The sequence below is a fragment of the Helianthus annuus genome, chromosome 11 (assembly GCF_002127325.2).
Source record: "Helianthus annuus cultivar XRQ/B chromosome 11, HanXRQr2.0-SUNRISE, whole genome shotgun sequence".
Classification (NCBI taxonomy): Eukaryota; Viridiplantae; Streptophyta; class Magnoliopsida; order Asterales; family Asteraceae; genus Helianthus; species Helianthus annuus.
This window is the reverse complement of record NC_035443.2, coordinates 174,529,462-174,601,550: the sequence shown is the minus strand read 5'-3', so window position 1 is coordinate 174,601,550 and position 72,089 is coordinate 174,529,462. Positions and strand designations below refer to the sequence as shown.

Here is a 72,089-nt window from a genome sequence, read left to right as displayed (position 1 = left end):
GCTTTCTGAGCTTTTAAAATCTCTTGCACCATATCTTTAATCTCAGCAACTGAATCTTCAAGTTTGTCAACTCTTTTCGTCAATTCCTGATATTTTGAATCATCACCTACATTTGTAGGATCATCTGAATCCCCACCATTGGTGGTTGTACCAATGTGTGACTTAGGAACTGAGTCCCAAAAATCATCCATTGATGCCCCTTGTTCTTGGTACTGGGGACTTCTTTCTTCAGCACTCGATAGACCTTTGATGATGCCAGTAGTTAGAATCAACTCACTGGTGGTTACCGATGTTGCCATGGAAGAAATTGCCTTCAAGGGAGTCTTATTAATGTAACAACTGTCCAACTAAAGATCTGTTGATCCATCAGTTGTAGTTGCTGCTCCACTTGAACTACCACCGAGAGTTACTTGTAACTCAGGGGGTGTAACCTCCTCAGCTGTTGCTGGGATAGCAGAGGTATAAGCAACAGACCCAGTCACTTGTGGAGGTATACTCTCAGTAATGGGTGATAGAGAGGAACTGGTTTGTGTCTGTGCAATATCAACTGCATGCAACAGGGGTATTATTGATTGTGGCATTATGATTGGTGAGGGTATAGGTGTTGAAAGAGACATGTCCTTGGGATCAGGACTGTGGAAGATAGATCCGAGTGGATCCAGAGCTTCATATTTTGGTGTCCCTGTGGTTACAACCTGATCTTTTTGTGAGGATGCAGGAGGAGTTTGAGGCTGGGGTTGAGATCTTTCTTCCAACTGCTGTGAGGAAGTAGCAGCAGTGGTTACTTGTGACTTTTGTGTTGTCACTGACAATGACTCTGGGATCTCATCTTCCAGAGTTGCCTTTGGTGTGGGTTTGGTGGGTTTTCTGGATATTTTCCTTTTGGTCTTTTTAATGGTGGCAGGTGTGGGCTTCAAAACAGTGGGTGTGCTGCTTTGATCACCTGGAGCAGTGGGCTCAGCAGAGGTTGCCTGAGGATCAGTGGCAGTTTCTAAAACCTGCTCAGGCACCTTTGCTTTTAACTTTATTGGTGCCATCATTCTTGAAAATGTTTCAATTGTTAAACAGTTTATTTTGAAAGAGACACCTTGTTTGGGCAAATCTGCCTCTTTCTCTACAATTTTTTGTTCAAAATAGTAGCTTAGAAATCTTGGAAAGAGCAGAAATGCCTTATTATCAACGTTCTTTACCAAATCATCAAAAATTTCCGGGGAGTAATTAAAGTTTTCATTGTTCAAAATTGCATATCCCAGGCATTGAATTTTAGTTGGTATTTCATTAAAAGACGTTGTTTTATTAGAAACACACATTAGTAGTGTGTGAAATAAAAATCTGGGTGCAGAAGGGAAATAACCCTTTTGTAGAGTATCCCTATTCGGTTGTTCTGCATAGCCCCTGTTCATGAAATCCCTTTTCAACTCGTCTTTAGTAAATGAGGTTTTTCCTTTCAAATCATCGAGTTTAAAGATTTCAGAAATGGATTTTGGAGAGATTTGAACCTTCTTACCCTGTATCGAGGAGTTGATGGCGGTGATGATGTCTCCTTGTTTTTCAAGGGTGGCATTTTTCCAGAACTCTCTCTGGGTATCAAGGTAAATGGGAGCGTCTGCTGTTATCAAAGTTTTGTACTTTGACGCAGATAAGATGTCAATGATGGAGTCGAAAGTGTGGTTATCGGTTGGTTTTGTGAGTATACCCACATAGTTGTGTGGAGCTTTGTAGCGAATCTCCGTGGTTTCAGCGGCCATTTGAGTGGCATCTGCTGTTGTGGAGGAAGATGATGGTTTTGATTTTGTTTTCGATTTTGGTTTCATCATTTTTGATGAAGAAGATCGAAGAAGGTTTTTTGGAGTTATGAGAGGGAAACTGCTATGAGAAGAGAACTTTGGAATTCAATTCGACAGTAAAACCCTGTTTTGGTGTTAGGGCAGGGTTTTATTTAGGAAAAAGGTGAATGCTGATGTGGGAGCGGTTATATGATCTGACGGCTAAAAACTGACCACGTGTCAACCCCTGATGTTATGGTAACTAATGGAGGACAGTTGTTTTGACAACTACTGATGGAACAATCATTAGTAGTTACAACGGTAATGAAATGAAACAGTAGATGTATCAGTGAATGTAATAATGATTTTAAACATCAGTGTTTTTGAAGAGCAGAGGTTGACTATTAGCAGTGGACAGACTTTAGAGAGCAGATGTTGAGACACAACAGCATTATAGGTACAACAGTGGTAGCAAATGGAACGAAGACTTTTATTGCAACAACTGATAATGCAACAGTGTTTTAACCTTTGACAAATAATGTTAGCATCTGCTTGTTCAGATGTGGAATTTGATTTTGTCTTATCCAACATCTGTTGAGCACCAGAGATGCTATTCTTAACAAAATACATTTTAGATCTACATTATCAAGATTAAATTGTCAGCAGTTGTCTACAGAAATTTTGTTCAAGGTTTTGCCAAATGTCCATTATTCCAGACAGTGGTTTAGCATCCCAGATGATGAAAACATTTCTACTAGAGCTGCTCATTTTGTGTCTAATTACTTGAACTAGAACATGAGTATCTTAGTAGTTCGAAATTAATTTGTAATCAATTTATGATCTGTGATAATCAAACTTGAGCTTAACATGACCTTGATATATGTGCCATTTCCTTTTGACCAGATTTAGGATAGTAAATTTACACAAAAACAAGTAAATTACATCCTGACCAGAGATGAACTTTTACTATCAAAAATGAGTAAAAGTACAGAATATATTTATATAAAAAAATATATATATATCTGGTTTTATTAAGAAGAAAAACACCTTAGAAAAATTAAAGGAAGTTTTGAAAATCAACAAAAGGATCTAACAGCTTTACAAATATGTTCATGATCATATCATTCTCAAGTTATTTTGACCATTGTTTGGGGTCATTTTCTTGTCAATTGATTATAAATTCTTCTTTTAAGGACAATCACTGGAGATGCCGTAGTTACCTGAACAATTCCTGGATTGATGAAAGTACTCAGTTGCATGATGACCACTGTTTACCCAATTTTGACCTCAGAAGTGTTTTGTGCTTATACTCTTTTCCTTTAGGGTTCAAAGGTTTTTGAGATAACCACACTTTGAGATTTGTTTATTTTTCCCTTTTTGCCCTTCCCATTCACAAGTATAGAAATACTCACTGAGAGGAAACTTAATCCAGAATCATTTTGAAGTAATGTTTTGAGAAATCTGGCCACATTTGTCCATGTTTTATTACCAGATTTCACATCACATATGATTAGGACAGTTTTGACACCTTATTTTCTTAATGTGTTTTGACAAAGTTGTTTTGGTCCTTTTGAGGATTCTCAACCTGCCTTTGAACACATAAGAATTTTGACTAAAGTTTTAATTCCCTCTTTCTTTGTTAGCAGAACACTAGTGTTTAGATGAACATAGGTTTAGCTTAACAGAGGTGCATACTTTAGTGTAAAATGTAAAAACATCAAAAATTTCGTAACAACAGTTGAAATCAATTTTGAAAATATCAAACGATCCCATAATTTAACAGATATTTTTCAGATCTGAAAACTATGAGTGACTTGTGCATGATATCACTTGTTGCGTGAAATTTGTGTGTCATATGACATCTTGGTTGTTTTACAGAGTTTCTGAATAATCATTTTGATCATGATTCACTTGTTACTCTGTTTTCAACTGAATACAACCAACCTCAGTATCAATGAATTGTGAGCTGAACTGTTATGTCAAATTGATTGTTAGATCGAATTTGACTGTCCAAGCTCTGATACCAATTGTTAGGATCCGAGGCTGACATGATTGTGCTCGTTTGTATGAATTAGACATTCAGAATATATGAAATGATGTAAAGTGCAGCGGAATTGTATACAAACTTTGTAAACACAAACATAGAAGAGAATAGTATGTTTAAACACTTGTTTCACCTTGAGTCGAATGATTACAATGAAAAGCAAAAGGTTACAAATGCAAGTTTACAGACTAAACTCCCCCTCAGCCTGATACTTCAGAGTTGGTTGCACAAGATGAAAGGATTGAGTTGAGGAGAAGAACTCACTCAAAACAAATCAAATGTAATAGTACAGAGTACTGTTATATTTATAGGCAAACCAAACTACTGATGTACCTCAGCTGACGTCACCATGATAGTGACATCTAACAGCCTAACAACCTACAAGCACTGATCTATACAAAAACTACTGATGTCTAACAACTGACTGAAAATACAATACAAAACAAGTCTAACACAGTTCACGTTCCATTGTTGTAGCCTAAGCACTGATTACTTGAATCATCAGTGCTTTCTTCAAAAGGTGATCAGTCTTTGAATGAGCAGTGCTTGAATCTTCAGCAGCACTTAAGAGACAGCAGTAGATAGAGCTCAGCGTTTGCCTTTCAGCAGTCTTTGGTTGTTTCATCAGTGTTTGGTTCATCAGTTGTTCTTCTGAGCAGTGTTTAGATGTATCAGCAGATAGGTAACCACTATCAAGGGGAGAGATTAGTGTAAACATCTGCTTATTGTGAATCCACTGTTGTGACCAGGTTTTGGCTTTACATTATCTGTTCCTCTGGTAGGGTTCAATCCCAACAGAATCCATGATCCTGAATGAGATCAAGTATCCTCACTAGGGATAATTGCAGAATCCTCTCCTATTTCCATAGCCACATGATCCTCAATGGCGGAAGCTAGGATATGGATAATGGGGATACTTATATCCTCCGGGATCTTCAAAGATGATCCTAAATTAGCCAATGCATCAGCTTCTGTATTTTCTTCCCTTGGTACCTGTGTCAAACTAAAGGAAACAAAAGAGAGTGCCAATTCTTTGACTATCTCCAAATATTTGGTTAGCTTTTCACCTTTAACAACATAGGATCCATTAAAGTGATTAGTGATTAATAATGAATCTACATGTACCTCAAGATACCTGATCCTCATATGCTTAGCGATTTGAAAACTGGCTATCAAGGCTTCATATTCAGCCTCATTGTTAGTAGTTTGGAACTCACAAGCTATAGAGTGGGGTATTATGTCCCCCTGTGGCGATTTTAGTAGTATTCCGAGCCCTGTTCCTTTGACATTTGAGGATCCATCAGTATAGAGTAACCAAGGATCCTTGGTCTCCTCTAGCTGCTGGACTTCTAATTCAGCTTCCTTTTGCAAATCACTACTGAAATCTGCCACAAAGTCAGCAAATGCTTGGGATTTAATGGCTGCCCTAGGCTCATATCTTATATCATAAGCACTAAGCTTCACTGCCCACTTAGCCATCCTTCCTGACATTTCAGGTTTCCTGAGGACATTCTTAATTGGAAAATTAGTTTTAACAATAATGGCATGAGTTTCAAAATAATGTCTTAATTTAGTAGATGCCATAATTAATGCAAGGATAAGTTTTTCTATGTGTGAATACCTGGATTCAGCATCAAGTAAACTCTTACTTACATAATAAACAGGATGTTGTGTACCTTCGTGATCCTTAACAAGGACGGCACTTACTGCTTTTGAGGATACCGCTAGATACAAGGATAACACATCTCCTTTTTCTGGTTTCATCAAGGCCGGGGCCGAGGATATGTAATCCTTAAGGGCTCTTAGGGCACTTTCATGCTTCTCAGTCCACTCAAATTTCTTGTTCTTCCTTAGGATATCATAGAATTCCTTGCACTTTTCTGAGGATTTGGATATGAATCTGTTCAAAGCTGCAATCCTGCCTGTTAGCCTCTGGACATCCTTAGCATTGGCAGGAGATTTGATGTTCACTATAGCTTTGATTTGTTCTGGACTGGCTTCAATGCCTCTCTTTGTCACCATATATCCTAAGAATTTACCTGCTTTAACACCAAAGTGACATTTTGAAGGATTAAGTTTCATGTTATATTTGTCAAGGATATCGAATGCTTCCTCCAAGTCCGTTAGATGATCCTCTGCCTTTCTGGATTTCACCACCATATCGTCTATGTAAACCTCCATAGATTGTCCAATCTGATCCTTGAACATCATATTCACTAGCCTTTGATAAGTTGCACCTGCATTTCTTAGTCCAAATGGCATAGCAATATAACAGTATATACCAGTTGGAGTCATAAAGGCTGTATCCTCTTGATCAGATGGTTCCATCTGAATTTGTTGAAATCCAGATGAAGCATCCATAAAAGTTAACAGTTCATGACCCGCCGTTGCATCCACCATGGAGTCAATGTGGGGTAATGGGAAAGGATCCTTGGGACATGCCTTATTTAAATCTGTAAAATCGACACATACCCTCCACTTTCCGTTTTTCTTTTGAACAACAACCACATTGGCCAACCATCTTCGATACTTGACCTCTCTAATCATACCTGCTCGGAGTAATTTCTCTACCTCTTCCTGGATAATGGCATTTCTTTCTGGTGCAAACTTCCTCCTCTTTTGATGGATTGGTTTGAAGGACCTGTCAATGCCAAGTTTGTGAGTGATTACATCTTTAGATATACCTGTCATGTCTCCGTGTTTCCATGAAAAGGTAGTTTTTCTCCTTTTGAGGAAGGATATGAGGTCTTCTCTCATTTCGCCAAGGATCCCTGATCCTATATAAATTTTGGATTCAGGATCACCAGGATCCATAAGGATTTCTACTACATCCTGCTCCCTTGCCTCCAAGACATCCCTTGGAGGATACTTTGATTGCTATTGCTCCCTTGACTTTGAGGCTGGTTTCATTGATGAGGTGTAGCAGTTCTTAGCCTCCTGCTGATCGTTATCAATCTTCACAATGCCTCAAGGACTAGGGAGCTTCACACATTGATGATAGGTGGATGGGACTGCCTTCATATCATGTATCCAAGGCCTACCAAGGATAACATTACAACAAGGTAAACAGTCAATAACACAAAATTTCTGATAAGAATGCAGCCCTTCAATATAAATTGGGAGTTTAATGTCCCCCTGAGTATTCTTAGTCTCGCCACTGAATCCCACGAGCACAGAGGATCTTGGTATGATATCGGATTCAGGGATATTCATCTTTTCTTAAGAACATCAAGCTGGATAATGTTCCCAGAGCTTCCTCCGTCTATAAGGATCCTGCGGACAAAATGGTTAGAAATAAAAAGAGTGATAACCAAACCATCGTGATGAGGATCCTGAATGTCAACACGATCATCCTCATCAAAAGTTATGACTTTTCCTTCGGAGACACTGGATGTTCGGATGGGTCTATCTCCATTATCCATCTTGGTTTCCTTTGCATGCTTTTTAGCTGCTGAGAAGGATGTTCCACAAATGTCTGATCCTCCAGAAATAAAGTTTATAACTTGTGCATCTGCTGGAGGGGCTGGAGCTTTTTCTGGGATCCTTTCAGGATCCTGAGTCCTTGACTTCTTTCTCCCCAATAATTCTTTCAAGTGCCCCTTGCTCAACAAGTATCCAATTTCTTTTCTCAGTGCAATGCATTCTTCTGTGAGATGCCCAAAGTCTTCATGGTATGCACACCATTTTGACTTATCTTTAGTTGCAGCTGGTTTGTCATTTTTTCTGGGCCATCTAGCTTTATCACCTAAATTCTGCATCGCAAGGATTAGTTCATTGTTATCAACAGAAAAACAATATTCAGAAATTGGAGGATAATCCTCATCATCCTCTTCTTGTTAAACAGCATGCACATTCTAGTTATCAGATTTGTTGTAGGATTTGAACTTGTTGTTCTTGAATGAGGATCCTTGCTTCTCTTGCTTTGAGGATCCTGCCAGCCTCTCCTGGATCCTCTTGTCATCCTCTAGTCGGATGAACCTAAGTGCTCGGGTACTTACCTCATCTAGGTTCCTGCATGGAGTCATAACAAGATCGTCATAGAATAATGAATCCGTAAGCAATCCCATTTTAAAGGCTTCAACAGCCGTAGCTATATCCAGGTTAGGAATATCTAAGGATTCTTTGCTAAATTTAGTGATATAATCCCTTAATGATTCATTATGACCCTGGGTTATCCTATACAGATCACTAGTTAAGCGCTCGAATTTTCTACTACAAGAAAACTGGTTATTAAATAGGTTAACTAGATTAGCAAACGAGGTAATAGAGTAAGGGGAAGACTTAGCAGCCATTTAAGAGCCGATCCAGTAAGAGTGGATCCAAATCCCTTGCACAGACATGCTTCCTTTAACCTTTCCGGGATGGGATTGATCTCCATCCTTTCCCTGTATTGTGCTATGTGTTCTTCATGATCTGTTGAACCATCATACAACTTCATGGTCGGCACGTTGAACCTCTTGGGTATCTCAGCATCACAGATTGGTGGTGCAAAACGAGATATCTTATGGCTCCCATCTGCAATCTCCGGGATAGGCTTGACCACTCCTGGGACACTTGATATCATATCCTTTAACTTTTGCAATTCTCTGGCCATGGCATGATTGATACCTGTATCCTGCATAAGGCCATGGTTAGTGGTATAAGAATTACTGAAAGTGTTACCTCTCATTGGGTTCAAATTAGGAAGAGTGGATGTGAATCCATATTGTTGAGACTCCGGAATGATCGAAGGACCAGTAGAAGCAATGGTCTGCATTGGAATAAAATCTCCCTGATGGATATCTGAACTCCCTAACTGCAAACTCCTTAAGGATCCCGGAATCTGGAAGGATCCATGAAACTGAGAGGATCCTTGAAGCTGGGAGGATCCTTGAACCTGCGAGGATCCTGGGACATAAGAGGATCCTTGAACCTGCGAGGATCCTGGGACATAAGAGGATCCTTGAACTAGGGAGGATCCTTGAACCTGGGAGGATCCTTGAACTTGCGAGGATCCTTGAAATGGCCAGAACCCTTGAATCTGCTGCGCTCCTGGGTATCCTCCTGAGCTTGCAAAGGATCCTATATGCTGAGGATGGGATCCTGCTGGTTGGAAGTATGAACCTGAAGCCTGAGTCATTGGTGATGATCCATAATGCACTCCTTTTGGTCCTCCCACATATTGAACATCTGGAACCACTGAAGGCTGAGAAGTTATAACCGGAGTATCGAAATTCAAAGACCTGGGCATCAATGGGGAATGATCCTCAGCCGATCTCTTCTGTTTCTTGATATCTCCAATTTCTCTAAGAATCCTTTCATTGGTCTTATCTTGCTGCTGTATATGCTCCTTCATCTGCAAAATCAGAGTAAACAAGTCACTAGTAGTAGGAGTATAAGAAGCAGAAGAAATTGGAGGTTTTGAGAAAATAGGAGTTGGTTTCTTCTCGGCATTTTTCTGAGGTCCAGAAGGTGGTGGAGGCAAAGGTGGAATGCCCTGAGATGAATTGACTGCAGATATCGCAGTAGAAGTTGTTAGGGCTGGATTTTTATGACCTATGATCCTTACTTGGTATCCTAACAAGTGATCCTTGTTTCTTTGGCAGATAGTGATCCTCAGAAGAGCTCCAGGATCAGGATCATGGATCATCCTAAGGATCCTCATACTAACGATTGTTCTCTTTGGATTTAATGTTGTTTTGCAGGAATTACGAGTTGGGCCAGGTCTTAGCAACGTAAACAAGGAATCTGTCACGCTAATTTCGCACATACATAATCAAAGATGGTCGTTATGGAGAATATGGAAACTCAGCACAATTCAAGGGCAATTAATTAGGCTAAATTTACTTCTATTCCTAAAGGAGTAACGAGCTAGTAGTTAGGCGATTTGCCTAAAATACAACCACACGCACTTGTATAAATTGCACTCTTCAGCATTTGGAAGAGACAACACATTTCTCACACGCTTTAGCATACGATACTATAGTGATCCTTGTACCTAGCTCGTTATCATCCGAAGTTGTAAACATTATTTGTTATATTGAAGTTTGGTGATCGGTAGTTTCCATCACCCGAGGTTTTTTATGCCGGAGATCATTCATTGATCAAGGGCTTTTTCCTCGTATAAATCCTTGTGTCGCTTGTGCAATTTTCATTATAGTGATCCTTATCTTTGTTCATCGAACCAAGCATCATTCCCTGTTTACAAAGAGTTTGGTTGCATTATCCTTGTGTGATTTTTGACCAAAACAGTTTGGCGCCCACCGTGGGGCAATTGGTGCTTCATTCATAAGAAAATTTTTCTGTTGGTGATCATTCCGGAAGTGTTGCATGGCTTCATCGTTGAAGAATACTTCCACAGCGATGTCTGTAGTCAATTCATCTAATGGCATTCCACCTTTGCCTCCACCACCAGCTGGATCTCAGAAAAATGCTGAGAAGAGACCAACTCCTATCTTCTCTAAACCTTCATCTTCTGCTCTAACTTCTTCTGCTCCCAGTACTAGTGATATATTTACTTTGATTTTGCAGATGAGGGATCGTATGCAGCAGCAGGATGAAACTAATGACAGGATCCTCAAGGAAATCGGAGATCTCAAAAGGCAAAAGAAAACGGCAGAGGATCATTCCCCACTAATGCCCAAATCTTTGAATTTTGATACTCCGATGATTACTTCTCAGCCATCAGAGGTCCCAAACATTCAACATATTGATGGATTGAGAGGAGTGCATTTCGGCCCAGCAGCAGTGACTCAGGCATCAGGATCATATTTCCAACCGGCAGGATCCTATACTCAGCATATGGGATCCTTCATGAACTCAGGATCCTCCTTCGTTCCAGGATCATCCCAGGTTCAAGGATCCTCCTTCGTTCCAGGATCATCCCAGGTTCAAGGATCCTCCTTCGTTCCAGGATCAACCCATGTTCAAGGATCCCTTCAGATACCAGGATCCTTGAAGAATTTGCAAACAGGAAGTCCAGATGTCCATCAAGGAGATTTTATTGCGATGCAGACCATTGCTTCCACTGGTCCCTCCATCATCCCAGAATCCCAGCAATATGGATTCACATCCAATGTTCCTAACTTGAACCCGATGGGAGGTAACACTTTTAATAATTATCTTACCACTGACCATGGATTCATGCAGGATACAGGTATCAATCATGCTATGGCCAGAGAACTACAAAACTGAAGGATATGATATCAAGTGTTCCAGGGGTAGTCAAACCTATCCCGGAGATTGCAGATGGAAGCCATAAGGTATCTCGTTTTGCACCACCAATTTGTGATGCTGAGATACCCAAAAGATTCCATATCCCTACTATGAAGCTGTATGATGGTACAACGGATCCTGAGGAACACATAGCACAATACATGGAGAGGATGGAGATCAATCCTATTCCAGAAAGGTTAAAGGAAGCATGCCTGTGCAAGGGATTTGGATCCACTCTTACCGGATCAGCTCTTAAATGGCTGCTAAGTCTTCCCCCTTACTCTATTACTTCGTTCGCTAATTTAGTTAACTTATTCAATAATCAATTTTCTTGTAGTAGAAAATTTGAACGATTGACTAGCGATTTATACAGGATAACTCAGGGTCATAATGAATCATTAAGGGATTATATAACCAAATTTAGTAAAGAATCCTTGGATATTCCTAACTTGGATGTGGCCACAGCTGTTGAGGCCTTCAAGATGGGATTGCTTAAGGATTCATTGTTCTATGATGATCTTGTTATGACACCATGCAGGAACCTAGACGAAGTAAGAACTCGGGCGCTCAGGTTCATCCGGCTAGAGGATGACAAAAGGATCCAGGAGAGACAAGTAAGATCCTCAAAACAAGAAAAGCAAGGATCCTCTTTCAAAAGCAACAAATTCAAATCCTATAACAGAACTGACAACCAGAATGTGCATGCTGTTGACCAAGAAGAGGATGATGAAGATTATCCTCCGATTTCTGAATACTGTTTTTCCGTTGATAACCATGAACTAATCCTTGCAATGCAGAATCTAGGAGAAAAGGCCAGATGGCCCAGAAAAAATAACAAACCAGCCGCAGCTAAAGATAAATCAAAGTGGTGTGCATACCATGAGGATTTTGGGCATTTGACAGAGGAATGCATTGCATTACGAAAGGAAATTGGATATCTGCTGAGCAAGGGGCATTTGAAAAAATTGTTGGGAAGAAAAAAGCAAAGGACTCAGGATCCTGAAAGGATCCCTGAAAGAGCTCCAGCTCCTCCGGCAGATGCACAAGTGATCAACTTTATTTCTGGAGGATCAGACATCTGTGGTACATCCTTCTCAGCAGCTAAAAGGCATGCAAAGGAAGCTAAAATGGATAACGGAGAAAGACTTATACGAACATCAAGTGTCTCGGAAGGAAAAGTGATAACCTTTGATGAGGATGATCGAGTTGACATCCAGGATCCTCATCATGATAGTTTAGTTATTACTCTCTTTATTTCTAACCACTTTGTCCGCAGGATCCTTATTGACGGAGGAAGCTCAGTAAACATTATCCAACTTGATGTTCTGAAGAAAATGGGTATCCCTGAATCAGATATCACACCAAGATCCTCCGTGCTTGTAGGATTTAGTGGCGAAACTAAGAAAACCCTGGGGGACATCAAACTCCCAATTTATGTGGAAGGATTACATAATTATCAAAAATTTTGTGTTATTGACTGTTTGTCTTGTTGTAATGTTATCCTTGGCAGGCCCAGGATACACGATATGAAGGCAGTCCCATCCACCTACCATCAGTGTGTGAAGCTCCCTAGCCCATGGGGAATAATCAAGATCGATAGTGATCAACAGGAGGCTAAGGATTGTTACACCTCATCAATGAAACCAGCCTCGAAATCAAGGGAGCAATAGCAATTAAAGTATCCTTCAAGGGGTGTCTTGGAGGCAAGAGAGCAGGATGTGGACGAAATCTTCTTAGATCCTGATAATCCTGAATCCAAAATCTACATTGGATCAGGGATCCTTGATAAAATGAAAGAAGACATAGTATCCTTCCTCAAAAGAAGAAAATCTACCTTTGCATGGGAACATGAGGATATGACAGGTATATCTAAGGATATCATCACTCATAAACTTGGCATTGACAGGTCAGTTAAACCAATCCATCAAAAAAGGATGAAGTTTGCACCAGAAAGAAATGCCATTATCCAGGAAGAGGTAGAAAGATAACTACGAGCAGGTATGATCAGAGAAGTGAAGTATCCAAAATGGCTGGCCAATGTGGTTGTTGTTCAAAAGAAAAATGGAAAGTGGAGGGTATGTGTCGATTTCACTGATTTGAATAAGGCATGTCCCAAGGATCCTTTCCCATTACCCCACATTGACTCAATGGTGGATGCAACGGCGGGTCATGAACTGTTAACCTTTATGGATGCATCATCTGGATTCCAACAAATTCAGATGGAACCATCTGACCAAGAGGATACGGCCTTTATGACCCCAACCGGTTTATATTGTTATATTGCTATGCCTTTTGGATTAAGAAATGCAGGTGCAACATATCAAAGGCTGGTGAATATGATGTTCAAAGATCAAATTGGACAAACTATGGAAGTGTACATAGACGATATGGTGGTGAAATCCAAAAAAGCTGAGGATCACCTAAGGGACTTGGAGGAAGCATTTGATATCCTTGATAATTATAACATGAAGCTTAATCCTTCAAAATGTCACTTTGGTGTTAAAGCAGGTAAATTCTTAGGATATATGGTAACCCAGAGGGGCATTGAAGCAAGCCCGGAACAAATCAAAGCATTGGTGAATATCAAATCCCCTGCCAACGCTAAGGATGCGCAAAGGCTAACAGGCAGGATAGCAGCTCTAAACAGATTCATATCCAAATCCTCAGAAAAGTGTAAAGAATTCTATGATATCCTAAGAAAGAACAAGAAATTCGAATGGACTGAAAAGCATGAGAATGCTTTACAAGCCCTAAAAGAATACATGTCCTCAGCCCCAGCATTGATGAAACCAGAAAAAGGAGATGTGTTATCCTTATACCTTGCGGTATCCTCAAAAGCAGTAAGTGCAGTCCTTGTTAAAGATCATGAAGGTACACAATATCCTGTCTATTATGTAAGTAAGAGTTTACTTGATGCTGAATCCAGGTATTCACACCTTGAAAAACTTATTCTTGCACTGATTATGGCATCTCCTAAGACATTATTTTGAAACCCATGTTATTGTTGTTAGAACTAATTTTCCAATTAAGAATGTCCTCAGGAAACCAGAGATGTCCGGAAGAATGGCTAAGTGGGCAGTAAAGCTTAGTGCCCATGATATAAGATATGAGCCTAGAACGGCCATCAAATCCCAAGCATTAGCAGACTTTGTGGCTGATTTCAGTAGTGATTTACAAAAGGAAGCCGAATTGGAAGTCCAGCAGCTGGATGAAACCAAGGATCCTTGGATACTACATACTGACGGATCCTCAAATGTTAAAGGCACGGGGCTTGGTATACTACTAAAATCGCCACAGTGGGACATAATACCCCATTCCATAGCTTGTGAGTTCCAAGCCACTAATAATGAGGCTGAATATGAAGCCTTAATCGCTGGTTTGCAAATTGCTAAGCATATGGGGATCAGGTATCTTGAGGTATACGTGGATTCATTGTTAATCACTAATCACTTTAATGGATCCTATGCTGTTAAAGGTGAAAAACTAACCAAATATTTAGAGATAGTCAAAGAATTAGCACTCTCCTTTGCTTTCTTCAGTTTGACACAGGTACCAAGGGAAGAAAATACAGAAGCTGATGCACTGGCCAATCTAGGATCATCTTTGAAGATCCCAGAGGATATAAGTATCCCCATCATCCATATCCTGGCTCCTGCTATTGAAAATCAGGTGGCCATGGAAATAGAAGAGGATTCTGCAATGATCCCTAGTGAGGGACTCAATCTTGTTCAGGATCATGGATCTCACCAATCATGAGATACTTACAACACGGGGAGATTCCTATGGGAGAAAATCCTAGGGCTTTCAGAATTAAGGTATCTCAATTCACAATCTTAAATAATATGCTGTATAAGCGATCTCTTGCAGGACCATATTTGAGATGTATCGAGGATCCTGAAGTTCGAAGTTTTAAAAGACTTCCATGAAGGAGATTGTGGAAACCACACTGGGGGCAGGGCATTGTTCTCAAGGATCTTAAGGACAGGATACTACTGGCCAACTATGAAAAGGGATGCTGTGGAGTATGCTAAGAAGTGTGATCCTTGTCAAAGACACAGCAATATCCTTCATCAGCCGGCTGAATTTCTACATCCTATACCATCCTCTTGGCCATTCATGAGATGGGGGATGGATATAGTTGGCAAGCTCCCTAAAGCACCTGGTGGGAAAGTGTTCATGCTTGCCATGACTGACTACTTCTCCAAGTGGATAGAGGCTCAAGCTTTTGCCCAAGTCAGAGAAAAGGAAGTTATATCCTTTATTAAGAGAAACATTATAACTAGATTTGGCATTCCTTCTGAAATTGTATGTGATAATGGTTCCCAATTTATTGGGAGCAGGACTACTAACTTTTGTGACAATTGGGAGATTAAGATGATAACATCAACAACCACCAAACAAAAAATTGGGCTCCGGCTATGTCTAGAAGTTTCCTTCATCGCCCAATCCTGCAGCTCAATCCTTCGCTGCACCATCACCACCAGCTCCACTTGCCTCTCCAGCATGATCCTTGCCAGCGCCTCCACCCTCAAGCATCGGGATCTCCTTAGCTTCTTCATCATCCTCCAACTCTGCCAGCCTCGCCTTCCAACCCTCTACATCCCATGTGCTCTTTTCGAAGGCAGGATCCTGAGCCTCCATAGCCATCTGCAGCTGGATCTTATACATGGTTATTGCAGCAGAGACCTTGGCATCCTGGGTGATCTCATGCTTCTCATAGTCAAAATTGATCAGCATCCTGGCAGCATCATCCTTGGTGGCCCGGAGCTCCTTCTGAAGGTCAGCTATCTTAAGATCCTTCAGCATACCCATTTGTTAAAGGTCAGCAATCTGGCGGTCTTGATCCTCGACGTGGCCAACATACGTCTCTATCTCAGCAAATTTCTGCAAGGAAAACAAGGCGTAACATCAGAAACAAGTGATCCTCAAAATTGTCAGGATACACAAACAGGGGCAGTGATCCTTACCTCGTTAAAGTAGTCCAGAAACTGTTGGCGGAGCAGGGGCAGACCTTGCAAATCCTCAGAGGCCTTTCTCTTCTTGCTTCCTTTACCCCTGATAGGTGCTTTAGGGGCTGAAGCAGTTGGGCTAGCAGCAGGAGTCTTCTTCTTTGCGGATTTGACATTGGTAAGATCATCGATGCCGAACGTCGAAGCAGACTTAGAGGATTTTCCAGCACCTACACAACCAAAACAAGATAAGTATCTTAATATTATTTGACTCTCATTATATAAGGATACTTACTTGACATTGTGACAGAGGCAGAAGATACTTCCTGAGAATCCTGGGTGGTAACCTGGAAAGTTCTTGTTTCAGGATCAAGCTTCTTAAAGGCCAGGAGCCTCTCTTTTGCAGCAGGTGTCAACTTCAGATGTGAAACGGAGATAGCTGCACAACAAGAAAATAACAGAACATCAGTGATCCTTATCCTGAGGAACAAATTCTATGGTGATCCTTCTAGGATCCTACCATGGGTGACCCACTTCTTGGGCAAATCCTCCCCATTAGGGATGGTATCTCTCTTTACAAAAAAGAACCGCTGCTTCCAGTTCATGTCATTTTTGGTAACTTTGAGAACAGGATGCTCTTCTCCGGTCTTTCGTTTGAACAAATATCGGTGGGATCCAAAAGTTGTGAGATCATACATCTCAGCCAACTCTGCCATGCCAAGGTCTATCCCTTCTTGTTCGATGATCCTTTCAAGGGTGTATAAAACCCTCCAGATCATCGGCATAGCCTGGATATAGCAGATGCCGGTAAGGGAGAAAAAAGACTCGGTGAACTGAGGGAAAGGATATGAGTATCCTATCATGAAAGGAGTGACCGGGAAAGCTACCCAAGTCTCAGAGATATAATCGCTCAAAGCGGTAGGGTTGAAAGACTTGAAAAGGGTTTCCGCCGGGAAGCAATGACGGATTTTATCGATTTGAGGGTCGGTAAAGCAACACCTCTCGGTGGGGGAATCCTTGATGATCCCTTGACCCTTCAAGGGGCTGCTCTTCTTAGGATCCTTACAGGGAGAGTTCCGGAGCAACATCTTTTGCAGAACGATGGAAAAAGAAAGAAAAACAGAGTAAGCAAGAGAGAAGGAGAAGGGGAATACCTGTTCAATCCTCTGATCGCGGTTATAAAGGGAAGAGTTCTTGAATTTAAATGCAAACGATCCTATCCCTATTTTTATTTATAATGATGATTTGTGCAGGGCTGTCATCTCCATGACGTCAGATCGCAACGGATAGTTCATTCTTAACGGCTATATATCCGTTGAGTTAGTTATAGATAAGATTCGGCAAAATATAACTCGTTAATATTACATAATTACTCCTTATATTTTGGGGGCAATTGTTAGGGCTGGATTTTTATGACCTATGATCCTTACTTGGTATCCTAACAAGTGATCCTTGTTTCTTTGGCAGATAGTGATCCTCAGAAGAGCTCCAGGATCAGGATCATGGATCATCCTTAGGATCCTCATACTAACGATTGTTCTCTTTGGATTTAATGTTGTTTTGCAGGAATTACGAGTTGGACCAGGTCTTAGCAACGTAAACAAGGAATCTGTCACGCTAATTTCGCACATACATAATCAAAGATGGTCGTTATGGAGAATATGGAAACTCAGCACAATTCAAGGGCAATTAATTAGGCTAAATTTACTTCTATTCCTAAAGGGGTAACGAGCTAGTAGTTAGGCGATTTGCCTAAAATACAACCACACGCACTTGTATAAATTGCACTCTTCAGCATTTGGAAGAGACAACACATTTCTCACACGCTTTAGCATACGATACTATAGTGATCCTTGTACCTAGCTCGTTATCATCCGAAGTTGTAAACATTATTTGTTATATTGAAGTTTGGTGATCGGTAGTTTCCATCACCCGAGGTTTTTTATGCCGGAGATCATTCATTGATCAAGGGCTTTTTCCTCGTATAAATCCTTGTGTCGCTTGTGCAATTTTCATTATAGTGATCCTTATCTTTGTTCATCGAACCAAGCATCATTCCCCGTTTACAAAAAGTTTGGTTGCATTATCCTTATGTGATTTTTGACCAAAACAGAAGTGTTCTTTGATGATGAAGCCATGTGCTTGAATGCAATGAACCGAAATGATCACAAATAGTAGAATTTCTTAGGAATGAAGCACTAATTGCCCCACGGTGGGCGCCAAACTGTTTTGGTCAAAAATCAGATAAGGATAATGCAACCAAACTCTTTGTTACGGGGTATGATGCTTGAATTGGTAAACAACAATGAGGATCACTCAGAAATGAATTGCACAAGTGACACAAAGAATTATACGAGGAAAAAGCCCTTGATCAATGAATGATCTCCGGCATAAAAAAACCTCGGGTGATGGAAACTACCGATCACCAACTCAAATTAAACAATAATTCTTTTACAACTTCAGATGATAGCGAGCTAGGTACAAGGATCACTATAGTGTATCGTGTGGAAATGTATGAAAATTGCTAAGTGTTTCGCCGTGAGCTGATGAATGCAGTTGTACGAGTGTGTGTAGCCAAAAAATAGCCAAGTGTTCTAAAAATAGCTCGCTATCCCCTTTAAAAATAGAAAATATCTAGCCTAACTAACTATCCGCATTTCGTGCCTTCTCCCCACGTTCTCCACAACGTTCACAACGGTCAAGCACGTGCAGAATTGAAGGGAATATGCTCCAGGAATATCGCCATGACCAAGTCCACACCGGTACTCCTGCAATACAACACCGAATTCAAAGTGAACAATCATTAGTATAAGGATCCTTAGGATGATCCATGATCCTGATCCTGAAGCACTTCTGAGGATCACTAATTGTCACAGAAGTAAGAATCACCAAACAGGATAACACTTGAGGATCACAGGTCATTAAGAAATCCTCCCCTAACAGAAGGGAGTGCTTGAAGAAAAATTACTATGATCGCGGCTAGCTGGGGTTTATTTAGAAGTGATTCTTGTGTGTTTCATGTTTTAAAAAGTGTTCTTATTGATTTGGTATTCAAAAGGGGGTGCGGCGCAACTTTTTGCCCGTTTACCTGCCATACTTATGTAATTCCTTTTATCTTGATAAAAAAGTATTTTAGTTTCTTGCTTTAGAGTTAAATAGTTGTTCTTGTTACTTGTTCGCTATGTAGATCTACATGTTATAATCTGTAAGATGTTATATGTACATGGGAATAAAAATTCTTACAATCTCTCCTCCTCCACCATTGTAGATATGTCACTTGCCATTGTTGATGCCATTGTTCAACTGTGCAACATTCCATGTTCATCCTAAGACGTAAATTTGATACGACTATATCTATTTAACCTACAACGTCACAACTGTTTGCTTGATTATCTATCTAAATCTGATGATATAATGTACAGCTTATAATGCTTTATGAAAGCCCCCTTTACTTGTACATGTCCAAGTGTTCAAACTTTTCAAAAGAACTTGGAGAAGGTTTATGTAAAGCCGTAAAGGATCAAAGTGTGACACGCTAGGCAAATACCACATTGTTCTTTTTGGTCCACTTTAGAGATACTCCGTCGATCATAAGAAATACCCTCTCAGATATTACCAACGTGTTTTCTGTGCATCTGCTAAGGAAGAGGGGATAACTCTACTCTTAAGCACGTTTGAGAAGGAGCAATCCATGATCGGTGCCCTCGATCCTTGGAAGTTTTTACTCATCCAAGAAAAACAAATTTGTGAGATCTTTATGGGTAAAGCAAAAGTTGATATTTTTTGGTATAATGGGTTCAATGCTACACAAGCAATAATTAAAATATGTCAAGATTCAAGAAACTAGCCTAATTTCATTGTCCACAACATAAAACTAGTACACAATTTTTAATTTAAAATACAAATCAAAGAAAACCCCACCATAAGAGTGAAGCTACAAATGTCTTTTATCACCTCAGAAAAAACCAAACTAATTGATGAGGAAAAAAATATCTTGGATCTTGATGTAGTTAGATCAATTCACAGCTAGACCCGGCGGGGTGTGCTTGAATAGTTGAACGATCGCGAGTCTAGACCTTTACTCGACTTACATAAGACGATTGGACATAAGACAATTGGACTCACTCATAAACTTATACCTCGGACAATACAATGAGTCACTTCCTTTAAACTCCTCTTTCGGAACTAAGCCTGATGACTAATATGTTATGGGACAATTAAGAGTACAAAAGCTATAATTATCTTGTACTATATGTTATGGGCTAATTAAGAGTGCAAAAGTTATAATTATTACCAAATGATAGTCCAAAACAAATTGATCCAGCAACGCATAATATTATTACCCTCTTCTTAATATTTGTTAAGGATTGAACCCGGATCACTTCTCAAATTCGTTGTATCTGGAACCAACTAGCGGTGTTCAATATTCGGTTTAACGTAGACAAACTACAAGTGGAACTGAACTTAAACCGTTAAAAACCAAGTAAAATTAATATTTTATTTTAAATTGAAAGCGAATAAGATAATAGGTTTTCGTTTCGGGAAAATTGATGGATTCAGTCAAAAGGGAGGAATTAAAATTACATATAACTTTCCTATCTATGCAACTTATTAAGCATTTAGTCCATTATAAAACCATGAAGGTACCCAAAATTGAGTTAAAAATTTTGTGCCAGACGCTGAGTTCTAGTTGACGAATGTTTTTACGTAAAAATGTTGTTAATCGACACAAGGATTCTTTGTATATTATATAAAGATATAACTTGTAATCATGTATTTAACATATTAATATAATATATAAATGCTTAACCTAACCTGGCCGGCCTGCCCTGCACTCTCACCTCGCGAGGTTGGCTCCACTAGTTAAAAGAATATAAAGTGTTTGTGGGTCGACCTAACCTGACTCAACCCGCTCCACCTCGTGAGTTTGCCAACTCTAGTTAAATAATTGGTGTAGAAACTAACTACTCCATTTGTTCTCTTCTACTTGTCCAATTTCCAAATTTGAATGTCAAACAAACAACTTTAATTTATAAATTTGATATCAATATATGACAATATGTCTTATATCATATTTCTAGTATACAGCATTATGTAAAAGCTTTCTAAAATTGCTGTTAAATCAACTGTACATATTCACCACTATAGACTGTAGTTTTCTCCAAACATTAAAACCTTTAGCCGTACAAGTTGGTAAATTTACACATATACCCTTTACGTGGATGTCATAATCTTGTTTATTGGCTTTGCATCTAGTTTTTCCTTGGATCAACTGTTTTCAACAGAATGTTAAAATGGTAGAATTACTAATCTACCCTCCACAACCTCTTTCCCTTTTTGTTAACACAAGGGGTAAAATAGTAATTTCATCAATAGCAAAACTAAGGTAGGGTCTGAGAAGGGTAAGATGTAGACAGCTTTACCTCTACCCCGTAGGAATAGAGAGACTGCTTTCAGTGAGACCCCCGACTCGATAGTAGTTTTGTATCAAGCCTTGGATATAAGGCACATAACACTCAACAAACGCCGATTAGTGCATGTACCCCTTGTTTTTCGACTATCAATGCCACCACATGATCGATGCATGATTAATCATCCCCTCTTTTAACGTTATTTTCACGAAATTAGTAAAATAACGTTAAAATTAGAGCACTTTCATTTTTGCCCCCGAGCGCCCACATATATATACATTATATGAGCATACCGTAAGCGGGGCGGTTTTTTTTTTTTTTTTTGTTAACACAAGGGGTAAAATAGTAATTTCACATGTAAGATTTCAAGATTAATAATCAAAAGCTGAGTGATGATAATATGATATAAGAAACTGGTCCAGACCACATTTATGTGGCTGGGACTCATGTGATGATGAAAAAAATCCTATATTAGAACTCGTACATTCTGCATGATGAGTTGTACACTCTTAAATTCTTTATAAACTGTCACAAATTTGGTAACCACTCTCCATTGTCTGTCCTGTGAATAAAGTGGAACAAGACAAGCCCCTCACTTCCAAAATCTATCAGCTTTCCATTTTCTCATGTGGAAAAGTGACCTGTCAATTCATGTGCTATTATGACTTTAAGTCTTTTACAAATTTCTGAACTTTATATATAGATGTGTTTCATGACACCATGATATTCATAACATGAAAGATTGACAAGCCTGCAGCTTTGTTGATTCTTGAATAATGAGATAGTGAAAGGAAAGAAATGGGGTTGTTTGGAATGAAGTTTGCTCCAAGATTCCCGTTGGCTTTCGTAGGAATCTCGGACCAGGCTTCATTCTTGACAACTACATTTTCAACAGTCTTTTCGAATGAAGGTTGATCCAGGTTCTTTCTAAGTTGTACGTTATTATTATCATCGTTTTATGAGTTGGTTGGAATAATCTTTCTTAGTTGTACGTTATTGTTATTGTTTTATGAATTGGTTTGAATAATTCGGTTAAGGTGTTTGGAGTGGAATTAATCAAGGTTCTTTAAGAGCTTATTAAATATACATAATTTTATTAATATTTACGTTAGTTGTAAATTAACTTATACTTTAGAGTAAGTTACTTGTTGTAGTATGTATAGTTTATGGGTTTGGTCTTTTCTTTTTAGAAATTATGCATTTGGAACTTCATATATATATTCATAACATCACAAAGATTGACAAGCCTACATAAGGAAAGTAACCGGGATGTTTGGAATGAAATTTGATTCAAGATTCCTTTTGGGTTTCTATGGATCTTTGATTAGGCTTCATTCTTAACAACTTTCTTTTCAGCATTCGATTCAGAATAATGAAGCTTAATACAGGTATTTTTTAAGTTTTACGAGGTTAATATTGTTTTATGAATCGGTTTAAATAACTAGGTTAGGGTGTTTGGAGTTGAATTTATCAAAGATCTTTACGAGTTTTTGAGGGTCTTTAGTCTTAATATTAGAGACGGAGTATTTGATCTCAATTTTGTTTTCGGTTCTTATATAAAGCGTCTTTAATATAGAAAAATCAAATTTACTACATATTGTTTTATGGTTCATACTTATAATAGGACTGATTCATACATTATCATGCTAGAACTTGAGATGTTTAGGAGTGAACACGATTGTTTGGTTATGGTTGACACATATGGTCCTTTTTCCATTTTATGGTTTGGGTGATTTGATTTTTGAGTGTTTGAAAAAAAAAAAGAAGTAATCTGGTATACGTTTACTAATATATGCACTATGAAGTATTTGATGACTAATTTTGTTATTTTTTGTGTTATTTGATAATAAGTTATGTTATCTTTGTGGAAAATATAAGGGGGTGGTTTATACCGTGTATTATGTTATATTATGTTATATAGTCTTGTATTGTTAATGATGCGTGAGCTACCGAACCTTATATTCTTATAAAAAGTAGTTAACTCAGTAAATTTTGTGAATTTCAGTACGGCTACATGATATCATGCTATTTTAATTCTATATCATATATACACATGGATGTGTGTATTTGTATTAATATTTACATTAGTCTGAAAATTAACTTATAAATTAAGTAAGTTACATGCTGAGGTATATGTATATATACAGTTTGGTGCTTTCTTTTTAGATATTATGGATGGACCTCACTCCTGTAACATGCTTGGTTTTTATGACTAACCAACGTTTGGAATGCTCCGGTTTGGCATGCATGTTAAGGACCGAACATGTTAGTGATAAATGACATGGATTTAACGCTTTAGGGCTAACTTATGGAACATTTACTTCTTACACGTTACATTAATAAAAGTTGCTAAAGTTAAACTTAGTTGAGTAACGCTTTAGGGCTAACTTATGGAACATTTCTTATTGGTCAGACGTCACATCAGAAAGTCTTTCCGAACTTATATAAGAAAACCATTTTGATGCATGTGCTTTAATTTCAAAAAATGTTCAAGTACTTACTTTTGGCTATGACAATTATTTCTTTTCGAAGCTTTATCGCAATGGTCTATCAAGCGAACGTTTGTTATTCAAAGCGCAATTTGATAACTTACCAATATTTCATACTTCTCACTTTTAAGTTTTTACCATCCATTAATTATATCCGATTGATCAAAGGTATTGAACATCCTAAGCTTGCTAATGAACTCAACGTAACGTGTTTGACATGTTTCATAAAACATGTACTTACCTATCGAAATCCACTCAAATTAACACATAAAATGGTTAATTCGACTCCACATGACATTACTAAGCGACTACAAGTGACGTATAAACGTTTTTATCCAAAAACTTTATAACATAAAATCTTCCGTTTTGAGCCCTAGCTAGCTTAAAACTCAACAACCATTAAGCAAGAATACATGTACAATCTTTTGACAAATGAGTGGCTTTAACAACTTTAATGCACTTAGTTTAGCTTCATAGTTCAAAGTTCACATTTTTGGCTTGTTCCTTGCCTTCTTACTTCTTTATGTTGTTTCTCTCTTAAAACACACCCTTACACACACCAAAAGGGGCGGACCCACATAGAGTGGATCGGGGTCCCCGGACCCAATGTTTTTGAAAAAATTAGCATATTCGGTATATTAAATTGTATAAGGACCCTATAAATACAATTAGGCTATAAATACAATTAGATGGACACCATAGAAACAAAAGCAAACCTGGTTTAGTGGTAAATCCCTCTCTTTACCAACAGTGACGAAGCTTGAAATTTTTTACGGGGGGTGTTGGTGCATACGTCTGTCGACTTCGTCTTGTATCGAGTCTTGTACTAAGTATTTTAGATCAGGGCGCATAGTTCGAGAAAATAGGATGTTTATGTAATTTCACTTTTAGTTATGTAATTCCGCTTGAAAGTGTGACTTGTAATTCCGCACGGAATTAGATTCCGCTTGGAATCTAATTTCGTTTGGAACATGTTTCAAGCGGAATTAGAATCCTATAAATACCTCCCAAGCGAAATCATTTGTAACTTTTCATGATTCCGGTACCGAAGTGCTGCCGACGCGTCGATTGATCTGTATTGCTGTTAAATCAATAAAACAAGACGTTTAAGAGTGAAACAAGCTGTTTTACAAGTCTGTTTCTTTGTTTCCGTCTCTAAAACAGACAAGAACTCTTCTGATTGACTCGTTTGGGTCACCGATCGATCCTACAGGGGGTCGAAAACGTATATACCCAAAAATTTCTATAGAACCGGGGGTCGAAAACATATATACCCAAAAATTTCTATACTAAAACTACATATATAACACTACTGGCCGAAAAGTTCGGGGGGTCGGGCGCCCGTCCCGGCCCCTTCAAAGCATCGCCCCTGTTTACCAACAAGAGGTCATGGGTTCAGTCCTTGTATAGCTCATTTTTCCTGTTTTTTTTAAATCTAGTTCAAACCTCGCTATGAACCGACCGAAAATTTTAACATTTTGTTGTGAAAATTTTAAACACCAAAAAAAATAGACCCAATTGAAAAAAAATCCTGAACCCGGCAGTATACACCAACTTCACCTTTTAGTATGGTATCCTTGACACAAGTTCTGCTAAAGATTCTTTTAAGGTGAATCTTTGCATGTGTCGTCCAAGAGTTTCAAAAAGCTTCCTCGTCACATATATACACTTTCACATGAAAACTGTCATGTTCAACCTCATTTTCACGTGCACCTTTTTTTAGTAATTAATTTGTTGATACATTTTAGCATCTTGCTTTACACATGTTTTACTTATTAGGTGTGTAGTAAAGTAGTGTCTAATGTGTTGGGTTTTGAAGGATTAGAGATTTTGGACCCGGTTTCAGCCCATGTTAGGTTTTTCGGGGTTCAACTTGAAAACCCTAATTTATTTTCTATATAACCTAGTCTTGTAATTGTAATCTTTGGTGCCGTGAGTTTAATGAAATAACCTAGTTGCAGCCTGTCGACGTAGATCCCCCACTGGGACCGAACCACGTATAATTCTTGTGTTATCTTTATTTTTAGTTTGCATGTTTATATCGTTTGTGCGTGTGTGTTTGGTCCCACTGCGTCACTTGATACCTAACATAGTCGTTCAATGTTCACATGGCGGTTTGGAACTTGATCGTTAAACGTTTATTATTTGATTACTTTTTATGTTTTCAGATGAGGAGGTATGGTCCCAACTCATGCACACATGGCAGGGACCACACCACTTTTCTCTAGCAGGGCGCCTACATCAGCAAAACGCATCCAGAAGCTTCTAGAAGAAATCGTAGGTGACAAAGAAGATGCTCTCCCAGACATAAAGGACGACACGTGTCACCTATAGATGGACGCCAACTGGACCTGCAAGAGTCTGGAAGACAGACTGACAGCCACTGCTATAGTACGCCTAGCTGGACAAATGGGGGCACGCCACATCACCCACTACCCTGACGACAGCGTATGGGACAAAGAGGATATTCCCCTTGGTAGGACAGCTGGCAGTCTGGCACCCGCTGGCTAGCTGGTAGGTCTCCTCCTCCTCCTTCATCCTTCGACTATAAATAGAGGACTCCTCCTTCAGGTTTAAGGATTCTGCTCTCTCACTATTTCACCCTTAATACACACTATTCTCCCCAGAACAGTACTTATTCTCACGGCGGAGGGTGGTCACAAGGAGAAACCCCCCCCCCCCCCTATTCTCCTCTTTGTGGTGAGTCACCGGTGTTCTGTTTTGCAGGATTCCAGCTGTTGATGAGTAGAAGAAGAAATTGAACCCTAATATACGAGACAACTCAGCTGGAATAACCTTGTGTTAACCAGTGTTTCTTCATCACAGTATATAGTTATGCATATATTTATTATGAACTAATTTTATAATTTTTACAATTTTATTAAAAACCAGATGATCATGTATAAAAATTTAAAACATGTTAACACGGTCAAACTATTAGTTTAGTTGGCCCAATCAATCAAGTTGGTCTGGTTTGTTACTTCCAAAAAGGTAGTTGATAGTTAGGTGTAAAAATCATAAAAATACCTGAATTTGACTGTGAGCACCCCAGTTGACCTAATATCAAACCCGAGTTCAACTCAGGTAAACCTTGAACACACACATAAATACGTAATCCGGAACTCGAAACACGTCTCTAGCTCGATCGAGCTTGATTAAGTAATAACATTTTTAAGCACTATGTAATTTTGAATTTATGCCCACCTCTAGCTCGATCGAGCTTGATTAAGTAAATAACATTTTTAAGCACTATGTAAATTTGAATTTATGCCCACGACGTCTATAGGGACGATGAGTGTTGTTGGCGCATAGAAAGGCTTGTAGCGACGACATGTCGTCGATATAAGTTACCCTTTGGCGACGACATGTCGTTGCTATAAGGAAAAAAAATATTTTTTTTATTCTTGATTAATAAATACAAAAAGGGATTTTCACCTATGGTGAACACATGTTCTCGCTGCAGGGGAAAATTTTATTTTTATTTTTATTAATTCTTGATTAATATAAAATGAAATATAAAAAAATCATCTAGGGGGAAGAAAAAAAAAAAAAAAACATCATTTTCGCCCTATATCGACAACATGTCATCCTATATGTGAAAAAAACACCAGTGATGTGGGTGCCCCTCTTACAAGGATACCGAATAACACAATATATGGTAACCATTCTCGTGATGTTTTGAACAATTCCACAACCTTCAATTACGATGCAATAGTTCTTCAAGGGCCATGTTGGTTCTCTAGAGTGTCGTTTTGATTATTCCGGATATTAACGAGTTCTTATACCACCAAAATGTTATATACTTTTAGCGAACGTTTAGCCGGTATTTATATGCCATTCTAGTATCATATTCATTAAGTTTAGTCAAAGTAATGATAAGTTGACTAGAGATTTAAATGAAATAGAAAACATAACCAAAACAATGCGTAAACAAACCCCAAATGTTGTTAATGTTGTAACGAATTCGTTAAGTTTAATCAAGGCAACCAAGACAAGTTGTTTTAGACGTTAAAATGAAATAGAAAATATAACAAAAATATGAACTTCAATCAAGATAATCAACATTTTACTTAATCAATATAAATGAAGAAAAAGAAAACTAAATTATTATAAACATGTCCGGCCAACCCGTGCCGACGCTCAAGGCCCAAATATTCAAAGGACCCGAAAAGTCTTATATGCTTTTATATATTTATTAAATTATATAGTTAGTATATTCATCCATTTATTTTGCAAAAAGTATTGATGGTGTATTGGAAAAAAACCATCTCAAAATAATATAAAGGTCTCAAGTTCAAGTCTTGGCTTAAGTACTAAGGGTTTTATGTTTTTAATTCATTTCCCCTTAACCACAATTTGGGTCTAATTCTTTTTTGTCGCCTGAGACCTAAATTTTTTCGAGAGTTTTCGGAGACAGCTCTGATTATAAAGGTTTTATGATGATTTGTGTTGTGAGTCATGGACTTATTTTTTCACCCCTATCCAAATATGAGTTGGTTACTTGATTTATCGGTAAGTCATCACTTGATTCTAGGTAGTTAAACGGATCGATTACACCAATTAACTATATCTTAAAATTGAATGTCGGTGGTTGTCAAATTACAGCCACCAACAATTACTTCCAGGTATATTAAAACTGCTTCAGGGTCTAAAACAATGTAAGGGGTAGATTGAATGGTTATGCCTTTGCCTACTATACTAGAGAAACAGGGTTCGATCCTCCCAGTATCACTTTCTTCTTCTTTTTTATATAATGTTTTTACTATAAACACAATACATTAAATTCACATGTTTAAAACTTTTTTTTTCTTTTTTTTCACATAGACTAGAAATTGAATGCCGGTGGCTGTCAAATCACAATCATCAACAATTACTTCTGGATATATTAAAACTGCTTCAGGGTGTAAAACAATGTAAAGGGGTAGATCAGATGGTTTTGCCTTTGCCTATTATACTAGAGAAACATGGTTCGATCCTCCCAGTATCACTTTCTTCTTCTTTTGTATATAATGTTTTTACGATAAACGCAATACATTAAATTCACATGTTTAAAACTTTTTTTTTTGTTCTTTCTTTTTTTTTTTTTTCAGAAAGACTAGGTCTCCCTTTCATATTTTTTCCCTGTTTTTAACTATTTAATTCAAATGCAATCCTTAAACTTTGTGACAATGTCAAAATTAATCCCTTTAATTTTGTTTGTGTCAGTTTAAATTCGAGTTAGTCTGTGCTTAACTTTTTTGTTTGAAAATGATTCGGGTCAATTATATATGTTTTATTTTTATGTACATTTTGAGTTAGATTACAATTTAACGCGAAATTTGTTTGGAAACAAATCTATTGAAATATAATATGTTTTCATTCAACGGTATAAATTTGAGGCACTATACACTTCGACGTAACTATAGTTCGGAAACGAGTCGGGTTGATTGTAGTCTATACTTTATCACGCCAGGTATGACGCCAAAAAACCTGTTTATTTTATGTACGTATTGTGTTTTCGACGTTTCAAAGTAAATTTTGTTTGGAAACAAGTTACATCAAATATAATACATTTTCGTTACACTGTATGAATCCGGATTACTCTTCGTTTCAACGTAAATTTAGTTCAGAAACAAATCGGTTGATTATAGTCTATAATTCATCACACCGCGTGTGACGCCGTCGCAACACGCGACGAGTAAAAAACTAGTGTAACATGTTAGTTGAGTTAAGCTAAAAATCCTCAAAAGATAGCGAGATAAAAAGTTAGCAAAATGTATAAATCCATAGTACCGTGTAAATTTTTTTTTATTAACAAAAGTTTATTTTTTTGTTTACCTAATATTTTTTCATAATCTTATTTCACATATTATTATCTATCCTTAATTTAACAAAAATGGTTTGTGAGTGATTTTCAAAAATTATTATCTATCGTTAATTATTATTATTATTATTATTATTATTATTATTATTATTATTATTATTATTATTATTATTATTATTATTATTATTATTATTATATATCCTTAACTAGGTTATGGCCCCGTGTGTTACACGGGTTGATTAATAAAAACGATATAGTTTATTATTTGTAAATGCTTATTATTTTTAATCTACCTTGATAATTTTGATTGAACATGAATGATAAATTCATAAGTTGTCATTAATAACATTGAATTTCATCAATAACATTGAATTTCATAGGATAAACCTTTTAAATTATAAAATAAAAAACAAAGTCACCAAAATTCACAACAACAAAACTTGGGAAAAGTTGAATTAAAGGAATATTGGATTTTAATAATCTCAACTATTCGCCGTTAGCCGCTAACAGTTTCAATTTCAAAAAAATCACCACTAGCTGTCCCAACTATTAACATATTGGCTTTCAATGGACCCTGACTAACAGAACCCTAATGTTGTTAGTCTCCGATCGCCAGAAAAATGTTTTTAGCTAGAAAAAGGTTCCTAAAGGTTCGATCTAAGGTTGCAAAAAGGTTTGGGATGAAAATGTTGAGTTTTCCAGCCAAAAACTTGAGTTTTCAAGACAAAAAGAAGTTTTCCAGCGATGAAAGAATTTACAGCGACCTCATAATTGGGGCTTTTAGTTGAAAAAATGTTTCTAAAATAAGTAATAAGGTTACAAACAGGTTTGGGACAAAAAAATGAGTTTTTCGGCCAAAAGGAGTTTTTTGGCCAAAAACGCTTTTCTAGCGACCGGAGATTAACGGCGTTAGGCATCTGTTAGTCAGGGTCTATTGGAGGCCAATATGTTAATAGTTGGGACTGTCAGTGGTTATTTTTTAAGTTAGGACTGGTGGCAGCCAACGACGAATAGTTTTTATTATTGAAATCCAATATTCCCTAAAGAAAGATGCAACTATTTTGATTCTTTTTTACTCATTTTTACTACTTTGTGTGCGTTACTTATTTAAAAGAAAAGTCTTGGTATCAATACATGCATCTCAACACAATGGAAAATGTCCCTATTTTATTTCTTTTATTACATAACCTTGTGTATTGTACGAGTTGAATAAATGTAATTTTATATACCAAATAATAAAAAAGTTATATATTTAAAAACCCTATGTATTATATAGGTTGAATAAATGTAATTTTGTATATTAAATACTAAAAAAGTTATATCATTAAAAAAAGCCCTCGTGTATTGTACATGTTGAATAAATCTAATTTTATATACCAAATAATAAAATGTTATATGTTTAAAAACAATGTGTATTACAGGGATTGAATAAATGTAATTTTGTATAGCAAAAAGATAAAAAGATAAAATTTATAGATTAAAATAATATATTTTTTATTTAAATCTTATTAACAAATATTATCTATATCTATTTATTTAGGCGGGAAAAAATTATTTAGATCACCTCATAGAGCGACATGTGTCTCCCATATAATTTACTTTATTATATGTATAGATTTAACAAAAATGTTTGTGAGTGATTTTTATTATTCATTTTTCTTACATATTTGACCCCTCAAGTTTTATTTTCATACACATCAATCCCTTTAGTTTTATTTTTTTTAACCTCTTTAATTTTCATCATTTACATATTTGTCGTTTTACGTTTCTGTCTAAATCTTGCGAATAAACATGTTGCAACGTGCTGTGTGGTTCAACGTTTTTACGTCTATTTTGGTGGTTTAATGACCTTGTTAAAACTCGCGGGTCCTAAGCCGACTTAGTTATTCTTTTCTATGTTTTACATTTTGGTCTAATTTTTATGAGTTAACACGTCGTAACGCGCGTTCGTAGTTCAACGTTTTTACATGTTTACTTTTTGTTCAGTTTAACGGTCCCGTCACAAAGCACGGGTCCTAAATACTAATTGTTTTTATAAATTTAAATAAAGTAAGAAAAAATGTTTTTGGGCCAATCTAAGTATAGTTTAATGTTAAAAAGCCAAGGGAGAAGTATAGACCTTTGAAATACAAATGTTTGATGCATACACAAATAAAACCCTTTTATGTTATGTTAAACATGTTGCATACATAATTTCATGAGTGGAACCTTAGGGATCACTAACTGCTAAAATTTTCTGTTAATATACGTATCTAATTGACAAAGGCAATGCATTTAAAACACTTTGGGAGGGAGAGATCTTCGGTTCAAGTCACACACACCAGAAATAAAGAAATTTAATATCATCGTTTTTGTATTGTTTAACCTCTTTTATAACTCCAAATGAAATATTTTTTGCAATGTAGACCACAAACATTATATAGAACAATTTTTGTTAGATCTAAATTACAAAGATCCAAACAATTGTTGCAGAATTTGTGGAACTAGGTCAAAAAAGTGAGTTGGAAAAGAGGGTCGGTGACATAAAGGGAGCCATCTTTGTCAAAAGCCTTAGATTTGTTTGCCGTTCGGTCTTATTCCATGATTATACCATCGCTACGCCACCACTTTGGCTTCATCTTTTTCTAGTTTATTATTTACATATTTTAAAATTAATCAAATAATATAAATAAGTTTTTACAAGTCATTCAAATATAAGTTTTTACGCGTCATTCGTATAGATTAACAAGATGTTGCTTTCCTTGAAGTTAAGGGTAGGGGCGCAGCTTAAGAGGGGCCGGGGGGGGGGGGCTAACTTTTCGCTCAATAGTGTATATATTTAGTTTTCGTATAGAAATTTTTAGGTATATATGTTTTCGACCCCCCGGTTCTATATAATTTTTTTGAGTATATACGTTTCGACCCTTATCTTCATTGTCAAGCTTCGCCATTGGGGTTCAATCACCACAAAAAAAAATTATGTAATTTAAACCATTAAAAATTTTGAAGAAGAGGATCGAAAAGCTCTCTTCCATGAAGCAAAGTATACATTTTAATATTTATTTTGGAAATCAGAAATTCTATTCTTTTCTAACATGTCACACAAGATCATACATACCAAAACAGAGATTCTTCCAATTAATTTTGATAGCCTTTTTTTTATAATATATATATTCATATTCGATGAATGCTATTATTTCAGACTATACATGTTTAATATATATTTATTTGTGTTTACATTACTTTTAAAATTAACTTTATATAAGATTATACGTGTTTAATATATATTTATTTGTATTTACATTACTTTTAAATTTAACTTTATATAAAAGATTGTATGACTTATAGTATGTTTGTATTCTAATTTGTCACTACTTTTAAGAAATTACGTGTTTGTTCACTCATGGGTAACATTTTGGTAATTGACATCAACAAATGTAAACATTTATTTTGCTTTATAAAATTACCAATATACCTTTATCATCGAATTATCGACAAGAAAAAAGAAAAAGAAAGATATATTGGTAAAAAAAGAACCAACCTTACTTAAACCACGTTACTTTCCTTTGTTCATTTTCTTTTTTCTATTTTCTATTTCTAAGATTAGGGGTATATTAGGGGTTGTTTGGCAAATTTGAATGGTTAAGTGCTGAACCAGTAATAGGTGAATCATAAGTGCTGAACCTGTAAGAGCCCTGAACTATTAAGAGCCTGTATAATGCTTATTCATTAAGAGACAAATGTCTGACCAACTCAGATTGAAGGTCTTAACGACTCTGTATAATATTTAACCATTCAGAGCCAAATATCTGAACCATTCAAATATCTGCTTGCGAAACAAATAGTCTCTTAGTCTTTTACTTTCAAAGTAACAAAAAAACATAATGGAACGTCAGTGTGAATTATCAAATGTGTTACACATAGTGATAACAAAACACATAATTTTTAAAAGAGTTAAATGTCATTTTAGTCCTTATAGTTTGGGCTATTTTGCCAGTTTAATCTAAAGCTTCTATTTTTCGTCTGTGGGTCCAAAAAGGTTTCACCGTGAACATTTTAGTCTATTGGGTTAACTTCATCCATTATTTTTGTTAACGAGAAGGACACTTTGGTGATTTTATAAAGCCGAATTGCCCTTCTAGTTAACAGAATTAGATATAAAATGACGCAAGTTCGATTCCCGTTTGAGCCAGTTTCGAAGGACAACTAGGTGAAAGGACGAATTGGGACTTTAATCCAGGTTCGAACCTGTCGGGGGGGGGGGAGGGTTTACGGATTCGACCTTAGACATAGCCTCGAGCAGGGTGAGTTTATACGTAAGATTTTTTACCATTAAAAAATAATTAAATTATAATTCTCAATTAGAAGAGTGAGAAACTAGATCCAACCTTACAAATACTACCATAGTAAGAAAAGCTAAAACAAAAAAAAGGAAAAAAAAGCAAACAAAGCTGCAATTTAAAAAACAAAAAAAGCAATAAAGAATGTTTTCCCTCCATTAATAACAACAAATAAAGAACAACCAACAAAAGAAACCTTCTCCTTGCACATGAAGGCAAGCACCACCTTTTCATATCATCTCCCACTCAACACTTTCACCATAACCATCAATGTGAATACAAACTCAACTCACTGAGTCATCACAAACAACTTTTTTCTTTCTTCATCAAATTCCCATCAATGGCAGCCGTTCGGAAACTCATTGTAGAAGTAGTAGACGCCCGAAACCTTGCTCCGAAAGACGGGCATGGCACGTCCAGCCCGTATGTCGTTCTCGATTTCTACGGGCAAAGACGGAAGACCCGAGTGGTGGCTCGGGATTTAAACCCGGTTTGGAATGAGGTTTTGGAGTTTAATGTTGGAAAACCATCGGATGTGTTTGGTGATATGCTTGAAGTTGATGTTAATCATGACCGGAATCTCGGCCCGACCACCCGGAATAATTTTCTGGGTCGGGTCAGGTTGGATTCAAGACAGTTTGTTAAGAAAGGTGAAGAGGCTTTGATTTATTATCCTTTGGAAAAGAAGCATTTGTTAAGTTGGGTGCAAGGGGAAATTGGTTTAAAAATTTATTTTAGTGATGACGTGGCACCGACACCCGCGCCGATGCCGGTGCCGGGGCCCGCGTCTTCGGCGGATGAGGAGGTGAAGGGCGAACCGAAACCGGAAACTGACGCGGGCCCTACAGAGAAAGAAAAAGGAAATGAGGGACCACCAGACGCTGAGGTGGCAGCGAAGGATGATTCGGATCACGATGAAGATCCAGGTGATGGTGGTGGTGAAAAGGTGCAATCGGGTACACCGGTGAAGGAAGAACGGGTGGTTCAAGATCAACTAAGGACGTCGAGATCTATGCCGGATATAAGACTCGGTGGTGATATTCCGGTCGGTCCGAAACCGATCCCTCGGGTATCGTCGATTAGTAGTTTTACGTCTGACGTGTCGGATCGGTTTCCGATCGAACGGTCTTCGTTCGATCTAGTGGAAAAAATGCACTATCTTTTTGTTCAGGTGGTTAAAGCGCGGTCTTTACCTACCCCTGGCAACCCGGTGGTTAAGATAGTGGTTTCGGGTAGCCAGGTCATGTCAAAACCGGCTCGGAAAACGATGTATTTCGAGTGGGACCAGACTTTTGCGTTTCGACGAGACACCCAAGATTCTGGTTCTATCCTCGAGATCTCGGTGTGGGACCCGTTGATCTCTAGCTCGATGTCGGATGTGGCAGGGCATAATTTTCTAGGTGGGATATGTTTTGACACCACTGAGATTCCACTGCGAGACCCACCTGATAGCCCGTTGGCCACACAGTGGTACAGGCTAGAAGGAGGTGGGGCTCACAGAGGAGATCTCATGTTGGCTACATGGGTAGGGACACAAGCCGATGAGTCGTTTCCAGAAGCATGGAAAACCGACACGGCTGGTAACCCTAGCTCCCGGTCGAAAATCTACCAATCACCGAAGTTATGGTATTTGCGTGCTACGATCATCGAGGCTCAAGACGTTTCGCTCTCGTCGTCGTTCCAAATCAAAGCGCAACTCGGGTTTCAAGTTCAAAAAACGAAGTCCATTATCACCAATAATGGATCTGCTTCATGGAACGAAGATTTGATGTTTGTAGCGGCCGAACCGTTCACGGACCATTCGTTGTTGTTGTTTTTGGTCGAACAACGCGGCTCGAAAGAAACCACGGTTAAAGGCGTTACGACCATCCCGTTAGTCACCATCGAGCGGCGCGTGGACGACCGAGAGGTGGTTTCAAGATGGTTAACGTTCGAAGATCCAAACGAAGAGAAGAGAGTTTATCGCGGTCGGGTTCAAGTCAAAATATTTTTCGATGGCGGATACCATGTGATGGACGAATCGGCTAATGTTTGTAGCGACTATCGACCCACCGCAAAGCAGCTTTGGAAACCACCGATCGGCACAATCGAGCTCGGGATAATCGGCTGCAAGAATTTGCTACCGATGAAGTCTATTGATGGCAAGGGGTCAACTGATGCTTATGCTGTCGCAAAGTACGGTAACAAGTGGGTACGAACGCGGGCTATATCGGATAATTTAGATCCGAAATGGAACGAGCAGTACACGTGGAGGGTTTACGACCCGTCCACGGTGTTAACAATTGGGGTTTTTGATAGTTGGGAGGCGTATGGATCTGGATCCGATGGTCAAAAAGAGTCAACGAGGTCGGACTTTCGTATGGGAAAAGTGCGTATACGGTTATCTACTTTAGAGATCGGGAAGGTGTACAAAAACTCGTATCCGTTAATGTTACTAAACGTAGGCGGTCTAAAGAAAATGGGCGAACTAGAGGTTGCGGTCCGGTTTGTACGTATGGCACCAACGATCGATTTATTGAATGTATACGCGCAACCTTTGTTGCCGATAATGCACCATATCAAGCCGATTGGTGTGGTGCAACAAGAGGTACTTAGAACAATAGCGGTTAAAATAACCGCGGCTCATTTTGCACGGTCTGAGCCACCACTTCGTCGCGAAGTGGTGACTTACATGCTGGATGCAGACTCGCATGCATTCAGCATGAGGAAAGTCCGTGCCAATTGGTTAAGAATAGTCAACGTTTTATCCGGGGTTATCGACATGGTCAAATGGTTAGACGACACGCGTTCGTGGAAGAACCCAACGGCTACGATCTTGGTTCACGTACTTCTCATGATGCTCGTGTGGTTCCCGGACCTAATCATCCCGACACTCGCATTTTACATGTTTGCGGTTGGGGTGTGGAACTACCGGTACCGGGCTCGATCCCGGCCGCCACACTTCGACCCAAAGCTCTCCTTGGCTGAAACAATCGACGGCAACGAACTCGACGAGGAGTTTGACCCCGTACCTTGTAACAGATCTAATGAAATGGTGCGGGCACGATACGACAAGCTACGTATGCTAGGAGCACGAGTACAAACCGTGCTAGGTGATATCGCGACACAAGGGGAACGGGTGCAGGCGTTGGTAACGTGGCGTGACCCGCGTGCCACGGGGATCTTTGTTGGGATGTGTTTGGTTGTTGCGGTTGTATTGTACCTTGTACCATCGAAAATGGTCGCGATGACGCTCGGGTTTTACTATATGCGGCACCCGATCTTTAGAGATCGGATGCCGTCACCCGCTTTGAACTTTTTCCGACGATTGCCGTCGTTAGCGGATCGTATGCTATAGGATCAAATGCTCAATCAGTTCAACTGCCCAGTGCTTGTATGTATAAATTGGTAACATAACTAAACTTTTGAAAGTTTGGTAATAATAGGGCTTGTATTAAATGCATCTGAGGTTGTACGTTATGTATTTTTAATCATGTTATATGATGAATTTGCTATAATATTAGAATTGTTAATACTGGCTGCCTAGAAACTAAATTTACTGCGTAAATATAACATGTAACTTACGTTTTTACACTTAAAATGGAATAATTTTAAACTACACAAATTGGAGATGATGTTAAACTTGTGATATAGTTCATGTTGACATGATCCGGTCGGCTTAAATACTTATGGGTCCCGTTATTTTAAATAGAGCGAAAGTTATGTTCGTTTTAAGTTGGGTCTTCTTTTGTCTATTTTTTTGCTTTTGTCCATTTGCTTCTCCGGGTATGAGTCTGCTAGCTTTTGGATTAGTTTTGAATGAGTTGTGAATCCAAGATTTGTACTCACTAGGTGCGAAAAATAAACTGATCAAAACGCAACGAATGCTTGATCAAGGCTGAAATACGATTAGGAGCGAGTCGATTGGCGTTGCGGGCATGCGACACATCATAGTGGCCGGTGGTGGTCTCTTAAAGCCGTATTGAACAATCGAACATAAGGCTAAGGTTGAGACTTGGGAGCTGCGTGCATGCACTTAAGGGTGCGTTTCACAAAAAGCCGGTTTGGGCCCACCAAACCAGTTTATAACCAACTCACTTCACCAAAAGAAGCTGATTTGGTCCAAACTAGTTTGGACCCGACCCAAACCTTCAGTTAGTCTCGTTCCCTATCACCTGTTTGAAAGTGACCCAATTTAAAAAAAACATGTCATAAAATCAGTTTGAACCCAACCCCAATCGAGGTTCGAATATTTTCCCTCCTAAACTGGTTTATAACCCGAACCAATTTTTTACAAACTGACATTTATTTTTTTGTTCACCGGTTTGGTTTTAACCCAAACCATTTTTTCGAAAATAAAAACTGGATTTTTACACCTCTACCGAGATCAACTGGGGTATAAATATATGTTTTAAATTTTAGATTTCTACACTATGGACCATATCTGAAGTGAGGATCCTACCCGTGCTGGGCTAGCCCATATCCTTCCCTAGGAACACCCTTCCAAATAGAGGTGTACAAAACCGGGATTTCTTAATACCTAGGTTCGGGTACATACCCAGGTTCGTGTTACAACCCAAATGGTAGAACCGGTCCCAGAAAATAATAAGAATCTTCTTCCTTTAATATCTCTCTCTCTAACAAAATCAACAAACTTTCGGAAGTCGTTTTTCATTAAGATTCCCTGAGTGTTAATGGTCTTCTTCCATTGATTTCAATCATGAACACGAAACCACATCAGTACAGTATGACCGGATTTTGAATTTTCGGATATTGCCAATACCTGGGTCAGGTTCGGGTTCAGGTCCGGGTATTGGCCAGAAAATCCATACCCTTTGTACCCGGGTTCGGGTTTTTAGGAGTGTTTTTGGTGATTTTCGGTGTATTTTCAAGTGGTGTGACTTACCCAAACATCGTTCCATTATTTATGTAACACTCCGTGTTTTCGAATGTCAAAGTCAAAGTCAAAGTCAAAGGTTGACTTTTGACTGTAATTAGTCTATTTTAAATTTTGTATTATGTGGAGTAAGTGTTGTCTAATCAAAGTGATCGAATGTTTTAATCAATGCAATCGTTTAACGACCTTGAATAGCAGGAAGTAACAATGCGGTAAAGTTAATCAATCAATAATCAAGCTAATCGAATCATCATCGAACTCGAAACTCGAATTATGCGAACTTTGGTGTTGCTATACGTGTGTGTGCCTTACGTGATACTTGTGCATGTTTACTTTATGTTATGTGTGCGTGGCAATCAATCGAATCGAATCGAAACTCGAAAGTCAATCAAACTCAATCGAAACCGAAACGTGAATTATAGATGCTTATATGTTGATATAGTAGTTGGGACTGAAAGTAATTTGAATAGGAAACTCTATCATATCCGTATCATCCTCCATCGAAATCGAAATATCAGAAATCGTCGCCCAAACGCTCGAAACAGGCTGTAGATCGAACAGGCTTTCAGCCGATCGAACAGCCCAGCCGATCGGACAGACCATCCGATCGAGCAGGTTGTCCGATAGGGATGCCTGGCCGATCGGCCAGCCCTTTCCTCTTTTGGAGCCTATAAATAGCCCTGTCATTGTCATCCTTTCCACTTTTGGAAAGCTCTGACCGACCAGCTCTTGTTCTTCACCTTTTCTCAGATTTCCCTCAATTCTGGTAAGCTTTCACGCCAAATCTTGTACGTTTTTTATCAATACACACTTCTACACCTTTCTATCTTTCAGATTTTGATTTCTAACGGTGAAATCACCAAGATCTAAGCATTTTAGGGTGATGTCATCATGGTGTTCTTGAAGAACATCATGTTTTGGCCTCATTCCACCATGGATAGCTTGAATCTAGCCGATTTCCACAATAACAAACAAGGATCTACTTCGGATCTAAACATTTCACAGTGTGAAAGATTGAAAGGCGGATTTTCCAACTTTTCTTTCAACTCTTTTACACTCAATGCCTTCAAACCGGTAGAAACGAAGCTTGAGCCGACTCACTAATCATTCTAGTAGTTGGGTGGTTCAGGATTCGGATTCTATCTACGAGGTTCACCGACTCCGGGTTAAACATCAAACTACCGTTCCGAACCAGCTCACCGGCCGGACTTGGGTGATTCCTGTCCGAGCAGGGGGAGCAAGTAAGAACGAAGGTTCCACGGTTCAACTCGTTGACAAACTACCTCGATATAACGTCAAATAACCAAAAATAGCCAAGTGTTAGACGACAGGTCGACCAGGTGTAACGTCCAGAAACGGGTTTGGTAATCAAACCATGTTAATAATAATGAACGGGTAAAATACCATTAGTGGTAAAATTAACCGGATGAATATAAGGATTTAAATAAATAATCTAATATTAATTAAAAAGGAGGATAAATACTTTGAGAAAACAAAGTATATAAAAGGCCCGAGTTAACGGGACCTAAAATAAAACGGGATAAGTAACACCCCAAAAATATATAGGTTTTATATACATATTAAATAGCGGTTACGAACAAGATAAAAATTAACTAGGAAATAAATAACCTAGTTAATTACAAGTCTTGTAGTTATGAGAAACCTTGGTTAAAACATGTTATATGCAACAAGGGTAAACTAGAGGGGCCAAAAGGGGAAAGTTAGAAACTAAATGTTATTAAAATTAAAACACTACACAAACACATATGCGTGTAATCGACAGAGGAACGGAAAAAGGGAGCTAAACCCTAAATTGTCAAGTATCATCAAATTGAAGCTTGATTCAAGGCCAAATCGATGCATGAACATGAATTAATGATCACCCAACCTAGGGGATCATAAGGTATGTAAAAATTTGATGATTCGTGAAGTTGTAAAATTTGAGTTAGCATCATAATTCGCGAATTATGTAAGGATTAGAGGAGCTATGGCTAAATTAGTGATGTATACATGCTTAGGAACTAAACCCTAAGTGAAAATCATACATATGATGCTATGACTTGAATGATTTGGTGATCACCTATATGTGTGCTAAGTGGGTTTTATGACAATAGGATGAACACTTGAATTAGAGTGTTAAATTGATGAATAATGATGTTATGATACTAGTACTAGGTGTAGTTCATGAACACTAGACATGGAGGTTTGAATTTTGATGTTAACCTTGGTAAAAAATAACTAGTTATGAACTAGTTTGTAAATGTGTAAAAGTATGCCCATTAGGTGTTTGATAAAATGCCTAAATAAATGCTAAAATGTGGAAATTTCGGGTGAAACACATATTTGAATTATATGACCAATTATGCGAAGTATGAACCGATAAGGATTCAAAGCGTAAAGTTAATCTAGATTTAATTGTGTAAATGATCAAAGTAGTTAACTTTTGATAAGTTAAGTTAACTAATGAAAAAGTCGAATAGAAGTTTCGACATAGAAAATAAGTGAGGTGGAATAGTCGTGATTTTTAATGACTAATTTAACCACCTTGTAAATGTTGACAATAGTTTGACGCCTAACGAGCTAGGTGGAGGCTTGGGAAAGAAGCGGTCAAACGAATCAAGGATGAGAAGAAAGGCGTATTCGAGATGCGAGGTAAGTTAAAGTTTACACCTTTTTATTTAATATCTATTGGTTTTATAGATTATGAATAATCAAAAGTCACATTTGACTTATGATGTTTCGACCCGACATGCGCGGTTCGGAACAAAAGACAATAATGATAAACCATGTTGAATGGTTAAAAAGAGCTAATAAGGGCATTTAGTCATGCAATTACTAATAAATAACGAGTTTTGAATGATTTACCTTATAAGGTAAATCAATACAATTAATAAGGGTAAACGACAATGTGGTCACTCGTTGACGATAACCGTTAGTTTTGAAGGACACTTTATGGCGTAAGATATAAAGGGGTCAAAATAATCAAGAAATATATTTATAATTAAGTAACATTGACCGTACGGTGTAAACCGGTATAAGTCATGTAGACGAAATATAATAAATCCATCTCGCAAAAGTAAACGGTCAAATAGACCAAACGGGACAAAAGGTGAAAATATCACCCTTTGACAATATCGGCTAATGTTTTGTCGAGTTGCATGATTACAGGAATAAATATCGATTGAATGTTGACATCGCTATTACTTAGCGGCTACTAAGGCAAGGTATCAAAACGGGTCAATATATTGATTTGAGCCAGGTATGTATAATTGGTCAAATCATCATTAGAACTTGAAGTTCAATGAGGGCTAAACAAGTTAAAAGGGACATTGGGTTATCTTTTAAGTAAACCGAAAGATTTAAGTTATAGTCATTGTGTTTTGAAAACATAATGGCTATTAAAACAAGAGCCTAGTTTAAAAGTGGAAATTTGGTCAATTATGACATGAAAAGTCTTTTGTTGTAAAGAAAGGATTTAAGATGACCAAAACGCCCTCGTAAGCAAAATCGAGCAAATGAACCTTAAGAGTTGTTTAAAAACAAGTTATATGATCAAGCAAATACTTTGAATAAGTATAAAGAGTGAAAAGGGTAAATCTTGGGTCAAATGACTCAATATGGGTCTTTGCCGTAAAATGATAGTCCGAGGGATAAAACTTGGAATATATGGATCTCCACATTAAATCCATCACAAATATAGTTGTGGTGGAAGATTACTTCTTAAGAAATGTGGAAATATAAAGCTAGATACAAATGAAAGCGAATCGTGTTTAAAATATACTTAAATACCCTTAACGGGTCAAAATAAGCATATGAGCGAAAACAGGTTAAGAATGCGTAAGAAACACGTGATTCGAACCTAATATGATGGTCAATATTGAAATGATGTATCTCATGAGTTTATAGATCTAATAAACATGTTTGTTTGATATAAACACGAACGGGTCAAAATTTGGTAAAAAGGGTAATAAGTCGAAGACTTAAAAGTCTGAAATTTTATTAATCCGGATGTTGGGTTTTAACTCCATGAGATGGAGAATTAAATTACGGACGCGTAGGAATAAGAATCGTGTAAAACGGATCAATAACGAATGAGTTGTGTCCGTTTTCGTAAAACTTGGTTTGGCTGGAAATATGCAGCAACATAAAATGAACTTGCTGTCAAAAAGGGGGCTAGGTGGGGCGTCTAGCCCCCCTGAATCCGAAAATTGTTAAATTTTGTTTATTTGACCCATGTAACTTGTTTAAACTTATTGTTTAACTATCAAAACTAACTTTTAAGTTGGTTTTGATCATAGGTGAATGTCAAGAGTGCCCGGATGAAGATCAAGCTCGATGAGAAACCGAACACGATAAAGTTAAAAGCTTCCGCACGATATTTCGTCGTAACTTTTTAACGACAAACTCAAATTCATTACGATGTATATAAACCTTCATTTGTAAAAGTTTTAAATTAACCGTATTATTCAAAGTACATGTAATTATAATTACATGTTCATTTCCGTAAACTATACGAAAACCTTAAAATAATAACATGGGTGTAACACCAGGTCAGGATGCTGACCGATCGGTTAGGCTGTCCGAACGAACAGCCCAACCGATCGGACAGGTCAGCCGATCGACCAGGCCAGCCGATCGGCTAGCATATGGCCCCACATTTTGACAATTTCATGAAGTATGGTATTGAACGAAGTGATGTCCGATCGAACCAAAATTTGATAACATTACTGTTCGGATCATGAGATACTATGCTTCAACACTTAATCGATTTTCAACACGACAAGCCTTAGAGTGCCGTCCGATCGGACATGTTGTCCGATCAGGTGGCCACCTACTAAGGACTTGCTTTTGAAGTGTCTAGCCGATCGGTTATGCCGACCGATCGAACGACCCGTTCGATCGATCGAACTGAAAGGTAAGAATACTTCATTGTTTTCAAATACTGCAACTAAAACTTCAAAAGTTCAAACCATCATACACAAACACATCCTACACAAAGGAAGAAACAATCCACTTGAACAGTCTAACCGATCGACCCTGTCGGCCGATCGAATAGGTTGTCCGATCGGATTGTCCAGTCGATCGAACCAGCCGTCCGATCGAACCTACTGTTCGATCGACCAGGCTGTTCGACCCACTGTCACTTTTTTCCATTTTCGTATTACTCATCGTTGTACCATTGAACTATTCAGGCTAACCCTACTCAAGCGCTCCCTTCAATCCATCAATCACTGTGAGTATACTCGAACCCTTTTTGCTTTAGCACTTTTGGGTGTTACATACGTTACTTATCGAAATCACAAATCGAACACACTACTCAATTATTTGAACGCTAACCGAATTGCATGTATTACGTGACTAAATGAATGCTTGTTGTTATGTTTACATGTGGAATGCTGTCTACCTGCCTTAGCAACATAGTACTATAGTTTGGACTCGGCACCCGTTCACACGGGGGTTGTTAAGGACAATTACTTGCATGGATTACGGTGGTAATCATGTATTGCGAACTGTCTCGGACAGTCAACCCGCAGTCGTTGGTATCGATAGATCCATGTCGATAATTAACATGCTTCGTTTTCCTCTGTGTACGTGCTGGTTATGCGTAAACTATTTCGAACTCTATATGCTATATCAAACTTGTATGCTCACCTTTACATTATATGTATTGACTTTATTTTAACGTATGTGACAGGTGTTTAAGATGTTTTCTTGCTAGGAAAGCGAGGCTAGAATAAAGCCCTAGAGGCCCCCAACAAATAGTTGTCTGTCAAGAACAAGCATCTAGTGCATAGTTGTCTGTAGATCTTGTCAGGTTGGGTCTTTAGGAGCATTTGAACAATATTTATTTATTTGTTTATTAAAAATCTGAGTTGTCGGAACAGAATTAATTGCCTAGATGCTTTCTGTAATAATATATTTTATTATTTGGGATACGGTATGGGACGTATCATTTAACTGAATAGTGTAAATAGTTGTTGTGGAAACTTCTGGACAATCTGTTTCGCTCAGTGCCATGCCCCGATGATTCCGCCATCGGTTGGGGTGTGACAATTTATACCCCTTTAGGCCTTGAAATCTACCCAAAATAAAGCCCCAACACCCTCTAACAACCCACTGTTGATTGCAACATGCTCTAATGGTCATACCCGTCCGGGTTTTTTGAATAACTGGTCCATGTATTGCGAAAACTCGGTTACATGTATAAATTAAACCCGGGTATGGAACGGGTACAATAAAACCCGGTTATGGGTACAGATTCTGAAGAGGATATGCCGTTCCTACCGGGTAGGGTAGGGTTCGGCCGTGTAGTGTTATACAATGTGATAAATGACTAATAGCTCAAATGGTTGGCTTGTACATTGATTGATGAGAATGTGAAAAAAGAGTGAAGAAATGATCTTTTAGCTTGCAAAAGAATAAATTTTTTAATAATCAGGTTTTTATTTTAGATTTTCAGATTTTTAGAATGAAATGAATATTTTGGTTACATTATGTTCGTTGAAGCCTATAGTTAATAGGCTAGTTACTTTAATTGAACTTAATGATTTGGTTAATATAATAGCGTATAAATAGATTTCCGTTAGTAGTGATTTTTTTTGGAAGGTGACTTTCTATATACTGACCATAGGTCACCGAGAGCTTGTCAAAGACAATCTCCCGTCAGCCCCGCCCCTGGGAACGCGATGTTCGACGGGCCCCGGCCCCCGCGCAAGCTGACCTCCGCCCGAAAACCATATTGCCCTCACACGAGAGACTCGCTGGGGTAACAGCTGGGTAAAACCGGGTTACCCTCCAGCCCGAACCATGTCTCGGTAGAAAACAAACCATCATTGGGACGTCCCCCCCTAATACCACAGGTGGGAGTCGAACCGGTGACCTCCAAGGAGGATATTGTGTAGTTGATTTGTTTTATGCATTTGAGGGTTTCTTTACTAGCACCAATAAAATCTACACCACACTTGACACAATCAACATGTTCCTTAAAGAATAATTGCTGTAATTGTAGGTGGTAAAACATCAAAAATAAATAAATAAAAATCACGAGGGGTGGTTATAACGATTGTATTTATCACCCCTGGCCCCTTGTAAACAAGGTAGGATTTGTTAAGTAGAGGTTTATTCTTTACTAGTTTATATACCCGTGTACTACACGGATTTGAAGATAAAAATAATGCAATTTTATAATGTATAATCCAATTTATATAAATGAATTATTCTTATTAAATCAAACAATGTAAAATCAAAATACACTTACATTTATAAATTTCTAAACACTGCTTTGTACATGACATTTGTAGTTTTGTTTGTAATTTAACTATCCTCAACAAGTATCAATACCTTAAGGTCATCTCTACTTTTTACTTTGGACAATGCCACATATTATTGGTCATGCGTAAAAACTGTTTTTTAGAAACAAATCAACCTTACATAGCAACTGTTTCTTAAAGAATTGTTAAACTTTTAAATTAATAAATATGAAATAGCTAAAGATATAATTATTATTATGCACTATAATATTTATGCATATGAAATATAAATATATATTATTAGTGAATTGAATGAGAAAATGTCATGTGTTATTAATATGACTCTTTTATTAGAATTAGAATTCATATTAAATTTAAAAAGCTTAAAGATCGAATTAACTTGTATTTTAAAAGCTCAATTACATTAGGAATTGCCAGGTGACATTTTATGGAATGTTTGTCGAAGCCGCTTGGTGCCCCGCCCTCCCTTTTTATGTATATAATATATATTCTTAATTAATATTAATTAATTGGGTAAATTAATTCAGTATTATATATATTCTTATAAAATGTAAAAATTATTATTATTTTGATAGTTTTATTTATCCTTAGTGATTACTATACTTTATATAATTATAAATTATTATTTTTGTTTTTATTAATTATTATTTTGTCAATTGAAACAATTCTATTGTCTTTAAAGAAATATTAAACTTTTAAATTACTAAATATTAAATAGCTAAACAAACCTTATGACACATGCAAAGTAATTATTGTTATTATTATGCATATGAAATTTAAATATCTATTATTAATGAATTGAATGAAAAAATGCCATGTGACTTTAATATGATTTTTGAATGAGAAAATACCATATGGCATTAACATGACTCTTTTATTAGAATTAGATTCTGACTTCTTAGTCTTACTTGTCAAGAAGTATGTTTATTTTTTCTATTTAAATTTATATCTTATCTTACCCCTTTTTCTGTTTTGTCTTGTGTCACAATAAAAACTTTATCTTATTAAGAAAAAAATCTTAAATAGTTGGTGTGCTTATTGTTTCCATTATGCCAATTATTGAAATGTGTTTAGCAAGTTTTCGGTATTGACAAAATTTAATCATTCTTTCCCACTTGTTTTACTTATTACCTAAATTTGTGTAATGAAAACAAATAATAGTCGTTTACAATAACCATACTTTGTAAAATCCCCCATATACGATATAAAATTTTGTGTTGCGGTCTTATCATAAATTTCTTGAAATGTACAAACCTGACTAATTTTTTTTTTTTTTTAAAGTAAACTTCATTAACACCGAGCTAACCCAAACCGGGCCAGCCACCACAAAAACAAATTACATATTTACAAAAGAGCACCAGTCCTCCCAACTTATCGCTTTATGTTTAGACCTATTTACAAACCACAAGAATCCGATTGCTTTAACTTCACTAAGAATTCTATCTATCCTCACCGGGGAATTAGAGAAGACCAAATTGTTCCTAGCACGCCACAAACTCCAACAAACAATAATAAAGATACCTTGAACCGCTTCTTTCTTCCTTTCTGAGGCCCCGGTGTCCTTAAAAATACCAAAAAGATCCTTGACTTCAAAAGCGAAGATTTGAGGGATTTTGCACCATGAACTAATACCTTGCCACACACTCGACGCAACCGAGCAAGCCAGAAACAAATGCTCAGCTGATTCGTCATCCGACTGGCACAAACGACATGTTATATCTCTGACGTGAACATTTCTATTCCTTAAGGCTAAAGCGGTGGCGATCCGATCCATACTTAATCTCCACGTCAAAATATTACATTTCGCGAGAACCCATTTACACCAATTAAACGAAGAAATGTTACCTCGGGATATCAGAATACGGGAACCCATTTACAAACCTGACTAATAATACTGATACCTTTTCAGTATTATATTTATATTTTAAAATTAAAACCTTTATAATAATACTGATACCTTTTCATGTATAATCTTATCAAATTTAAATGTACTAAGAAAATATCAAGCTTGTCTGAACATTCAAGACATCCTCCAAGATACTGTACTAATGTAGTTGCCCCTACAAAAAAATCCAGCAGACAGCCAACGTGCAAAGTTATAAAAATGAAGAAAATAAAAAATAAAAAAAACAAAAAAACACCTTACAAATATCCATCTATCTACAAGACAAACCGCATCTATCTCTGTGAATCTTGTAAGTATTCACTTATCTCTCTGCAGCTTCAACATTGAGCTAACAAAAAAAAGATCTCCATTGTTGATAAATGTTTGTAGCTTGAAGCTAACAATGAGGTCAAAATATATCTCAACCATTCATGTGTCTTGGTGATCCAAGTTAGGGGTGTGCACGAGTGGGTTCGGTTCAGTTTTGAGCCTCCAACGGAACCAAATTGTTCGGTTTGGTTATGTAGATCGGTTTGGTTCAGTTTTTTTTGGTATTAGATACAAATGTAACTGAACCGAACCGAAAACTTCGGTTATTGGAAATAAAAAAACCGAACCGACCATTTTTTGCTCGGTTTGGTAATGTTGGTTACTTCGGTTACGAGTCAGTTAATTCAGTTACGAGTCAGTTAATTCGGTTTTTCGCTCATCACTGGTAGGCTGGACTAGGGGTGTGAATTTCTAACACGACCCGAAAACACGACACAAACCTAACACAAAACTCGTGGGTTTGGGTTTAGTCTAAACGGGTTCGGGTCAGTTTGAACCCGCGAACCCGTTTAGCTAAACTGGTCAGATTCGGGTCAACCCAGTCGGGTTGGCGGGTTACCCGATTAGCCCATTTCTATTATATTATATTTTTTTAAAATATGTTTTATATCATAAGTTAAATTTGGTGTATATTTTATGCTATAAATATAATTAGAAATGGAAGTTGACATAATTTTTATGATTTTAAGGTAATTTTATTATATAAATTTGTGTTTTTTTTTGTAGTAGTGTTAATTTTAGTATATTAATTTTCTGAAAAAAATAAAAAAATAAAAAATTCGGGTTGAACGGGTCGGGTTCGGGTCAGTATGCGAATATTCGGGTCGGGTTCGGGTTCATATGTATGGCACAATTTTCGGGTTCGGGTTCGTCTAAAATTTTCGGGTTCGGGTCAGTTTCAACGGGTTCGTGTCAGTTTCACGACCCGTTTAGCACCCCTAGTTTGGGTATAGTCTAAACGGGTTCGGGTCAGTTTCAGGTTGAACCCACGAACCCGTTTAGCTAAACGGGCCGGGTTCGTGTCAACCCGTCCGGGTTGGCGGGTTGACCGGTTTAACCCAGCTGCTGAACTATGCTTTTTAAATCTTTTCTTGTCTTGATGTCATGGGTTCGAGTCTTGGTGCACCAACCCACCTCAAGAATTAAATAAAGTTTCAAACTCTATTGCAAATATCATGTGAACAAAATGCTATATCACATTTTCTGAAACCATTTTGTTTTATCTTTGAATATATATATATGAATCTTGTATTCTTTGACTTGATTTGACTTTTTTTATTTACCTGTAAATGTAGCAGTGTTGTGCATATGGGGGTCAAGAAAATGGGGGGATTTGTGGTTTTGTTGATGATGGTGATGTGGTGCTGGTGTTCAATGGTGGAAGCAGAGTATATGTTGTACAAAGATCCGAAACAACCGACGAGTGTCCGAGTAAATGACTTGATGAAGAGAATGACACTAGAGGAAAAAATTGGTCAAATGACTCAAATTGAAAGGTCTGTTGCATCAAATGAGGTCATGAAGAAGGATTTAATAGGTATGCAGATCAATCATACCCAAAGCATATTATACATTCAGTCCTTCTTGATTTTTTTTCTCTATAATCATCTAGGATAATGAAGATTTAGTAATTATGTTATGTTTTATTACTATTTTTATAATCAGTTTTCTTAAATTATGAAATAAAATTACGAACCGGGTAAAACAAGAGAAGCGAAAAAAAAAAAGAATTTTGGGCTGACAGTTTTGTAACGCGTGTCACAACCAATTAATTATCAGGCATAGATTTATAAACATAATATTTAATTTAGAGATAAACCCGTTAGGTAAAGCCCATTAGGGTTAGTCATTGGAGAGTTCAACGTTAAATTAGATGATATAGATACACCGGTGATGCTATACAAACACCTAGTGATGTCATCATATGAGATGTATGACGTGGCAAAAATGGGCTTGCAAGTTGTATGACTTTATTAGTGGTCACGCTAGTCAATTTTTGTCAGCATACCACATCATACGTGTCATATAATCTGACGACACCACTCATACAACCTATATAATGTCCTAGTCTAACACGTTATATGACCCCATATGACTTTCGCCATGCTATACAGCCCGTATGACATGTTAGTGGTGTTCTTTTACATGCAACCTAAAAGTAACCTATATATTTATTACAACTATCTTGTGATTTCAGGGAGTGTGTTAAGTGGAGGAGGGAGTGTTCCATCCAAACAAGCAACCCCCGAGGCATGGGTCAACATGGTCAACGACTTCCAAAAGGGTTCGTTATCAACACGTTTAGGGATACCTTTAATCTACGGGATTGACGCTGTTCATGGTCATAATAATGTTTATAAAGCCACAATCTTTCCTCATAATGTTGGTCTTGGAGTCACCAGGTAGAGTACAAGTAACCAATGCAAGCAAACAACATAAACATATATATAGTACAACCGTTTTACACACCGTATTTTAACAGGGATCCCGTATTAGTTAAGAAGATTGGGGCTGCAACCGCACTTGAAGTTAGAGCAACTGGTATACAATACGCTTTTGCACCTTGTATTGCAGTAAGTAGTTAAAAGTTGATGCAATTACTATTTAAGTTGCTAATTATTTTTAAAAGTTATGTTTAAATAAATAATTCTTTCGGCGTAAACAGGTTTGTAGAGATCCTAGATGGGGCCGATGTTACGAAAGCTACAGTGAAGATACCGAAATCGTTAGATTAATGACTGAAATAATACCCGGTTTGCAAGGAGATGGTTCGGAGAAGGGTGTCCCTTTTGTAAATGGACAGTAAGTAATAATACGTGATTATGTGATTATCGTATTCTTGTGCAATGATAAGTGTTAAATTATTTTTTGTTGACTTTGAGAATCCGTTAAGGAAATCTAACGGGCCTCATTAATTCTTGCTAACATAGTCCTTGGGACAGAAATGGGGCGGGCCTGCGTCTTGCTGGTGTGTATTAACCGTCTGTTGTGAATTACACCTTTCAAAAAAATATATATATAATCATTTTCAAAAAATGGGAGATATCAACTGAGCCACGACGTTGACAAAATTTTCGGTTTTACAGACAAAAAGTTGCGGCCTGTGCGAAGCACTATTTGGGAGATGGAGGAACTCATCTAGGCACAAATGAAGGAAACACAATATTAAACAGTAAACAATTGTTCAGCATACACATGCCCGCATATAACGATTCGGTAATCAAGGGTGTCGCCACTATAATGACCTCATATTCTAGCTGGAACGGGGTTAAAATGCACGCTAATCGTAACCTTGTCACCGGTTACCTTAAAAATACACTCAAATTCAAAGTATATATACTTATACAGTTTAATTCATACCTTTTTTTCCTACAAAATTATGCAATTAAAATGAGTTTGTTGTTGTTGTTGTTGTTCTTCAGGGATTTGTTATATCGGATTGGCAGGGCATTGATAGGATCACGAGTCCACCACATGCGAATTACACTTACTCGATATTAGCTGGAATAAACGCTGGCATTGACATGGTTTGTTTTCTCTCGGTCCTGTTATTACGATCATGTTTTATATCAAACGGGTTAAATAAAACTAGCTAAAACGGAAATGGGTCAAACGGGTCAAAAGTCACCAAAAATTAAGGGTGCAAACGAGCCGAGTGGCTCGCGAACTGCTCGAGAAAAAGCTTCAAACGAGCCGAGCCGAGCTTGAGCCTAAAACAAAGCTTGTTCATTTATCGAGCCCGCACTCGAGCCTGACATGTGAAGCTCGCCATGCTCGTCAAGCGTTAGGTGTAATATTATTTTTTATTAATATTTAATAACATTTACCCATTATTTAAAGTTGTCTAGTAAACGAGCCGAGCCCAGTTATTCAAACTTGTTTACGAGCCGAGCCCGAACCTAAAAATAAGCTTGTCTAATAAACGAGCCCGAGTTTCACTTATCGAGCTCGCGAGCCTAAACGAGTATTATTTATATTATTTTTATATAATATGTTAATTAAAAGATTATAAACGAGCCGAGTCCGAGCCGAGCTCGAGCTCTCATAAGTTAATTGAGCTCGAGCTCAAGCCTGGTCAAGCTCGGGCTCGGCTCGTTCGCACCCTTACCAAAGATGTAATTTTAATCAATAAAACATTCTAAATAAAATTTTCTTTTAAAGTTAAAAAGTACTATTGATATACTATTTACGTTGTATCGATGTTTCGATTCTGTATTAAGAAGTTCAAAATTTTGAACAAGGGATCGACCCGATCCAACATGTTTGACCTGTTACCCAACCTGTCCGAGTGTCCGTTTAGCCACTAATGGTTTTGCTCATGTATCTAATGCACTGGTGGATTACTGCAGTTCATGGTCCCTATGAACTACAAAGAGTTTACCGATGGTTTGACTTATCTGGTCAAAAATAAGTTTGTACCCATGAGCCGAATAGACGATGCGGTTCAGAGGATCCTAACGGTGAAGTTCACAATGGGTCTGTTTGAAAACCCACTGGCTGATTACAGCATGACCAAATATTTGGGATGTCAGGTAACTTAGTCAAACTCGTTCGGGTTTGACCAAAGTGAACCATCTTTTTTTCTTTTACTTTATTTACTCTAATTAAACAGGCACACAGAGACTTAGCGAGAGAAGCAGTGCGGAAAACGCTTGTTTTATTAAAGAACGGTAAATCTCCAACGCAGCCATTGTTGCCACTTCCGAAAAAGGCGTCGAAGATATTAGTTGCGGGATCGCATGCTGATAATATTGGGTATCAATGTGGCGGGTGGACCATTGAGTGGCAAGGAGTTTCGGGCGATGTTACTGCGGGTATGGTATTTCAGATCACTTAAAAGTCTTAAACTTCAGAGATAGCAATTTTATTATTTTAAGCGATTCATATGAAATTCGGTTGATTCGGGTTGGTTTTATTGATAACGGTTCAAACGGGTAAAGTATAACTATAAACGTTGAGGCATTTTTCAAAAAATGTGATTTAAGATAACCGGTTTTCTAAAAAAGAGTTAATTGCCATTTTCGTCCATGTGGTTTGTCCAATTATGTCAGTCCAGACCAAATTCTTGAAACATGCCGGTTTAATCCAAAAAGTTAACGGTCGTTAACTTTGAGTGTTAAATGAGGGGTAAAAAGATAATTTTCCATTTTTTTTCCTTTTTCAGTTTTAATTTAGTATTATTTAAAAAAATGGAAAATAAAAAGACGGTAAAAATGACCATTATACCTTTCATTAAACGGTTAAAGTTAACGGCGGTTAACTTTTTGGATTAAACTGGCATGTTTCGAGAATGTCAGGGACGGGAATTGCACGATTTTTTTTTTGTTATGGACTGGCATAATTGGACAAACCGCAGAGACGAAAATGGCAGTTAACTTTTAAAAGAAAATATGATTTAAGGTAATCCAACATGACCAAACCCATTGTGACTGAACTTGAAGATGACCCGAACCCATTTTGACCATCACACAAGTCAACTGAACCGCCATTTCCCACCTTTACAGGTACCACAATCCTCTCGGCGGTGAAAAAAACAGTTGATCCAAACACTCAAGTAATCTACAATGAGAATCCCAACCAAGATTTCCTAAAGTCAAACAACTTTGACTTTGCTATAGTGGTGGTAGGAGAACCACCCTATGCAGAAACTTTTGGGGACAGTTCAAATCTCACAATTCCCGAGCCGGGCCCCAGCACTATAAAAAACGTATGCGGGTCAGTGAAATGCGTCGTGGTGTTAATCACTGGGCGGCCAGTGGTGGTGCAGCCGTTTGTTGACACCATAGACGCACTTGTAGCCGCTTGGCTTCCCGGAACAGAAGGCCAAGGTGTGACGGATGTTTTATTTGGTGATTATGGTTTCACGGGAAAGCTGGCGCGGACTTGGTTTAAGTCGGTTAATCAGTTACCCATGAATGTTGGGGACCCACATTATGACCCGTTATACCCGTTTGGATTTGGACTTGAAACAACGCCTACCAAGACCACTTAAATGTATAATGTGTCGCTTTTCGGTTGTAATTGAACATGAACATTGATTATTTGGTGTTCTATGGTAATATTTAAGATTATACAAAACCTTTTTTTTTGTGAGCATGTTTTGTGCTACTGAGATTTTAACACGCTGACTTGTTGAAACATTTCAACTCTTTATGAAAGTGTGACAGTTGAGCGATATAACTGACGACATCTATTTAGTTATATGTGCGAATAAACCCTCAATAGAAACCCCATCAGTAGTAACTTAGTTACAAACTTACAACTGATCACCAAGTTACGACGGATGCACAAGTTGTTGATGACCATTTACCACTTATGGTCCGTTTCTATTGATAACCAAGTTGTTCTTGCTCAATGGTAACTTATTAGTTACTAGTGCTAATTCCCGCGAACTTAGCGGATTTAATAAAATAATATGTTTTTGAGGTATTGACAAAGGACATTATATGTTTATAATGAACATATCAAAATTCTTTAAAAGAAATTCTTATGGAATACAAAAGGTTCATAAAGTAAATAAAACAATCCCCGTATTATGGGTCAAATGAGAATGACAGGTTGTTTGGTTTGCATTGCTTCAATAAGTAAAAATGCTGTTATAAGAAATGTATAAAGTATATTATTAATAACTTTTAGTTTTCAATTTTTATTTGTAGTATGTAAATGCTACATATGACATTACCGCTGAAAGCTTCATCCTAGTGAACCAAGTATGGAAAAGAATATAATGACACTTCATATCATGTTAACCTTTCTAACACCAACTTAGAACTCAAATTTTGTTGCTTAAAAATAGCCATAATCACTTGGAAGATGTTGTTCGATCTTAAAAAAATAAACAAACATAAATATATTAACATAAGTTATCATCAAAAATTAACAAACATGAATATATTCATGTCTTTAGTTCAAACAACTTATCATTACAATATTAAGTATCAAACCTGATGGAACCATTCATTTGTTCCCTTCTTTATTATATAAACTCACATATACAAACACAACTAACCTCTTGGTTTGTTGCTATTCAATTCTCTTGTTTTGTATATCAACTTTTAACTTTACCTCCTGCAAACAAATTACTGCTGATTTGTTAATTAAAATCATTAAGTGGAACTGTAAACACAGAAGGATCTATGCCTTCTCCCTCTCATTTCCTTTCAATATATAAACAAATATGATCTCCTATTTTAGGGAGATATACAACTACTTTCCGTATTACAAGGATATTATAATATATTCTACATTTACAATTTAGTACACCTTCGCAGTCGAAGTGGGAGGTGACCGGATGCTGAGATTGGACCGAAAATCTTCAAACAAAACTCGGGGAAGACTCTTGGTAAAAATGTCGGCTATTGAAAGTGGGAAGGAACATGAGGACGCGGATGTTGCCCCGTTGAACCTGTTCACGAACAAAAATGGATGTCTAGTTCGATGTGTTTTATGCGTTGGTGTTGCACGGGGTTCCCAGATAAGTAAATGGCACTCACATTATCGCAATAAACCAATGTTGCTCGACTCAAGGAGCGCTGCAATGCTAAGAGCAGGTTGCGGAGCCAACATATTTCAGCTACAACGTTGGCGACTTCCGCCACCACATTGACCGAGAGATAGTCGCTTGATGCTTCGACGACCATGAAATAAGATTTTCACCATAATAGACACAGTAACCACTTGTCGAGCGACGAGTGTCTGGGCAGCCCGCCCAGTCGGCATCCCTGTATGCCAGTAAAGTCGGGTTTGTTGAGCAGCCGAGGGAGAGACCAAAATTTGCAGTTCCTTTAATGTAACGAATTATCCGCTTCAAAGCAAGCCAATGATCTGTCTTAGGAGCGTGCATATGCATGCAAATCTGTTGTACGACATAACTGATATCGGGTCGAGTGAAGGTCAAGTATTGTAGAGCCCCGACTAGGCTCCTATATAGAGACGGGTCATGAAAGTCATCACCAGATAATGAGCTTAGCTTCGCGTTAGTATCTACCAGTGTGGCTAAAGGCTTGCAAGAGGTCATACCGGCATGTTCAATGATTTCTAGCACATACGAATGTTGTGAGAGAAACATAGAGTTGTGTTATCGAGTGACTGAAATGCCGAGGAAGTAGCTCACTGGCCCCAAATCCTTCATCGGGAACTCACTTGCGAGATATTGCGTAAGTCGTTGACGAAGAGTATCAGAAGACGTGACGAGAAGAATGTCGTCAACATATACAAGGAGAAAGGCGGCATCATTCCCGACATGTAGAACAAATAAAGAAGCATCGCAGCGGCTTTGATGAAAACCCAAAGCAAGCACGTAGTCTGTAAACCTTTGGTACCATGACCTAGGCGCTTGTTTTAACCCATATAGAGACTTGCGTAGGCGACACACATGATCCAGAAAATCCCGATTGCGAAAACCCATAGGCTGGTTCATATATACTGTCTCATTAAGTGTACCATGCAAGAAGGCATTCGTTACGTCCAATTGATGAACCGACCATGCCTGTGAGAGGGCAATAGACAGAAGTGTGCGTATCGTTGCTGGTTTAACAACGGGACTAAACGTGTCCCCATAATCGATACCAACCCGTTGAAGTCGACCATCACATACTAATCGGGCCTTGTACCGTTCCAAACTACCGTCCGACCTTATGTTTAAACAACTACATGCTACGAATAACATTCATCCCCGGTTGACGAGGAACTAATTCCCAAGTTTCATTTTTAATAAGCGCATTGAATTCGTTTTTCATAGCATCGTACCATTCCGGTGTGGACAAGGCATCAGTGGGACGTTTGGAAGGGGAACAAGTGTGGAAGCATATAGGTTTAGTTTTTGTTGTGGTTTAATGATACCATCCATTGCCCTAGTGTGCATTGTGCGAGCATTAGGTGGTGGGGGGTTGGTGACAACAGGTTGGGTGGTAGTCGTGGATGTTGAAAGGGGAGGTGTGTGAGAAGGAAAGGATTGTGGAAGTGGGCTTGGCGGAGGTGAGGCTTGATGTGGTGAGGAAGTGTGGTGGGGTTGGGCCGTATGGGTGTCGGATGTGTGAGTAGGGGAGTGTTGGGCCGATGATTGGGCTGGTAGGGTTTGGGCAGTAGAGGGAGTGAAGGTAGTAGGAGGACATGTAGTGGACTGGGTCGTTGGTGGGTATGGTTGGATTTGGGCCGTAGGAGTGGTTGCAACATCATTTTGGGTTTGGATGTGAGACCAAAAGTGAGAAGGAAATACATCTGTGAGGAAATTGTAGGATGGAGATGGCGTGAGTTTGGAAGCGAATGGGAAAATAGTCTCATCAAACATCACGTGACAAGAGATAAGAATTTGTTTGGTTTCTAGGTTGAAGCATTAGTAACCTCGGTGGGTATATAGGTATCCAAGGAAGATGCATGGGACTGACCGTTGATCAAGTTTATGGATAGTAGTTGAGGGTCTGAGGGGGTAGCATAGATAACCAAAAACCCGTAAATGGTTGTATGATGGTGTATATTGGTATAGGGTTCGGTGGCAGTTTTGTTTTTGAGGGTTTTGGTGGGTAAGATGTTTCGAAGGTAAGTGGCGGTGTCTAAGGTGTGGTGCCAAAAGGTGTTAGTGAGCTAAGATACTACGAATCATGTTATTAATGGTACGAATTTTTCGTTCGGCCTTCCCATTTTGGGAGGAGGTGTGCGGACAACTTAGGTGAAAGAGCATGCCGTTTTGTTGAAAGAACTGTTGGAAGGTCGAGTTTACATTATCTTTACCATTATCGCATTAGAATGTCTTAATGTCACATTCAAATTGTGTTTTGGTTTGTTTATAAAATTGACAGGAAATAGAGTAGACTTGAAACTTGTTGGAGATGGGGTAAGACCATAGGAAATTCGTTAGGCCATCTAAAAATAAAATATAAAATCAGTGGCCATTTGAACTAAGTATGGGTGAAGTCCATAGGCCACTATGAATAATCTCAAACGGGTGAAAAACACTAATATAAGAATTAGCAAATGGTAATCTAGTGCTTTTACCAAACACACAAGATTCACAAACGTTTTTATTAATTTTATCAAAATCAACTGAACAAGAATGTTTCAAATTATTTAAAGAAGAATGTCCCAGGTGAATGAGACGTTGATGCCAAAGTTTCGAGGAAATTGCCGCAAAGGTAGATGGTGTAGTGGTGGTCCCGGTTCCAAACGTGAGGGGGGTACAAGTCACTATTGCTGTTGCATCGAAGGATAGGGATCCAAGTTTTGTAGTCCTTCACAAGAAAACCAAAAGGGGCAAATTCAACAGGAACAGAGTTGTCGGTGGTGAACCGACGTACCGAGATTAAGTTTTTAATTAACTTAGGCACGTATAAGGCATCTTTTAGGATAAGTAGGGGGAAGGGTGGTGGTAGGGTTTGTGTTCCACGTCCAACAACCGGTATAGTATCGCCATTTCCAACGATAATATTTTGTGGAATGCGATTACTAAAAAAATGTTGGAAATTACCTGAGGTGTTGGTCATGTTGCAGGTAGCACCCGTGTCCATGTACTGTGTCAGATCAGGTTGACCGAGGGAGAGGGTGTACATGGCCTGCTCGATGTCCGTTGGTGAATACGCCGCATGATGGGCCTGGTTTGGTCGTGGACCGAGCAGCCCAGCACCCCTTGCGGATTATTGTTGTTGGGCCGGGGTGGGACAGTTGGATATGGGCAGGGAGGGATGGCCCAAGGCTGCCACATGCCTTGTGGAGATGAGGCCCAAGACTGCCAAGGAGGATTTTGAGCCCACTGTTGGTATGTGTTATTGTTAGGCCAAAACTACTGTGGTGAACCATTCTATGACGAACCGCGTCCTCGACCCCGTCCATGGGAGCTGTTGTTCCGACCTCATCCACGTCCATGGGAGCGGCCCCTGCCGCGAGCACGATCAGAAGACTGGTCCGTTAGGTAGTCATGGGTGGGTTGGTTCTGCGCCGATGACCGAGAGGAGTTCACGTTGAGCGCGATACCGGCGTTTTGCGCGGCCAAAAGGGCCTGTTCTGTTTTGCGCGGCCAAAAGGGCCTGTTCTGCTTTGCGTGTTTCGACTAACATGATCTTGGATCTCGCTTCATAGACGGTGGGGAGGGGTTCCTGTTGTTGAAGAATCGTAGCTATGCCCTTATATTATTCATTCAAGCCAGATATGAGTTGCAAAATGAGCCGATCATTGGCCACTGGGGCACCAACATTAGCGAGTTGATCGACGAGTACCTTAAGTTGCTGACAATATGCAGACACATTCGGGAATCAATCGAGGAGAGTATTGGAGAACTTGTGTAGGAGGTGAATCGCCTGGGAACTCATGTTATCTTGAAAGATGCTTTCGATAGTTGTCCAAGCATCGTACGCCGTTGTACTTGGTTTTAGAATTGTGTGAAGGAGATCGTTGGATATAGTGCCGTATATCCATTGTAAAACAATGGCGTCCAATCGATCCCACGAGTCATCGGTTGGTTTGGCCTGCTTTTCTTTGTCGGCGTCTTTTGAGGAGCCGACTGGAGTTTCGGGTTTTGGTGCGAGATGATCGATGACGAGGTACGCACGACAGTGGATGCGAAAGAGCTCACTCCAAGATGTATATTGACCGGATTCCATCTCCAATGTTACAGGTATGAGGCTTTTAATGTTGTTGACGGTAGTGGCAGGGTGAATCTTTGATTCCATGAGAAAGTTGATGTGTGTGAGGAAGAAGAAAAGTAACGAGAGATATGAGTAGGGGTGTGCATGGGTCGGTTTGGGTCGATTTTGACCAGAAACCATAACCATAACCGAGATGTCGGTTATTGGATAACCATAACCATAACTGATCGGTTATGGTGGTTATGGTTATTCGGTTTTGATGGTTATAGCGGGTCGGTTATGGGTGGTTAACCGTGTATTTAGCTTAGCTAAAAATAGCTTAATTTTTTAACATAGAATAAATTGTTATTGCATATTTGTATATATTAGCATATTATATAGTATTAAAAAATACATATAATATATAGTATTAATACCAATTATTATCGAATATTCAAATAAAGTGATATGATACATTCTATAAATTCAAATAAACATTCAACCAAAACCACAAGATGATATGAAAAACCCATAAGTACTAAAAATCTTCAGTCAAAAACATCAAATATTAAAAATATGGTGAAAAGTCCTAAATTCTATAAAGATTTATTACATGTCGGTTCGGTTCGGTTATGGTGGGTATGAAAAAAATGATAATCATAACCGGCCTGCTACTTTCGATTTTCAAAAAAACCATTAACCAACCCACCGGTTTTTTAAATGGTTCGGTTTTGTCGGTTAATTCGGTTATGGTTCGGTTAATTTGGTTTTTTGCACAACCCTAGATATGAGTATAAAGGCATAAGAGAGGCAGACAAAAGGTGCTTTGGGATAAGAAGAAAATTAGGTTTACTGGTCTCATGATACCATGTAAACACAGAAGGATCGATGCCTTCTCCCTCTCATTGCCTTTCAATATACACAAATAGGATCTCCTATTTTAGGGAGATATATAACTACTTTCTGTATTACAAGGGTTTTATAATATATTCTATATTTACAATCTATTAGGAACAATAATCCATATGTCTTGAAGACGCAAAATAGACAATATGTAACGTGAACTCACATGGATAGACAACGAGACTTAGATAACCGGGATGTTGCTTTTCCTTCTACAAATAAAAAAGAATTTTGATGCACCTATAAATTCTATGATAACAAAATCCATAACAATATTTGCTCTAAGCAAGCAAAAGTGCTTGTGGAGATGTCTACGTGCAATTAAAAATTTGTAGTTCTATCCTTTAAAAATAATCCACCCATGTCATCGTAGATGGCTTAAATATTATCAACAGCATGTCGATGTTGTATTTCCTACATTGAGTCTGCCATGTCCACATCTTTTTCAAAACTAACCCTAAGTTGAAACAACTTAAACCACACAGATACCTAGACAATAAGGTTGAATTTCAAATTGAGAGAAGATACGAAACACAAAACAATTATAAATTACCTTTTTTTGAAAGTATAATGAGGTTGCTAATCAATCCTTGCATTATTTCCTTGCTAATCAATCATTGCATTACTTCTAATCACCAAGTATATATTAGGTAAGTTGACTTGAAGCTCACATGTGACATACACTGCTCCACATTATTGCCTTTGTTCGTTACACTTTGCCGCTATAAAGCATTTTACAATAAACAAACTAAATTAATTTCAAACAAACCGAATTATAAAAGCATAAATTTGAAGCCGGAGAGAATTCTACATTTTTATACATAAAAAGTATCCAAACTCGTAATCAAGTTCTTCTTTCGTTTTTACAAAATTTACTACTTTCATCGCCTACTCAAGCAGTAAATATTTAGAAAAGAAATAAAGGAGCATAAAATATGAATTTAAATACTTCAAGTTTTGTGTATCTATTTAGAGTAAATCTCAAACTAATATTTTTTAATTAATGGGTAAGTTCCACCAATACTAATAATTCTGCAGCAACAAAGAAGTTAGGAGCTGCATGTGGACCAAAAACCTACCATGCCCAATGCGGAGTAGATCTCATACTTTTCTCTATTGTTGTCCCTTGATTATGGCAAACATTAATGTACATGTTTTGGAGTTAATAGACAATTATACATTCATGAATACAAAAAGTTCGTTGAAGTTACCTGGTCAACATGATATAAACCGGAAGTCACAACACCGCTCAGGTTGAGAGAGTGGGCCTGTGCCGTCTGAGTTCCTCGTGTCATACGTGTGCAGTGCTCAACCTGAAATGGTACAATGAAGATGGCTTAAGCTCGTAATCGAGCTCAAGCATGGAAAATGATTAAAAGTGTAATTTCTAATTATCCTTGTTCTCGTATCATCATAAGTATTGCCTAAGAAACAATTAACTTGATGCAAGCATCCTAAAGTGTTATTCACATTATTAACTCATGTTAAATCTGTTAGCCGAGAGAATATTCCAGAGAATATCTCTCACTTATTATAATTTATGTAAATTGATTTGGTACATTACTGTTGATTGCTTTCCTAGTTTAGCTAAAGGGTGTTAGGCTAGATCATTGTGTATATATTTCCTGTACCATTGTTTTGTAAGATTCATTCGAGTATTCAATCATTAACATGGTATCACAGCCATAATATTTTCTTTCTTTTCCCTTTCACTTGAAGGCTACGGTCTTCATCAGTTTTCCTTCATCCCTTTTTTTTTTCTGATCCATATTATCATAACCCAATCTCTGCTAATCGGCTATGGGCGACAAAGCAGATTCCTCCAACACTTCCGGTAAAACATCAACTTCCCTTCACCCGGTTTATACCGTTACCAACATCCAAAACAAAGTTCGCACCTTGGATGGCACGAAAGTTACGTACTCTTCGTGGGTAAAGCTTTTTCAATTGAATGCGCGTGGGTACAAGGTTCTCGATCATATCGATGGAACCTTACCACCGCCAAAGGAAGACCCGAACCATGACACGTGGATGGAGATCGATGCCATAGTGTTGCAATGGATTTATGCAACAGTTTCCGATGAATACCTGGTTCGGATCTTGGACACCGAATCTACTGCTCTAGACGCTTGGGGTCACCTGAAAAAGATCTTTTTGAACAATAAGGGTCCGCGTGCTGCCGCTCTCGAGAAAGCCTTCACAAACCTGACCCTGAAATCAATGCCTTCGCTTCAGGAATATTGTCAGAAGCTTCGAGAAAATGCTGCACAACTTGCGGATGTGGACCGGCCCGTATCCGAGGAGCGTCTAATCATTCAACTGGTTAGTGGACTTCCTTCGGAATATGACGTTGTTGCTGCTCAGTTACATCAGTCCATTCCATCTTGGGAAGATGCCATCAACCTTCTTGATGCCGAGGAGCATCGTCACCTTGCTAGACAACAACCCGACCTTGTCATTGCTGCTGTTGTACCCTACACCACAAACCCACCTGACCACCCTCCTGCCCGAGACAATTCTCGTGGCCCAGCCCGCTACAATCAGCGCCGAACTCAACACCACAGTGGGCCTAGGCCAAACCCAAACCCCTCCTCCACCAATCAACCCAACAACACACGGTGCAATAACAACTGGGGGCCTCCACCTCAGTGGGCCTGTCCTCCATGGTGGGCCGCTTCAAATATCCCAAATGTCGGTTGGGTTCCGCCACCTTGCCCTTACCCAACTCAAGCCGGTCGGGCCTCCCCTTGGCAAACTGGACCATGGCAGCCCACTAACACTAGCAAGTCCAGCAACTCCAAAACTGCAGCCCAATCCTCATCTAAATCGGCTCATCAGGCCCATGTAACTGAATATGATCCACTTCGGCCCACTGTTATCGGACAAGCATTCCAAGCATTTTCTATAAATGAGGGGACCCAAATTGGAACATGGATACTGGAGCGTCTGACCATCTCACTGATGATGAAGGTATTGCTACTAACTCTCCTATGTTTACTTGTATAAAATCTATACTAGTCGGAAATGGCCAAAAAATGCCCATTCTCGGATCTGGACATGCATATTTTCCCAACCATCAAAACAACCTCCACCTTAATAATGTCGTTTATGCCCCAAATGTCATTAAAAACCTTATATCTGTTCGAAAATTTACAACAGAAAACCCCGTATCTTGTGAATTTGACCCTTTTGGATTTTCTATGAAGGACCTGAAGACTGGGAAGCTTCTGAGCCATCACAACAGTGATAGCCATCTATATCCAGTCACCGCCCCTGCTCCTCTCACCTCCTCAGTTTTTGCTGCTTTTGCTCCTGCATCATGGCATGCTCGTCTCGGCCACCCAGGAGTTTCCGTTTTCGATTGTCTTACATCAAATAAATTTATTTCATGTAATAAAACTAGTCGTATGTTTTGCAATTCCTGTCAACTTGCCAAATATAAACGATTACCTTTTTGTTTATCTGATAGTACTACTATTTTACCCTTTGACATCGTGCATTGTGACTTGTGGACTTCCCCTATTATTTCTAACACTGGTTATAAATACTATATGATCATAATTGATGATTTCACTAATTATACATGGGTTTTTCCACTCCGTTACAAATCTGAAGCTGTCACAAAATTCGTTAAATTCCATACCTACATCAAAACCCAATTCCACTTACCCATTAAGTCCTTTCAGTGTGATAATGGTGGCGAATTCGCCAATCACCAATTTCAAAATTTTGCTACATCGAATGGCCTTCAATTCCGTTTCTCATGTCCACACACATCACAGCAAAATGGTAAAGCAGAACGGATGATCCGTCGAATCAACGAAATTATGCTTTCCATATTGACACATGCTTCCATACCCACCACATATTGGGTTGAGGCCATTCATACAGCGGTTTATCTTCACAATATTTTGCCTACCCGCCTCCTTAACAATCACTCACCCACTGCTGCTCTCTACCTTCGCCAGCCTACCTATGACCACCTTCGTGTTTTTAGAAGTGCTTGCTTTCCAAACCAATCCTCCACTCGCCCACACAAATTAGCTCCTCATTCTTCTCTTTGTGTCTTTCTTGGCTATCCCGCCGACTGCCGGGGGTTCCGATGCCTTAATCTTACCACCGGCAAAACCGTTTTCTCCCGACATGCCACCTTCCATGAAAGCTCACTTCCTTTCTCTTAACCAAACTCTGTCCCCGACTACTCTCCTTTCGAAAACGACATCTCTAACACCATCTTCACTCATCCCACTTCCTTTGATCCATCGAACCCTTCTGTTCCTACCCAAAATCATGGTCAATCCCAAAACCCACAACACTCGTCCCACTTCCAAGACCAAAACACACCACCAACAAACCATGGCCCACACCCGCTAACCACCAACTCACCCCAATCCCATCAACCCAACTTCCGACCGGCCCATCATACGCCTCCGGCCCAAACAGCCCCATCCCACTCTTCCGCAACCCACCATCCAACTTCCTCAACCACTCACCATCAAACGGCCCACTCTCAACAGCCCCTACCCCTACCGATCCAATCAATACCCACCACATGACAACTCGTTTAAAAGCTGGGATTACCAAACCAAAAACACACTTAAACCTTCACACCACCAGTACACCCTCCATATCACATCTCCCAAAATCTCACCTATATGCATTGTCCGATCCGAACTGGCATGTAATGCCCAAACCCGCCAAAGGACCAAAACAATACATTTTAATGATTTACATGCCAAGGATATATACTTTTACAAAAATACCCCTGCGAGTAGATCGAACCAAGTATAAAACTTTGAACATTCGTATTACGGTTCGAATTCATATTCATGCAACCAAATTTACATCTACCATTAGCCTACTAGCAAAATAACATGAGTATAAAATTTTAATTTCAAACTCAAGTTTTGACCCGTTTGACACAATCTTGATATCGGAAGCACATTCGGCCTTGTGGTGTGTTCGTTCCAAGTCGCCAACCTTAAGCATGAGATTTACCTACGTCCATAACATAAACTTACATGTTAGTTCGGTTAAAACATATCACTAATACAACTTGCTTTTCTTCATTATTTGACCCATTACCGGGTCATTACATCTTTACATCACATCATTCGAACTTCTTACATTACAATTCCGTTTAACGGATATTGCACCATCTTATTTTCATCATCATCAATCATCATATTTCATCCGACCCGTTCTCACGGATCATGCTTATTCTTACATCATCAATTTTCATACTTCACTAATTTGACCTATAAAAGTCAAAGATTAGTTAACTTAACTTCATGACAATTTCATCTTATTTGACCCGTTTAACTACGGGTCAATACATTACTGTAACACCTCGTAAAATCCCGTCCAATATTATAAAACGCGTGTCATGAAAAGTAAACGTGTTATAAACCCGGATCAAGTTGAAAGATGTATGATAGGATTAAAAAGGGTCAACATGTTAGTTTATGCCTCTGAGTGACCTATTTATAAATCCCAAACCTTTATACATTTTATAAACATCTGATATATTTATATATTCAAATCCGGTTATTCTTGGTGGTACATAATTCGAATTTACATGTTTACGACAAATCCTCAATTGAAAACCTTCATCAATAAAGTCCAAAATATGTAAGTGCATGGAAACACTCTCAAGGGCACGCAAGGCCTGATTCATGGTCCCCTCCTGCTGATAAAGACATAAGATTCGAAGTTGTAAAGAATGCATGGTCAAAACCTAAGAGTTTACAAAATTTTATCTTCTGATGAAAGCTTACGGACCGCAAAGAGACCACCTTACGGTCCGTAAGGTGGCGGAACTGGGCGATAAATTCTGAAAAGCAGATACGGAACGCAAAGCCAAAGGCTTACGGTCCGTAAGACCTGTAATTGGGCAGATTTTTGGACAGTTGCCTGTTATAACAGGTTACACCGCCTTAGAAAGATGGTTTTCGAAATTCAGGGGCTTTGCAACTGGTTTTACATGCATAGGGACACATGGGATCATCAGGAAACATTTGTAGACCTCGTTGGCATGATCCTATGAGATTAAATTCCATATATATAGAGCCCTTGTGCAAGCACATGAACTTGCTCATTTCAAAATCATTCAAGGCTACTCTCTGGAGCTTCCTGATCATCTCTCAAGTTTCCTTAAGTTCCAAAATCGTGCTTAGGACCTTCGTAAGTGTCCTTAACCTCCTAATTTCAGTTTTAATTAGTTTAATGACCAAAAGTCAAACTTATCATAATTAAGGTTTGACTTAGTGATTAATCACTAATGTTCCAGTCATTAGTCATATTGAAAGTAGCTATAAGTTGGTAATTATGTAGGTGATAAACCCCTAAGAGTGCACCTACTGATTATCACCCTAACTTGGTCAAATGTCGGGTCAAACCTAATGCTAAAAAGTCAACAGAAAGCTAATTTTCAAATAAACACATAATTAACAATGTAGAAACCATGAAACCTGTTTTATCACTTGTATAACTTGGTAATTAATGTAAGAACATGTCTAAGCATGTTTAACCCGACAATTTCAAGTTTAGGCTCGGTTCGCAACAAAAAGTCGCAAAAGTTGACTTTTGCCTTGGCTTTCAGTTCTGACCTGATTTAGATGATTTTAGAAATGCCTTAGAGCTCTATTAGGACCAGGTTATAGGTTAGTATAACCCTCTGAGGTTATACAACTTGGTTCCTTAGTTATCCGATTAATGTGCATGTTTCCGTTATATGCCTAAATGTTGACTATTATGCCTTTTTGACCTTAAATCGAGATTTTTGAAAATGTGAAAGGACACTAACTTTTGTTACTGATTTATAAAGTTATCCTAAAAATTTGACATCAGTTTGAGGTCAAAATTAGGAGTTATGCTCAATAGCGTAAATTAAAAGCTTTTTATTAATTAAACGACATTATTAGCATATAGCCTATTTAAACCCAATTTTGACAACAAACTTTTTACCTACTGATGTAATATAATATTTTGGAATTTTTGAAGATTTTTATTTATTTTTAGGCTGAGCATAACATAGGGTTCTTGCTTTAATTCGGTAATTGTCGGTTATACCCTTTTTGCCCATAAAATGAGTTTTACATAATATTTTAATACCAAACTTTTTGCTACTGATTATATATGATAAATAAAATATTTTGAACTTTATAAACTGATCAAAAACTCAGATTTCCTATTTAACCCGAAAATCGCTTAAAACCGACTTTTACGCGTTTTAAACACATAGTATGGATTAAAACTATTTTTATCATATAAGACTTAATACCTACTGATATTTTTAGTAAAATTTTATACTCTAACAGTAAGCAAAAGTTTTAAACTCAGATTTCCAGATTTGACTGTCACACTCAAACCACGTAGGACAACAAACCGTGGCGGAAACGTCGGGGAGTGTTGTGACAAAAGCTATTGTTTCACAACCATGGATACAAAAAGTGTTTCGTTTTATTGATAAAATTAAGCATTAACATTGTCTTAACATAGAACAAACAAGTTTTATATTGTCTATCATAGTTATTATGTCACTAAGGCCTTGTCCGGATCCTATGTGACGCATGCATCCTAGAAATCATCAAGCATCAACACCTGAAACATATGTAAAAACTTAGTCAGCAAAGAAATGTTGGCGAGTACATAGGTTTTATAGGAGTGTTTGATTCATGGCTAGTTTAAATGTTGCAATACTTTATTAAAAACTTAGTTTAAGAAAAGGGTTATAATATTGCAAGTTAAATAACCAACTCAAATCAAGTTGATTGTAGTTTATAAAACATCGTAGCCATGCTTCTTAACCCCAAAAACATTTGTTTTAGAAAACCAACTTGTAAAATATCTTGTAAAAAAAAAACTTGTTAAAAACTCGTATAGTTTATATCTCTTAGAAAAACATTGTTGCGTGACATCGTTTCAAAATCGTTTACCCAAGTGAACTAAATAACGCCACGATATGTAATATGATGAAAACACTTATATATAAGAAGTACCAGCGGCGTATCTACCATGTTTTCACCATATTACCCCCGTCTCGTTATCTATACACTTAACCAAAAACCAATCGTTTATCGAAATCGTTTAACATTGTTTCCAAATCGTTTCCAAATCGTTTCCAATTCGTTCCCAAATCGTTCCCAAATCGTTCCCATATCGTTCCCAAATCGTTCCCAAATCGTTTACTCGTTCCCAAATCGTTCCCAAATCGTTTACTCGTTTAGATCGTTTAAATCGTCCTCGTTTTAATTGTGAAAACTTATATATGGTCGTCTCGTTAATAACATTCAAACCTTTGTGACTCGTCCATCGTTTAACTCGTTCTCGTATTAACAAACCACCAAAGGGTAAGTTAACAAACATCAGATTCAGTCGCTACCCACAACCCCCACACATAACCATGGGTGTAGTAAAGTAACGGGATTTGTCAGATCCTATGGTACCATAACCTAATACTGGTCGGCTTGAACAATGCTAATGAATGTCATTCATTATGTAACTACAACCAACAAGTTTGTTCACTTTATCGAAATCGTTCTTAGTTTAGTAAAAATCGTTTGAAATCCTCGTTTAAACTTGAAAACATTTCGTACATATGAATCACCCCAAAACATTTAAAACAGTAAAATAGGGGAACTATGTACTCACATGTAGTGCCAAGTATCCTCGATCAAATAGAACTTCAACAAACTAGAGCAAACCAGAGAAATCAAGTAGCTCCTAGTAATCGAACCACTAGTTAAACAATAGACGCCTAAATCGGGAGATCGGACAGAATGAGGTCTTGTAAACCAAATGAGTGTTGGAACTCATGTGATATGGTTTAACAAAGCCTACATCCTAAATCGGAACCTAACCTAAGTGCTTTCGACCCATTGCGACCCATTAAGGTAGCTTACGCTACTTTAACGCGTCGTGCACGCAAAAGCGCGTTCGAGACGTCTAACTAGTCCTATGACAAGTATTATATGCCCATACATGTTTAATTATGTTACATAATTAGTTACGTGTCAAAAGTTTAGGTTACATATGCTTGATTACCAATTATGTATGAAAAGGGTATTTTGGTAATTTACCAAAGGCATATAACTACCTATCATGCGACTAACTAAACCTAAGTGACCATAAGGTATAACCTCGAAAGGTTATTCCCTATGCTACTATGGTCACTAAACATGTTTGGTCGGATCCTAATGATCGACCAAAGGGGTCGTGTTAGAAAGTCTAAGCGGGTGTTTAGTCCGCTTGACTTACGACTCTACATAAGCACTAAACTAAAAAGCGACGAGCTAAACATGTCGAAACATGTTTAGTTAAGTTAGAAAACAGGTTTTGATATCAAAACAAACGGTTTTGATACCTAAAAGTAGCTTGGTTACAAAATACGCGAGAAAACGCATTTTGGCCGAAGCTACGACTCGTCATTGAGCCTAGATAACATGGTAATCAGTAGGTATAGTCACTAGGGACTATAACCATCGTGATTACGCTCATGTTATGAAGTTCAAACGAACTTCGCGTTGACCATAAACTGGTCAAAGCAGAAAGTCAAACACAGTTTGAGTTTAACGATAGAAACGAACGAAAAGAACGAAGGAATACTTACAAACGGTCCCCGCAAGCTTTGACCCGATTCACTCTCAGGTAGGAAGCAATTACTTCCACTTAGAGAGCAAGAATCAGATCAAATGTGAGGAAACCAAGTGAAAGCAAGTGGGTATTTATAGATTTTCAAGAGCCGTTAGGATCGTTTCTCGAAGATTGAGCTTTGATCTCATCCGTACAAGTGGGCACATGGTATTAGGATACCATGGGCTCTCAAAAACCATCAAAATTGGCCCATAGAATGATCAAAACCATGTCCAAAAACCCTGCAAACCAGCTGCTGTTTCAAAAACTGGTTTTCTGTTACTGGGCAACTCACGCGGCCCACGTCAGCATACAGACAAAACTCAGGCGGGCCGCCTGGCCTTGTCTGATCTGCACAACTTTCAGAAATGGCAGTTTTAGTCCCTGAACTTGCAAAACATGCATTTCGGCCCATTTTTTACACGTTTAAGCCCCGTTAACCTCATTTCAAGGCTCTAAAATGATGTTAAAGTATTGGGAACTCAAAACATGCTCAAAAACATCTCGGATGTCGGTTCGTTTAGTCGTACGGTTGCGTTATTCGCTTAATTACGACGGAAGTCGTAACGAACGCAAAAACGATCCAAATTAAGCGACGAATGGAATTTTATCATGCCAAACACTAAAATAGAATATTTTAATGCTTACATAAATTTTTGGATGTCCGGATATATTCAGAACGTAAGATATGCTCGAAAATGCAAACTTGTGCACTTTTTGACGCTTTTAGTCCCTATTGATCAATAAAGTTTATTTTAGCATACCGAACCCCTCAAAGCCTATTTCTAAGCTATGTAAAGGTTATTTAGGGTATGTTTAACTTATGATCAAGTTCCGGAGTGTTCGTTACTATTCAAATCGGTATAGTTTCGCAGTTTGACACAAATAGTCCCTGCGATCGAACAAACTTGTTTTCGACACACCAAACCATCCAAAACTTATTTCTAAGTTATGTGGAGGTTATTTAAGGTATGTTACGCCTATTTCACTATTCCAGAGTGTTTGTTGCATTAAACTGGTTATATTTACGCCTCAGGGCGTGTATAACCTTCCAGAAAGCGATTTAAAGCTTGAAATTGGAATCGAATCGAATTGTAAAAATCACCAAACACAAATACACACATAATACATCAAAACACATATAATAACACCAAATCACATTGTTTTATTAATAATCAACATTGTTTTACATCGTACATCGATTACAGAGCACAGTTGTCACAGTCTCCCCTACTTCAGGAAATTTCGTCCCGAAATTTTAACTAGAGGAAGCTTGTGAAAACAATTGCGGATATTTGGTCATCATTTGATCCTTACGTTCCCAAGTAAATTCTGGGCCACGTTTGGACTCCCAACGAACTTTTACCAAATGAATCCGTTTGTTCTTCAACTGCTTGAATGTACGGTCCACTATCTCCACGGGTTTCTCGACAAAGTGCATCGTTTCATCAATTCGGATCTCGTCGAGAGGAACATGAAGATCAGCGTCAGCTAAACACTTTCGCAAATTGGACACGTGAAAAGTCGGGTGAATATTTCCAAGCTCTGGAGGTAGCTCTAGTCGATAGGCAACTTTCCCAATTCTTTCCACAATCTTGAATGGTCCCACATATCGAGGTGCAAGTTTTCCTTTCTTTCCAAATCTCACGACTCCTTTCCAA

The 72,089-nt window shown here is 38.1% G+C and overlaps 3 protein-coding genes and 1 long non-coding RNA gene across 5 annotated transcripts; 3 read left to right on the top strand and 1 right to left on the bottom strand.

The window, feature by feature from the left end:
* Positions 1–34,158: 34,158 nt before the first annotated feature.
* On the top strand, positions 34,159–37,474 carry LOC110891081 (protein QUIRKY). The gene has a single exon (XM_022138741.2). It carries the CDS (start codon positions 34,316–34,318, stop codon positions 37,310–37,312), a length of 2,997 nt encoding a protein of 998 aa, XP_021994433.1. The 5' UTR covers positions 34,159–34,315; the 3' UTR covers positions 37,313–37,474.
* A 3,192-nt stretch (positions 37,475–40,666) lies between these two features.
* Positions 40,667–42,168, top strand: LOC110887326. Its single transcript, XR_002563233.1, has 3 exons — positions 40,667–40,754; positions 41,416–41,503; positions 42,020–42,168. It is a non-coding gene; the product is annotated as an uncharacterized LOC110887326 (long non-coding RNA).
* A 6,091-nt stretch (positions 42,169–48,259) lies between these two features.
* LOC110891083 (beta-glucosidase BoGH3B) lies at positions 48,260–54,433 on the top strand. Of its 2 annotated transcripts, none has more exons than XM_035980102.1 (10): positions 48,260–48,317; positions 49,636–49,874; positions 50,535–50,739; positions 50,820–50,910; positions 51,003–51,139; positions 51,424–51,667; positions 51,760–51,864; positions 52,687–52,869; positions 52,950–53,151; positions 53,842–54,433. In XM_035980102.1, the coding sequence occupies exons 2-10, from the start codon at positions 49,646–49,648 to the stop codon at positions 54,327–54,329; spliced, it is 1,884 nt and encodes a 627-aa protein (XP_035835995.1). In that variant the 5' UTR covers positions 48,260–48,317; positions 49,636–49,645; the 3' UTR covers positions 54,330–54,433. The 2 variants fall into 2 exon arrangements, with proteins under 2 accessions (XP_035835995.1, XP_021994434.1); XM_022138742.2 differs by having other exon boundaries at positions 48,309–48,415.
* Positions 54,434–59,580: 5,147 nt separating this feature from the next.
* Positions 59,581–59,997, bottom strand: LOC110888775. The gene has a single exon (XM_022136283.1). The coding sequence runs from the start codon at positions 59,995–59,997 to the stop codon at positions 59,581–59,583; it is 417 nt and encodes a 138-aa protein (XP_021991975.1).
* Positions 59,998–72,089: the final 12,092 nt, after the last annotated feature.

Coding starts and splice junctions, on each gene's coding strand:
- LOC110891081 (XM_022138741.2), top strand. CDS start 34,316: ATGGCAGCCGTTCGGAAACTCATTGTAGAAGTAGTAGACGCCCGAAAC.
- LOC110891083 (XM_022138742.2), top strand. Junction 50,911..51,002: donor CTTTTGCACCTTGTATTGCA/GTAAGTAGTTAA, acceptor CGGCGTAAACAG/GTTTGTAGAGATCCTAGATG. Junction 51,865..52,686: donor TAAACGCTGGCATTGACATG/GTTTGTTTTCTC, acceptor GGATTACTGCAG/TTCATGGTCCCTATGAACTA.
- LOC110888775 (XM_022136283.1), bottom strand. CDS start 59,997: ATGGAATCAAAGATTCACCCTGCCACTACCGTCAACAACATTAAAAGC.